Source organism: Heloderma suspectum, chromosome 4 (assembly GCF_057233095.1).
Source record: "Heloderma suspectum isolate Gila_16-S chromosome 4, 16-S_ref, whole genome shotgun sequence".
NCBI lineage: Eukaryota > Metazoa > Chordata > Lepidosauria > Squamata > Helodermatidae > Heloderma > Heloderma suspectum.
Genome location: NC_139461.1, coordinates 262,656,408 through 262,728,496, shown reverse-complemented (window position 1 = coordinate 262,728,496; position 72,089 = coordinate 262,656,408). Strand labels below are relative to the sequence as shown.

Sequence of the window (72,089 nt, the reverse complement as noted above, 5' to 3'; positions counted from 1 at the left end):
TTGTTCTAGATACAGGACCTCTTCACACCTGAGTTTTTTAGCAGGATCGGTCTTCTTTAATCACTTGTTTTCACAGGAGCTTTAGATGATGCTCTCCTGCTGCTGTCTCACAACTTCCACTACCTCTTTCCGTCTTATCTGAAAAACCTGGCATTTTCTGTGCTTGCAACTGAAATCGCCATTCCTCCCTGCTGTGTATTTCCCCTTTAGCGCTTTGTCCCACTTTGTGTGGGCGTGTGCTGGGGGTGTTGCTAGGCAGTGTTGAATAACATTGTCATGACAACAAATTGGTGAGAAGGGGGGCGGGGAGACAGGTCACTGACCAGACTTCCAGTGACTGTTTCTGCCTCTTTCTCATTCCACTATGGGTTCCAAGATCCCCTTGAACACAGCAATGCTTACTTATGAGTAAACTCGTTGGCTGTAAGGCTTTTCTTTCCTGGGAATAAGTGCCACTGAAATCTGTGTGGCTTGCTTCTGAGTAGATATGCACAGGAGTGCATTCCTTTCAGTGCATTTACTTGGAACTTCCTCCTCCCATTGACTTCACTGACTGCTTCTTCTCCCTTTTGCTCACCAGTTTGAGGGGCTTTTTTCCTCCCAGGGTGGATGGTGGCATCTCCTCGGCCATGCAGGAGAAAGGCTTGACAGTTAGGATTTCAATGGGTATTAAAAGTGCCTTTTGCTTCTCCCCTAAATAAATTCATCATGCAGAGCTTGGAATGGTCATTTTTAATAGTTTCCTTTAGAGGATTGGAGTTGTTTTAGATAAGGCAGTAATGCTGATAGGGATGGCGGAGAATCCTGCCATGGATTTCAGTGAGGCCGAATGCACTGTCATTCGGCCCCCCGAAACCTGTGGCGGAATGGCCCCCCGCCCCCCGCGGAATCCCCCCCAGGACAAAAGCTTACCTGGGGCAGATGTTCCAGCGGCGGCGGCTCCGGCGGCGGCAGTGGCAGCTGCTGTGGACTCAAATGGTGGCCACCACGCCATTTGCGTAGCTGCCTTTGCCGTGATAGGCTATGTAAATACTTACGTAGCCTATCACAGCAAGCAAAAAAACCCACCGCATAGGCAAATGGCGGTGGCTATGACAGCCGCCATTTGCGTTCCCTTTTTTTCACTGTTTTAGCCTACGTAAATATTTACATAAGCTATTACGGTGAAGAAAGGGGAACGCAAATAGCGTAGTGGGCGCTATTTGCGTTCCTTTTTTTTCACTGTAATAGCTTACGTAAATATTTGCAGGCTAAAATGGCAGGGGGGAAAGGAATGCTATTTGCGTCCCCCTTTTTTCGCCGTAATAGCTTACGTAAATATTTACGTAGGCTAAAACAGCGAAAAAAAGGCAATGCAAATGGTGGCCGCCATAGCCGCCACCATTTGCGTACGCGGTTGTTGTTTTTTCCGGAAGGCTGCCCAGCGGCCGGATGTCCGGCTGCGGGCAGCCCCGGCCGGCAGCTCCACGGAATCTCCGCGGAGTGGAGCCAGCCAGATCAGGCCACAAATCACCCCGTTGAAAAGGTAAGTGACTTTTGTACCTCCCTAAATGCTGAGGTGGTTTTCCATAGTACTCCCCCCCACCTAGCCAGCCACCATCTCTTCTCTTAGCCCACCTTGCAGGGTCTTTGGGCAGCCAGAATACGGGGGAAGAGCAACAACAGTGTGTGGGGGGGGAAGCAAGCTGGGTCTAATGAAGAAGCTGTCCCTCATGAAGTGGTTACCTGGGGGGGCAGGAATGGCTTGGTGCATGGACTGTATACAAGTCCATTTTGTGGATTTCTTACTTCTGTAGTTGGGAACCCGGAAGTATGCCCTTCAAACTCAGTAGTGCAAGCAATATACTGCATTTAATTCCATCACACACTGACATATTTAGCAAAGAAGGACTAGCAGTGCCAGCAACCTCGGGGTAAGCCGCTGAGAAGACTCTGTCCCTCAGAGGAAAGAGGGGATCAGCTCTCATAGCCTGCTATCCAGATCACTTCCAACTTCCCTCCTGCTGTGGAGGAATGGAGGGATGGGGCAGAGCCATCAATCATGTTACAGGAGCCAATGATCAGGGGAGGGGGTATGGAGCCGGCTGCCCTCTTCTGTCCTGATTGTTCCTTGCAGCTCTGCCCAGCCATGAAAAGATATAATGTGGAGGGACGGGCTATGAGAGATGCCTGTGTACAGGGCCAGTCTAAATCCTGGAAAGGATCAGGAATCAAAAGGAATGGTTTGTAGTGGAATAAATTGTCAGGTGTGAAGAGAGCCCAAGTGGTGAGAAAAGTTTGTGAACTTTTGTCATATCTTTCCAACTTAAAATGTTATTAGATCTTAATCTAACCTCATAATCCTAGATAAAGAGCAATAGATAACCTGATTAAACAAATGACACACAAAATGGTGTTTTTTCAATGTTTATTTATCCACAACTGATTCAACATTCAATGTTCATGTGTGAAAAAGTTTGTGAACCTTTAGATTCAGTACCTGGTGGCAATGACTTCAATTAAGCATTTCCTCTAACTATTCATCAGTCTCTCACATCAGTTTTAAGGCATTTTGGCATATTCCTCCTTATAGAACTGCTTCAACTCAGTGACATTTGAGGGCTTCTTTGCATGAACAGCTTCAGGTTCTGCCACAACATTTTGATGGGGTTGAGGTCCAGACTTTGATTAGGCCATTCTAAACCATGAAATTTCTTCTTCAGAAGCCAGTCTGTTGCAGATCTGCTTGTATGTTTAGGATCATTGTCTTGTTGCATGACCCACTTTCGGTTCAGCTTCAGCTCACAGATGGATGGCCTGACATTCTCCTCTGGAACCTTCTGATACACTGCAGAATTCATGGTTGTGTCAATGATGGCCAGCCACCCAGGTCCTGAGGCAGCAAAGCAGGCCCAAACCATCACATTCCCACCACCATGCTTAATGGCTGGGATGAGGTTCTTCTCTTCTTGTTGTGTTTGTTGCCAAACACAATGTTTCCCATTGAGGCCAAAAAGTTCTGCCTTTGACTCGTCTGTCCAGAGAACATTGTTCCAAAAGTCTTGGGGATCATTGGTGTGATCTTTAGCAAACTTGAGATAGGCAGCAGTGTTCTTTTTAGAGAGCAGTGGTTTCCTCCTGGCTATCCTCCCACGAACACCATTCTTGTTCAGTCTTTTTTCTGATCGTTGAGTCATGAACACTTGCATTCACCAAGGTGAGAGTGGCTTTCAGATCCTTGGATGTTACTGTGGTGACCTTTTTGACTTCCTGGATGATGCACCAATTTGTTCTTAGAGAGATTTTGGTAGGACAAACACTCCTGGGTAGAGTGACTGTGGTCTTGAACCTTCTCCTTATCTGTCTGACAGTGGATTAGTGGAGGCCCAAATTCTTAAAAATTGTTTTGTAACCCTTTCTAGACTGATGAGCAGCAATAACTGCTTTTTTGTGATCCTCAGAGATGTCTTGTGATCATGGCATGACATGATTCCACACAACCATATGGTGAAGACCAAATTCACAAAGTTTCTGATCCTTTTATTGGGCAGGGCCTCCCAAACTCACCCCTGAAGTTTTTCCTAATTAAACACCTGATTCTAATTATTCCCTTTAATTTAACTAATGCAAGCAGGAGGTCACTTAGGGCTCCTTCACACTGAGCTTTTATCTTGCGATTGCTCCTTCACGGAAGTCTGTGGGCTCTTTACATGACACCATGATCATTCAAGGCATTTCCTGCACTAAATGCCTTTGTTCTATTTTTAAATAGATCGCAGATAGCAAGCTATCAAGTTACCTCCAGTGTTCTGTTTCAGTCCCCTCCATGAAAAGAGTAAATGTGGCAAGAAGAGGAGCGAGATCAATGAAAGATAATGGAAGACTCAGATATGGGAAGAAGGAGGGGGGAAAGGGTGGGGGGAAAGGAAGCACGTGAAAAAGGGAGTCGTGATCCTGCATTTAAAATGGAAGCAGAAAGCCCCATTTAAATGCAGGATTTTAGGCGGGTGTAGAGATGCCCTTACTTTTGCACATACCCATATACTCATTGTTTGCCTAATTTATTCGTTTTATTTCACAAGACATGGAATTGGTTAATATAAGCCCTTTTGGATATTTGGAAAAGGACTGGTTTTGATTCACGAAGGCTATCATGGTAAAACTATCGACTTTCCATAATTAGTATTAGGGTTCACAAACTTTTTCTTGTGACTGTATTACAGTAGCCACATTCAAGCCTGGCTAAAGCTGAATGAAGCATTGACAGCAATTTGGCTGGGACTTCATTTCACATTATCACGGAGGCTTCAAATAGGGCTCGTCCTACAGCTCCGATTGGCAGTATTTATCACTTAATTCACAAAGTGCTGCATGGTCTTTATTGTCTTTGCTCTTGCAACAGCCCCATGATATAAGTCACCATTTCTCCCATTTTATAAGTGGTGAAAGTGACTTGATCAAGGCTACATAATGGGTCCTTGGCAGAGTTGAGACTTGAATTCAACTCCTGCTCTTCATTTGGCACCAAATGTCCTCGCTCCCACTCTTAATTAGGATACCTGAAATCCTCCCCTTTGGGGAGTGTCCAAAGTACATAGGTACATTATTGGCACATTGTCATTTTAGGTTCTAATGCACCTCAGAACACAGCCAGCTTGGAACATATCAAAGTTTATATGGATTCAGTGATTTATTCTGTCCCAATGTGCTCACTTCGCAGTTAAGAACATAAGAAGAGCCATGCTGGATCAGTCCAAGGGTCCATCCAGTCCAGCATTCTGTTCATACAGTGGCCAACTAGCTGTTGACTGGAGACCCACAAGCAAGACATGAGAGCAGTACTTAAGTTGGATTTTAACTCTCATTCCTTTGCACAGACAGCCTTATAGTTATTTGTGATTCTAACATCCTGGGAGCTCTGTGTCTGTTTAAATAATTGTCTCCTTAACTAATTACAGTTAGGGCCAAACTACATGTTGGCATGCACGTGTATGTAAAAAGAAACAAAAAAGCTGCCCGTTTCTTCTCTGAAAAGCAGTATTGGGAAGGTCTAATTTTCAGTGGGGAAACAGTGGAGGGAGGGGTTTCTTAACCATTCCCCTGCCAGCTGTTCTTCTGTTGCAAATCCTTCCCTTCCAGCTGCTTTTCCTTTGCAGGGTTCCAGAGGCATGATTATGAGGGTAGAAAATAAGGATGGATGAAAGTCCCTTACCTGGTCCCGCAGCTTGCTTCGCGGTGGGGGGGAGGCGCTTCGGTTCTCCCCCCGAAGTTCTTGGCAGGGGGGGAGGCATCCCGCCCCTCCCAGCCAAAATTCAGGCTGGGGGGGAGCGCCCCATCTCCCCGGCCGCGAAATAAAAAAAGTAAATTAAAAAAAAAACACACGTGATAGGCTACGTAACGATTTACGTAGCCTATCATGGCTAGATTTTCAAAGTCAGCCGTGATAGGCTACGTAAATCTTTACGTAGCCTATCACGGCTGACTTTGAAAAGAAAAAAAGCGCATACGCAAATGGCGGCGCCCATGGGCGCCACCATTTGCGTTCCTTGTTTGGGCAGGGGTAGTCTACATAAAGATTTACGTAGACTACGGCAAAAATAAGGGCAACGCAAATAGCGTTGCCCTTATTTTCGCCGTAGTCTACGTAAATCTTTACGTAGACTACCCCTGCCCAAACAAGGAACGCAAATGGCGGCGCCCATGGGCACCGCCATTTGCGTATGTGCTTTTTTTTTTTTCAAAGTCAGCCGTGATAGGCTACGTAAAGATTTACGTAGCCTATCACAGTTGACTTTGAAAATCTAGCCGTGATAGGCTACGTAAATTGTTACATAGCCTATCACGTGTTTTTTTTTTTTACGTTACTTTTTAATGGCGGCGGAGGCGGCGGCAGCCGGTCGGAAGACTGGCCGCCGCCCCCGCCGAAACACCACCAAAACGCCGCCGAGAGGGACATTCGAAGGAGGTAAGTCCCATCGCGGGGGGGGGGGGCAGAGAATTTCACCACCAATTTCGGGGGGCCGAATGCATTGGCATTCGGCCTCCCGGAGATTCGTGGAGAAATTCTCCGCCATCCCTAGTAGAAAAGCAGCCAGAGAGGGGGAGCAGAGACAGCAGTTGCAATGGAAAGTTTTTGAGCTAAGGAGTTAAGGACATGCTTAGCCCTTACTGCTTTTCTGCTGAAAATAAACCTCTCCCTCTAGGGGTGAAAAGATCCATCAGTTTCACTTTCTCCCACATTCTCCTATTTAGGAGGAAATGTGTGGATTTTGTAAGCTTTTATCAAAAAATGAACTGAACAAAATTCTCACCCATCTGATCCAGGCAAATTCGATAGGTATAGCTCTTCCCAGGATGGAGGGGACCATGATGTACGTGGCTGCCATGTAGCTATTAAGGATGAGGACTTTGTCAGAAAAAAGAGGTGACAATTCTGAGTGCCACAAATATGGCTGAATATGCAGGGACTCAAACACAGACCTTTCAGAGCTAAGCACTCAAAGCCCTCTGCCTAGATGCGCCAATCTGTTTGGCTTTCTCCCACACTGGATTTAAAAAAATAATAATATCAAGTTCTTTCTGTCCTGTTTATAAAGACCTTTGCACATTTTGGTACGTTCTTAGAAAATCAAACACACAAATTCTCACACATCCATACGACGCTGCCTTTCTTGTAAAGGAGCTGGCACTGTGGCTTATACCAGGGGGTTGGGAGAAAGTATTTTGGGATCTACAGATGATTTGCAGTAAATTGCCAAGAGGTTCTGACTTCCTATTCTCTAATAACTTCAATAACAAAAAAGTGTGGGGGTCCCCTAAATTAGGCTTCTGGAATGGGGAAAGGTTAAAGGGAAATGAGGAGTTGATTTGTATATGAAAGGACTACAACAGGGGAGGGGAATCTCAGGTCTTGGCCGCCAAATCCAGCCCTCAGGGATTCTCCAGATGGCCACGCCTCCTTCGCCTAGCCCCACCTCTTCCCCCCAACCAGCAGTCATTTGGTGGTTTCCTGGCTTTTGTGTGGTGCTATTTCCCCCTATTCTAAAAGGTTGAAATTGCCTTTCCTATGGCTTAGTTGCTGGCAGTAAAAGCTTTAAGCTACAATATGCTGGTAATTGTTTTTGTATTTTGACCCCCCTTTTTTCCTTTGGCCCCACCCCCTTTTGCTCTGGCTCCACCCCTTTTGCTCCACCCACCACTGAAATGTCCCCCCACCCACAAAAGCTTATCCAAAACTGAATTTGACCCTCAGGCTGAAAGAGGTTCCCCACCCCTGGACTACAAGCTCAGTTTTGGTACTAAAACAATTTTTGAGCTGAGCTTGTGCACCTTGTTTCTTAATTCTAAGTTTCCTTCCCACCATCCCCACTCCAACCCGCTATTTTGTACCTGATGGACCTACCTCGGGGATCTAGTAAAAATAAAAAAAAACCACTAGATCTGGCCACTGTGTGAACAGAACACTGAATTAAACAGGGCTTTGGTGTGATCCAACATAGCTCTTCTTATATTCTTTCTAGTCCCCATACAAGCATGTAGGGTTTGTGTTGTGTCTAGTAGCCACCAGCCATCAAGATCACAAATGCGTATTTAAGCAAAAATTTGCTAACTATCAGCATTCCATGAAGTAATACACTTAACTTCACTTGCCGCAATAAATACACAATAAATTCACTCCCGCAATACTGTAATAACTCAGTAGTAGCACTGAGGTAGCTTCAGCAAGTTTTCAACAATCCCCAAACTTTGTGAACTTCCCTTCATATAGCTGGTGTTTGGTCCTGACCACATGAATGAAGAAGGTTTTCCCACTCCTATTGATGCAAGCCTTCATTTCACACAGCTGTGACCAACAACTGGATTATTTCAAAGTCTGTCAAGATGATTTGAGCAGCTGAAGAAAGGAAGGAACCAGTCCAAACCATTTGGGTTTGGTGCCCAGTCCCCCAAACCCAAATCCCCTGCCAGTGATTTATCTTTATATAAATTAACCAATAAATATAAAGATATTCATCATTGGATCTGTTTGTGACAGGAGACATACTATACAGGAATTTAACCATGTGCTAACCCAATAGAAAACAATGCTACACAACAACATTCTACATATAATCCTCATTTTGCAAGTGAATTCATTTTGCAAGCCTCAGTGAATTCTTTTACAATCCAGAAAGTGACCCCCATTTTACAATCCAGAAAAAGGGTGGCGGCTGCAGGAAATTTGCACTGTAACAGAGTCATCCCACCCAGAGAGAAAAAGCTGTTGGGCAGTATAAGAATGTAATGAATAAATCCTACCGTTAGGTGCAGAGAGCTCAAGTGTAACAGCTTCCAGGAGTGGCATTTTTAAAATTATTTTTCTCTCCTTTTTCTGGTTGTTGTTTTTTTCTAATAAATTCCCTTCCATTGAAATCAGTGGGAGGGAATTAATCTATGCCTGCTCCAGAGCAGGAATAGATCTGCAGCTGGTTTGAGGGCACAGATGGGGACCTTGGGGGCTGTGGATCCACAACCTCTCCCAGCATGTCCACTGGTGCCACCTCTCCCACCCCCCACCCCCCAGCATGTCTCCTTTTCCCCTGCTCCAATGCAGGAGTTCTGATGTCAGAGACAAACCAGCTACAGAGGTTGCCATGAGTCTGGGAGGGGGTTTCTGAAGTCAGATCTCCCCCTCTGAGGGTGGACCTCCATCTCCAGCCTCAGAGGAGGAGATCTGAGTTTTCCTATGGCCCCTGGGATACCCTCCCAAGAACCTCCTGCCAGCCCCATGGCAACTTCTGTAGCCAGTTTGTCCCCAGCATCAGAATTCCAGCATCGGAGAGGGGACCACAGGATTGCAGCATAAATCAGAGTGCCTGTTACCAGAATGTTTCAAAAGGCATTACCATGCCAATCACCACTATTTCATATACAGCTATACAGTGAATAAAGTTTACCAAGTGGTTACTTAACTCTGAGTGCATGTAACCACATGGTAAATCGAATGCCTATATTATCCTGCTAAGTAGTGAGGAGACTCTGGTCTTGCCACTTCCTTGCTTCCCTGGATATGGTAAGATTGACTGCACCAATTGGCAGGACAAAAGAGATAACCAGCTTATCCTATAATTATACACACCCTGCAGCAAATTACCACTTCACATGTTGTCTCTTGCATGTTGTCTCTCCTGTTGTCATATAGCTTAGGCCTGATTCCCATTTTACCTAGGAGGTGTGGTTGCTTCTTCCCTGGGGCTGTATCCCAGACTATGCTGGTGGTAACACATGAAGTGATGAAAGTATACAGGAAGCTCCCACAGCAGTACCGCTAAGCCCCAGGTCTAGGTATTGTGCTGCGAACATGGGAGCAGCATCTACATGATCTGCCCATCCAATATGATTTTGCTATGTAATATAATTTTGCCTTTATGCATAGGAAAGATTTATTTTATTGGGCTCTGGTTTACACACTACTGAAAGATAATAATTGATATAGTGTTGCAATGTGTTTTTTTTGCCTATTTTGTAATTAATCCAAAATGTTATTATGTTAGTATCAGTGAAATGAGTTGTTTATGATTGTAATGAGGTCCTATTATAATGTTGTTGCTGTTTTGTTAGCCGCTTCGGGCACTTTTTGTGGAAAAGCGGCATAGAAATTAAACGATGATGATTAATAGATTACCAGCGTGGTGTGGAATTGAGTCCCAGGGAAGTGTCATCTGTGGCAGATGGGGAATGTATTTCCAGAATGGGAAGTTCAGAAAAGGAGTGGCAGCTGGCAGGGTCATCTACTATAGAAGTTGCTTTCTTAAGGAGGGGACAAGGAACAGTCAATTTACAGGCTTAAAGCAGTTCAGTCCCCCTCCCCCAGAGATGCATTGACATTGACAATCCCTGAGAATGAAGGCCTCAAATTCTCTTGACTGGACATGGGTCCAATTTGCTGCTCGTTGCCTGCAATTCTCCCAGCCCCGTGTTGATAAAAGAGCAGCTGTCACTAGCTGAAATTGATCCAAAGAAAATTGCAAGAACAGGCTGCTGGTAACACCTTCATAGATTTTGACACAAATTGGTCATGTTTGTTTACAAAGTAATTAGCAAACCCATCACAGTGAACAGGAGTTGTTTCGAACTCTAAATGGAGACATTCATGGAAAATCAAACCTTTTAGCATCTGGACAGTTCACCTGAACATGTCATAGCAGATGCTATAGTAGCTAATAAGAATATTTTGTGTGTGTGTTGGGAAAATTGCCACCCAGCTATTACATGCAACAGAAATACAGGAATTCTACGATCTACGTCCTGTAGAAATCCTTCAAACTCAACTTATCAGAGCTCTCCTCCATTTGATTCATGACACTTCAAGAGCTGAGGTAGGCTTCCCTTCATTGAAAGCTAGGGTACAGAAGGGGAGGGGGAGAGACACCATATTCCCCTGAAAAGTGCTACATCAAAAAATGGGGGGGGGGGTAGAACAAAAGACTAAAATGCTTCTCATGATCGTATGTGTATGTATATATATGTGTGTGTGTGTATATGAAAGACTGACCATCAAGTGCAAAGGTAATCATTGGAAGGAATCTGCCTCTAGTAAAAGAAGATTTTTGACTAGACTTATGTTTTCAAACCATGTATACAGCATATTTGGATGGTAAGTATAAGTGAGTGTTAATGTGTGTGCTTATAATGAAACAAAAAAAATTGGTACACTTTTTGATTACCTACTATATGAAGAGCTGAGGGATAGATCCTTACAAAATCTTATCTGTAAATTACCAAATTTTACTGAGACCCAGAAAATTTGCTACTTCATTATGGTTTAGATGGTTTACAGGACAGCATTATTTGCCAAAGCTGCTGAAAATCTTAAAGATAAAATGGTGAAAGAAATCACTGTTCCCTTTAATGATGACCGAATGATGTAATGGTAATAGTATTTTACTGAAGTGTAATTGCTGCATGTAATTGTTACTACTGGGAGAATTTGCAGTGACCTTTGGTTAATGCAGATAAACTGCCCTTGAATTTGACCCATATTTTCTTTGCCATGGACACAACTGAAGCATAATATGGGCTCTATAATGCCAGGGGTTGGCTTTGGACTGGGTCAGATGCCACTTAAACTCCAGCTAACTATTCTCTTGCTTCATCTCCTGCAGAACCTCTTCATTCAGCTGCTAAGCAACCCCTGAGTGGTGAAGCCAAGATGCCAATGCAGTTTCAAGTTAGAAGACACAAAATGGTCTTTGTCACCCTCCTGGTCTATATACCAGCCTTTCCCAACATAAAGTCCCCAGGCATTGTTGGACTACAAGTCATATCATCCCCCAACTAGCATGGGCCATGGCCAGGGGTGATGGGAGTTGTAGTCCAACAACATCTGGGGACCCAAGGCTGAGAAAGTCTGCTACATGCTGACAAAATCATCACCAGAATGGTTCTTAGGCATCAAATTGGATCCATTAGTTTTTGGCGGTAAACTATCCAAATTGGTACACCACCCCAGGAGTTTCACATGGCAATTTCTCTACTGTTACCAGGTAATGAACAAACTTTGACAAAGCCATCATAGTTATCCTCTGCTACATGTGATATCCAGGTGCGAAGTGGAATGCTCCCACGGGAATATAGGAAGCTGCCTTACACCATTGGTCCATCTAACTCAGTACTGTCTGCACCAGGGGTGAGGAACCTGTGACCCTCCAGAATTTTCCAGACTACAGCTTCCATCATCCCTGACCATTGGCCATGCTGACCAGGGCTGATGGGAGTTGGAATCCCACAACATCTGAAGGCTCCCTATCCTTGGGCCATGGCTTTCCAGGGTTTCAGACAGGGGTGTTTCCCAGCCCTACTAGGAGATGCCAGAGACTGAACCAGGGACCTTCTGCATACAAGGCATGTGCTCTGCCACTGAGCTCTGGCCCTTCCCCTGGTTTTCATATCTGAGCTGGACTAGCCCATCAAGGAAAACGCTACAAAATATTCATCTGCCTCATGGTAAGAGAGCTGTGAGAATGAATCAACAAACCACCACCACATCACATTTATCTTACTACTTTCAGCTTTCAGAAAAGCAAAAATTGTGAGCATGCCAGTGAATCAACACAGCTGCAACTGTTACACTGCACACTCAAATCATTTCCTCTTCTGTGGCATAAGATCTGGGTAGGCCCCTTTAGGAGAGAACTGAGATATTGTATACAGTTCAGGACCCAAGATTATAGGGAGATGTAAGACAAAGGCCTGCCTGCAAACTCGCAAGACAGGATTCTTGCCTGCTAATGGCCTTCTTCAGTGTTTGCCCCCACCCCACCCGCAAAGGAGTCAGGCCAATCAACACTAATCTAAAACAATCTGCACCCCCCCTTGCCCCCATCCAGAACTACATGTGAAGATTAAAAACACTAGTTGCTGAACACACCATCCCAAGCAACCCCTGAATGTGTGAAAAGCACCATGGTTTCCAGCTAGAAGGTACAGAGATCCATTTGCCAATTTCTGCAGCAACATTCAGCTGGAGCAATGTATTAGCCAAGAGATATTTTCAACCCAGCGCTAATTAGAAGTGAACATTCTATCAAATAAAGGATCCAAGAAGAAAATGTGGCATCGCTATTTGCTATTCACAGAATCACTTTTCTGATAAGTAGCAATGGGAGGGATTCAACCCAAAGGAAGACAACTGATGAGAATAAGTATTCTGCACATGAGAGGGGGGGGGGAACATCAGCTTTAAAGAAAACATTGTTGACTGGTGTTGTTGAACCATCAGCATGTGGGGAAGCCAGCAGAGTCCATGGAAAAGCTTTCTTCTGGATTAGGATGTTTATTGACTTTGTGGCACCAAGCCTTCATTCTTTGAGCTGATGGAGGAGACTGAAGTTTACCCTAGTTCACTCAAAGCAAAAGGTCTGGAGCCAAACACAATAAACCCCAGAGGGATTACTCTATTTCTTTAAAGGTAGCAATGGAACAATCAACTGTACTTTGATGTCTGATTGCACCGGTTCACAGAAACAAAAATTTAGAATGAATCAATAGCAGATTCACTTCCACTTTCATACATAAAATCTGCCTCATGCCCAGAAATGCACAGGGTGCTGCTTTCAGGCAATGCTTTTATTGCATGAATCAGACAGTGTGATTGCACTGCCTTATTCACGGAACTTTACGGGGGGTCCCGAGGATGACATCTTCAATTTGTAGTCCTCAGTCTTTTCCCACCACTTCTTCATTTTTCATACTGGAAAAGAACTGTTAAGGAAGAGAAGAGGGAATAGCCTTTTGATTGTTAGTGAGGGGGCCTTCCATCTGGACATACCCACAGGTAAGTACCAATAACTCTGGAAGAAACTTTTGCATCAGTTCAAGTAGAGATGCGATAAATACACACAGCCAAGCTCATCTCCATCAAATTTAGACAACTCCGTTCAAATCCAAAGCCCTGAATGATTTGGCAAACCTTGCAAATGAATTTAGCAGGAGGCAGGAGCTAAATAAAATGTCTGATCATTATTATTGTTATTATTGCAGATAACAAACATCTCTTAATATTTAACATACAATTACTTTTATAGTTTGTTTTTTAATTTCATTTGTTCCTGCATTTTTAATGTTACAGGTGGAGAACTGATAGTGAGAGAAAGAGCTTTCCTACACAAGGCACTTATTGTGCACTCGTAAACAACTCATAGTTGTTTATGGGATGTTTAGACAACATCATGATCCTCCAATTTTGCTTCTGTTTTTTCAGAGCACTTTCCCAGGGTTGTTTTTTTTAGAATGAGGAAAATGGAGTATTATTTCTGAAAGTGCTGTTTCTACTGGTGTATTTGCACTATTACACCATAGCACAGCTCCACCTAGAGGTTATGTAGCAGAGCAGGAAAGAAAAAGCTCTTTGTGTAGAGCTCGGATCTCAATTCTGCGATGAAACTAGAAGTATATACAGTCATTAACAGCCTCATGTAGAAAAGCTCAAAATGACTTGCGTAAGCCACCCACTAAATTAAAGGCTGAACTGGCATTTGACACTTGGGACACTTGTTCAAGTTTAACAGTTTATCTTTTTGCGTCGCACTCTGTGACCACATGGGGTTTCCATTTCAGGTGAAATGACCACACTTTATGAAACGAAATACTAAGAGTTGTATCCAACTCTGGCCATCCACCAGAGGAACACCTACAGCTGGTGGAATGGTTTCCCCCTTACCCCTGCAACCCTCCACACACTCCCCAAATTTGCTCCACAGGGTTGGGAGGCCCTCTAGAACAGATTTGGGAGGTGTGCAGAGGACTGCAATGGGAAGGACAGCAAGGGGAAGTCTGCTTGTGCAATGTTGGATTTAAGCCTAACATATTGCAACCCACCCACCACCACAAAGCAGGGATGGGGAACCTCAGGCCCAGGAGCCAAATCCAGCCCTCCTATGGTTCCAGTCTGGCCCTCTGGGGTTCCCCAGATGTCCACACCCCAGTCCCTTTCCCCCCAGTCACCACTAGTTTGGTGATTTCCTGGCTTTTATGCAATGTTTCCCCCAATTCTAAAAGCTTGAAATGCCTTTCCTAAGGCTTAGTTACTGGGCACCAAGGGCTCCAAGCTAGCATATGCTGGTTATTCTTGTATTTTTAGCCTCACCCCTTTTGCCTTCAGCCCTCCCCCTTTGCTTTCAGCCCTGCCCACCATTGTGTTGCAGCCCCAAGAGCTTCTCCAAAACTGAATTTGGCCCTTGGTCTGGAAGAGGTTCCCCACCCCTGCCCTAAAGAAAGTATAGTGTTTTTTTTAAAAAGGTGGGGAAGTTTTCTAAGCACACGGGGTCTTCAAAAAGCTTTCAGCCAAATGGGCTTAGAAACCCTTATCGGTCCTTTGTACTGATGACACATCACAGTCTGTAGAGGAGCTTACATATGCCACGCTTTTCTTCCGAAGTACAGAAGGCAAACGTTTTTCAACACGCAGAGGAATAACATTTTAAGGACATGATTACAAACTGTCAGGTGGTGAGGAGGAATGGAACATCGCCAACACCATCACCCAGAGTACATATTTTACTTGTGATGTAATTTCAGTCTGAGCAATCAAAGCCTGCAGATGTGAGGCAGATCTGAGTTCAATGGGGCTTACTCTCAGGTAAGCATGCATATGATTGCATCCTCATGTTTGCAGCCCTCAAGGTGCAATGCTATGCATGTTCGGATAGAAAAAAGTCCTACAGCTCCCACATTCCCCAACCAGCAGTGCTGGGAGTTGAAGGGTTTTTTTTTCTGTTGTAGGACTGCACCCGATTTGTCAAGTGCATTCCTATGCATATCTACTTGGAAGTAAGTCCTATTGAGTAATGGGACTTACTTCTGAGCTGACAATTATTCAATATTTTAAACGCTTTTGTGGCCACTTGCTGATGTTGTTCCAGTATACTCCTGCCAAGCTGGAATAGAAGACAATCTGTTATTTACTGCCTATTTTACAGCATCACCAGGAAAAACATTTAAAAAATGACTTTAGATTGACTTGAGCAGATGAAAAACACATTAATTGACCCACTGCCGGTTTGAGAAAGGGGACGGGGGGGCAGGGGGAGAACAGAGTCTTATGGAAAAAAATAAAAACAAAAACAATGGCATGGATTTTTAAAATTATACCCAGTTCATTCTGCGCTGAGGACCTTGGCCCTGAGGAAAGGAGGAGGGGGGTGGAAAAAAAATAGGAATGTTTCCAGCACAGCACAAAAAGTACCATAAAGTGAGGACAACATGAAATAAGGCAGTGAAGGGACAGCCAGGCAGCAATGGAGTGTGAGCTGCGGTGACTGCAGTGCACTGGCTAGGAGCCAGTGTAGTGTAGTGGTGAGAGTGACGGACTGGGAGCCGGGAGATCCGGGTTCTAGTCCCCACTTGGCCATGGAAGCTCACTGGGTGACTTTGGGCCAGTCACAGACTCTCAGCCCAACCTGCCTCACAGGGTTGTTGTTGTGAGGATACAATGGTGAGGAGGAGGATAATGTAAGCCGCCTTGAGTTCCTTGCGAGAGGGAGAAAGGCGGGGTATAAATGCAATAAATAAATAAATAAATAAAAACAAGATGGAACATAGGAAGCTGCTTTATGCTGAGTCAGACCCTAGGTCCATCCAGCCTAGTATTGTTGACAGTGAATGGCAACAACTCTCCAGAGTTTGGGGCAGGATTCTTTCCAGTGGAGACTCTGATGCCAGTGGGCAGTGAATCCGCTCAGGATTCCAGTCAGAACTCTAAGGGAGCTATCGAAGGTGCAAAGCACCTTGGATCGCTAAGAACATAAGAAGAGCCCTGCTGGATCAGACCCAGGGTCCATCGAGTCCAGCATTCTGGTCACACAGTGTCCAACCAGCTGTCAACCAGGAGCCCACAAGCAGGATGTGAGCTCCTTTAGAGTTCTGACTAAGACCTGGAGCGGATTCACTCGCCCACTGGCATTGGAGCCACCAGCCTCCACTGATTCTGTCCTAGCCCTACCTGGAAAGCTGGGGATTGGACCTGGGGCCTTCTGCAGGCGAAGCAGGTGCTCTGTTCCTGAGCTGTGGCCCTCCTGGGATGCCCTTTGCCCTTGCTTTCAAGATCAGCCTTGTGAAGCAAGGAATGCGCAGACCTGCCTTGCAAAACAAAATACTTGGGGAGTGGTGGCAATGCTGACTTCTACAGAAACCTTGAACAGCAATGGCAGGGGTTACAGTAGGCTCCCCAGTAGGGACTGATGGAAAGGTCACTGGGTGTTTTATTCACCCCTTGACATGGGATCTGTGGGCAAAATGTTGCTTAGGGAGCTGCCTTATACGAAGTCAAACCACTGGTCACTGAGGTCATCGGAGAGCTCCTGGTGGTTATAAATTCCTGTGAGGATTACAGCTAAATTCACAAGGAACAGGGAAGTCTGAGGGAGTGGCAGATGATGTGTTCCCAAAATACTGTCCATGACAACAGGGATAGCTGATAACTATATATTCTTGCTGGGAAAATCCATCCCCCCTCCACCCCCAGCTACTGTGAGGATTACAGCTAAAGCTGGAAGGAACAGGGAAGCAGGGGGTGGGGGGTGACAAATGACATCACCATTTCCAGGCCCATTTCAAAGTGCTGGTATTAACATTCAAAGCCCTAAATGGGTTGGGACCAGGTTACCTGAAGCATTGTCTCCACCCGTATACACCTGCCCGGACCCTAAGATCAGCTTCAGCAGTCCTTCTCTGGGAGCTCCTGCCAAAGGAAGTGAGGTGGGTGGCTATGAAGAAGATGGCCTTTTCTGTTGTGGCACCCCGTTTGTGGAATGAGCTTCCTAGAGAGGCTTGCCTGGAGCCTACAGTATGCTCTTTGATCTTTCTGGTGCCAGGTGAAGACTTTTTTATTTTCCCAGGAATTTTAGTCTTTTAGCTCTGTTGTTTTAAATTTGTTATTGTATTTTAAATCTCTGCATTGCTACTAGATTTTATTCTGGGCTGTACTTTTACACAGTCGTTTTAAAAGTTTACATTTTATATTGTATTTTATGGTGTATTTTGTGGTTTTACTTGTTGTGAACCTCCCAGAGAGCTTCAGCTATTGAGTGGTATAGGAATTAAACAAACAAACAAACAAACAAACAAAACATCAACACTGCTAATCAAGAAGCCCCAGTGCTTCGACAATGCATGCCCTAACTCCACTACACCACTGTTCATGGACACTGTCCACTTCAGCAGTGCATCTGATGAAGGGGACAGTGTTTCACGAAAGCTTATGCCAGAATAAATGTGTTAGACTTTAAGGTGCCACAAGATTCCTCGTTTTTGTTGCAACAAACTAACACAGCTACCCCTCTGGAAATTTCACAGTATGGCTGCATACTATCCTGTGTAATTTAGTGAAGGCAGCAATTGCTCAAAACTGGGAAAAATGCTAGCTGAAATAGGAAGTGTACAGTCACTTAGTTGAAGGGAAAATAACTTATTCAAATACTCCAGGATGACTGCATAAATGTAATGGATGAGCTGCAAGTTACTTTGACACACACATACACACATCCCTTTCCTGAATATTCAGAGTACACATGTCATCATTTTGGAAATGTGGGTTCTTACCCTCTCAGTGTCCAGATAAAGAATTTAAGCATAAGAAGCAGAGTACACACTCTGTGGTGACCACATCAATTAACAAATGCAGGAACAAAAACCAGGGTCTCCAGATTGTCTTTTCTCCACTCAAGCCAGAAAACCACAAAGTATTTCTATTTCAAAATGTCCTTAATTTTACTTCATCAAAAAACCTTTTTTGTCTTCAAAGTTCTCTAAGGCTTAGCCACTGTCTTTTTTAGCCTGCCCTGTTTTCCCCAGGGACATTAAACCCTCCTGCATCCAAGCTGTGTGTCTGGAAGAAAGTACTTTAATGTCAAGGTCACAGAGTATGCGGTCTCCACCATCTCATTTCATTTTGAGTGCATATTTATTATCAGTTCTGTCCATGGGATCTAGGGCCAAGATACTTAGACTGATCCACTACCTCATGCTATATATTTGACATATGACAAATAAATACATAAGGTACTAAAATTTACACCAGGACAATCATATGTTGAGTCAAACCCAATATCTATCTTACCACCTTATCATCCATTTTATCAATTCAGATGGATAAGTTTATTTTTTGTTGTTGTTCAGTCGTTAAGTCGTGTCTGACTCTTCGTGACCCCATGGACCATAGCACGCCAGGCCTTCCTGTCCTCCGCTCTCTCCTGGAGTGTGCTCAAGTTCGTATTCATCGCATCGGTGATGCTATCTAGCCATCTCATCCTCTGCTGTCCCTTCTCCTTTTGCCTTCAATCTTTCCCAGCATCAGGGTCTTTTCCAGTGACTCTTCTCTTCGCATTAGGTATCCAAAATATTTGAGCTTCAGCTTCAGTATCTGTCCTTCCAATGAGCAGTCAGGGTTGATTTCCTTTAGGATGGACTGATTTCACCTCCTTGCAGCCAGGGGACTCGTAAGAGTCTTCTCCAGCACCACAGTTCGAAAACATCAATTCTTCGGCGCTCAGCCTTCCTTATAGTCTTGTTCTCACAGCCATATGTTACCAATGGGAAAACCATAGCTTTGAATATACGGACCTTTGTTGGCAAAGTGATGTCTCTGCTTCTTACTATGCTGTCTAGGTTTGCCATAGCTTTCCTCCCAAGGAGCAAGCGTCTTTTAATTTCATGGCTACAGTCACCGTCTGTGGTGATCTTGGAGCCCAGGGAAATAAAATCTGTCACTGCTTCCATTTCTTCCCCTTCTATATGCCAGGAAGTGATGGGGCCAGATGCCATGATCTTTGTTTTTTTAATGTTGAGTTTCAAACCAGCTTTTGCACTCCCTGCTTTCACCCTCAGCAAGAGGCTTTTTAGATCCTCTTCGCTTTCTGCCATTAGGGTGGTGTCGTCTGCATATCTGAGGTTGTTGATAATTCTCCCGGCAATCTTAATTCTGACCTGTGATTCATCCAACCCAGCATTTCTCATGATGTACTCTGCATATAAGTTAAATAAGCAGGGCGACAAGATGCAGCCTTGTTGTACTCCTTTCCCAATTTTGAACCAATCGGTTGTTCCATGTCCGGTTCTTACTGTTGCTTCTTGACTCTTGTACAGGTTTCTCAGGAGACAGGTAAGGTGGTCTGGTACTCCCATCTCTTTCAGAATTTCCCACAGTTTGTTGTGATCCACACAAACAAAGGCTTTAGCGGAGTCAATGAAGCAGAAATAGACGCTTCTCTGGAATTCTCTTGCTTTCTCCATGATCCAGCGAATGTTGGCGATTTGATCTCTAGTTCCTCTTCCTCTTCGAAACCCAGCTTGTACTTCCAGTAGTTCTCAGTTCACATATTGCTGAAGCCTAGCTTGTAGGATTTTGAGCATAACCTTGCTGGCATGTGAAATGAGCGCAATTGTGCGGTAGTTTGAACATTCTTTGGCATTGCCCTTCTTTGGAATTGGAATGTAAACTGACCTTTTCCAGTCTTGTGGCCACTGTTGAGTATTCCAAATGTGTTGGCATATTGAGTGCAGCACTTTAACAGCATCATCTTTTAGGATTTTAAATAGCTCAGCTCGAATATTGTCATCTCCGCTAGCTTTGTTGTTAGTAATGCTTCGTAAGACCCACTTGACTTCACTCTCTAGGATGTCCAGCTCAAGTTCAGTGGCCGCACTATCATGGCTATCAGGGACATTCAGATCTTTCCTGTATAGTTCTTCTGTGTATTCTTTCCACCTCTTCTTAATCTCCTCTGCTTCTGTTAGGTCCCTGCCTTCTTTGTCCTTTATCATGCCCATCTTTGCACAAAACGTTACCTTGATATCTCCGATTTTCTTGAAAAGATCTCTAGTCTTTCCCATTCTATTGTTTTCCTCAATTTCTTTGCATTGTTCGTTTAAGAAGGCCTTCCTGTCTCTCCTTGCTATTCTCTGGAACTCTGCATTCAGTTGGATATATCTTCCCCTTTCTCCCTTGCTTTTCGCTTCCCTTCTTTCCTCAGCTACTTGTAAAGCCTCATCAGACATCCACTTTGCTTTCTTGCATTTCTTTTTCTTTGGGATGGATTGAGTTGCTGCCTCCTGATAGGGATGTACGAAAGTCACTTACCTGTTTGCGGATTATGCTGATGCTGGGCGGGAGGCGCTCCGTCCCTTCCCCCGAATCCTGGCTGGCCAGCTCCGCTCCGCAGAGATTCTGTGGAGCCGCCGGCCAGCTCCGCCAGCGGCCGGACATCCGGCCGCTGGCTAGCAGGGACGCAAATGGTGGCGGCATTTTTTTTATTTAAAAAAAAAGCGCATACGCAAATGGCGGCAGCCCATGGGCGCCGCCATTTGCATTCCTTATTTTGGCACGTCTAGTCTACATAAAGATTTACGTAGACTACGGTGAAAGTAAGGGCAACGCAAATAGCATTCCCTTATTTTCGCCGTAGTCTACGTAAATCTTTACGTAGACTAGACGTACCAAAATAAGGAACGCAAATGGCGGTGCCCATGGGCTGCCGCCATTTGCGTACGTGCTTTTTTTTCCCCCAAAGTCACCCATGATAGGCTACGTGATGATTTACGTAGCCTATCACGGCTGACTTAGGAAATCTAGCCGTGATAGGCTACGTAAATCGTCACGTAGCCTATCACGGGTGTGTGTTTGTTTGTTTTTACTTACTTTTTTATTTTGTAATGGTGGCGGTGGCAGCCGGTTGGGAGACCGGACGCCGCCTCCGCCCCCGACAAAACACCGCCGAACCACCGCCGGGACCCACCGCCAAGAGGGACATTTGATGAAGGTAAGTCCCATCCCGGGGGGGTGGGGGGCCGGCGGAGAATTTCCCCAACACTTTCGGGGGGCCGAATGCCTCGGCGCTCGGCCTCCCGAAGATTCGGGGAGAACTCCGCCATCCCTAAAATATTGCAGGTTTTAGTTAGGCCCACCTCTATGCTGTATACTATTTTCTTACCAACAAAAATTCAAGGGGATAAGTGCATATGTTTAGAGCTTCGGCTATTGGGCAGTATAGAAATGAAATAAATTAATTAAATAAATAAATAAATATGTTTGGGCAGGGGGGACCCATACTGTAAATGCTGCTCTTACACAAAAGTCCCTGCACCTATTCATCTGAAACATGGCAGACTTGATCTCATCCAAGGGAGCAACTATGTCTGAAATTTCCATACAATTCTGCCAAGAAATAAAAAAGTTAATGCCAGTGCACTTAAAAAAAAAAAAATCTAAATCTAAAGGCACAACCCCCTTGCACCTATTTGGCAGAATCTGCCTGAAAAATTCATCCCATTCTGTCAAACAGCAAAAGAGTTATAGTTGTTTGTTGATTTCCAATGATAGTCAATGGGAGGCACAAAGTTTTGGATTTCTGAATCAAGATTCAGTTTCGGCCCCAAGTCAAATCAGGCAGCCTCCAAATAGGTCCAAGGTGAATCAGACTGTTTTCCAAATTGCTGAATTGGGATCTGAACCAAATCTTGTAGTCAGTGCACACCCCTAATATTTAGCATGATTTTTAATCCATTCCTGCTGTTTTGCCTGTTGGAGGGAAGTTGATTTGCTGTCTGTGCATCCAATTCGGAGAGAGAGAGAGAGAGAGAACATAAATACAATCCAATCCTTCCTTCCTGTTCTGTGAAATGGAGGAGGAATCCCCATAACACGTTTCCCTGCTGCCTGTCCCAACAAGCTGCAAAATTAATGCACGTGCAAGATTTCTAAACATCTGGCCCTGCTTCTACAGGGCTGTCCTCTGCCCACTCATGAAAATTATGATGCTGTGTGCTGCTGGGTTTAGTCATTCAACTTGCACGTTCCCTATGGGTACTTTACGAGATACATCCCCTGCTCTTAAACCTCACGTTCAAGTGCCTGCCATTTCCTTGTAACGTAATACACTACTTTGGATTGCTTTATTATTTCAGGTGCTGGAAGAAATTAATACAGGGCTGAATGAAACTGACTTGAGTTGATTTCATTGTTTTCCAGGTTTTCTTCACCTCTGGATTATTTGTTTATACTCTCCTGAAAGAAGCTGTTTTCTGCTTGGTATCTTGGCTTGCTTGCAGTAACTTCAGATGAGGAATGTTTCTCAATGGGCTGGTTTGGACATAACAATAAACCATCGTTTAATTGTTATGAGAATAAGACTAGGTGAGCCTCAGGCTCACATGCTCCCCCTCCCTGCCTTCTCCTTGGATCAGCTGTGAGAAGCAGTTCAGAAGCTCCCACTTCTGTTTTAGACTAACCACAGCTTGCTGTATTATCCGAACTCGAAAAACTGGATAATCTTGACTGCGGTTTGTTGAAACAAGCCAATTTAAAATGGTAGTTTAAGAAGCTGACTTGTTTCAACAAACCATAGTTAAGTTTATCCATGCATACCTCCCAACTGGATTATTGCAATGAAGTATACGTGGGCTGCCTCTGAAGACAGTCCAGAAACTTCAGTTAGTGCAGAATAGAGCAGCAAGGTTGCTTACTGGGACTGGCGTTTTCAAATGGCGTTAATGTGTGTTACAGTGATGCATCAATTACACCAGTTGCCAGTCAGTTTCTCAGCCCTAAACCAAAAGTGTCATGCCTCAGGCCCATGGGCCAAATCTGGCCTGCCCAGGGTCCCAATCCACCCTCCAGGATTCCTCAAATAGCCATGCCCCCTTTCCGTGGCCCCACCCCTTTCTCCCAGCCACCAATCATTTGGTGGTTTCTCAGGTTTTGCACAGATTCCTCCCCATTCTAAAAGGCTGAAATGTGTCTCTTAAGGCTTAGTTACTGCCAGTAAGAGTTGTAAGATAAAATATGCTGATACTTGGGGACCCACCCCTTTTGCCTTTGGCATCTCCAAAAGTGAATTCAGCCCATGGGATGAAAGAGGGTCTCTACCCCTGTGCTAAACAGCTTAGGACTAGTCTAGCTAAAGGAGGGCCTCCTCCCATCTGTTTCTGCCAACTGTGAAGATTGTCTTCATAGGTTCTTCTCTAAATCCCACTGTCCACAAAGGTGCAGTGGGGGGCTACTAGTGAAAAAGCCTTCTCTGTGGTCCCCCCCCCCCGCACCATCTGTGACATGCCCTTCCCAGAGAGATCTGCCTGGTGTCTTCATGATACACATTTAGATGCCAAGCTAAGACTTCCAGCAGGCATTTAATCTTTAATTAGTTTATTTATGTATGTATTTACAATATTTGTATACCGCTCCATATCTAAAACAGATTTTTGGAGCAGTGAACATAAAAGGTAAAATAGTAAAAGGATAAAAACATTAAAAGATCACATTAAAATTATGCTTTTAAAAAACAGAATGCCAATAAGAACCATGGCTGGTCAGTTAAGGAATGCCTCCTGGAACAGTGCTGTTTTCAGGAGGCACCAGAAGCAAACCAGTGTTGGCGCCTGCCTGACCTCCAGGGGCAGGGAGTTCCAAAGAAAGGGGGCCACCACACTAAAAGCTCTTCTCCTGGTGGACTTCAATCGGGCCATAGGTCCATGTGGAACCACCAGAAGCATGCCCTCTGGTGACCTTAGTGACCAGGCAGGTTAGTAAGGGAGAAGGTGCTCTCTCAGGTATCCTGGTCCCAAGTTGTTTAGGGCTTTGTACACTACTACTAGAACCTTAAACCTGGCCCAGTGGTGAATAGGCAGCCAGTGCAGTTCCTCAGAAATGGAGTTACATGCTGAAAAGGGGCAGCTCCAGACAACAGCCAATCTGCTGTGTTCTGCACTAGCTCCAGCGTCCAGAGCAGCCTTAAGGGCAGCCCCACATAGAGCACGTTGCGGTAATCCAGTCTTGAGGTTACTTGAGGTTACTAGTGCCTATACCACCGTGGTCAAGCTATCCCTGTCCAGGAGAGGCCATAGTTGGTGAACCAGCTGAAGCTGGTAAAAGGCACTCCAAGCCGCCATGGCCACTTGGGCTTCCAGTGACAGTGATGGATCTAGTACCCCCCAACTACAATCCTGATCTTTCAAATTTCAAAACAAATTAGTTGTTTTCATTATGAGTTGTACTACTGTTTCTTTAATATTTTAATGCTCTTAATATCTTGATATTTTGATATTTTCATCAGCTGGGTTATTGTTTTGCTTGTTATCTTATTGTTTGTAAACTGTCCCGAGGACTTTTGTCAGCTGGGTAGTATATAAATTTAATCATGAATAAATAGATTAACCACAGATTAGACTTCTGACCTTCTCATAGCCACACCAGAGGAGAAGGAAAGGAGGAGGGTGCCAGCCTGAGGCTCACTGTGGCTTGTCCTTATGACACCAAACTATGGTTTAGGGTTACATGAAGAGATATCCATCACTGGGAAATCCAGTCCTTTTTTTGGCTCAGTGGAGTTCTGTGGCATGTACGACTTGCTTTGTGTCTGCGAGCCAAGCTATGGGCTATTCCCCAAACTCCGGGAACTTTTTTTGTGCGTTTTTTTAAGGTTCTGCCATTTGTGCAAATTTCTGAGCAATTCACATACATTATGGCCGAATTCATACAAATTATGCAAATTCAGCCATAATTTGCACAAATTACTCAGAAATTTGCACAAATTGCAGAACCTCCCCCCGTGCGCAAAATTCCTGGAAAACCCACAAACTGGCCCAACTTGATGCAGATTCAGTCTGGTGCTGTAGCAGGAATCGAAACAAAGTCTGGGGGGCCTAGACTAGGAAAACCTGTCAAACTCCACCCCCAAATGGATGTCTCCAACATCCCTAATTACATGTGAACCCTCCCAATAACTGCTACTCAGGCTAGCTTCTGCCCCATTTAGTGGTGCCATCAATTAGCACTATAGACTTCAGTGAATCCAGTCCTGCCAGATTTCATTCTCAGAGCTGTTTCTATGTATCTGGGTTTGCCATTGTGATTCATAGCTGTACTGAGGCCTGCAGTTCACCCCTAGTCAGTAGCAATATAGATCACTGGTGATTCGTGAATGAATGAATGAATGAATGAATGAATGAATAGTGAGTGATTTTTGCTTCCAGACAAGGTGAGTAGGGCTGATTGCACAACAGCTATCCAGGACCAGGCCAACCTTCCTGTCATTCTGATTCAGATAATATCTAGAATTCACTTTAATTTGTGAGTTCTGATCTGGTGGCAAAAGGCATATCATCACCCGGTGTGTACTAAGAGGTACAGCAGCTACATTTTACATCTATAATACAAATCTTTTACACCTTAGCGATGAGTTGATCTAGATTCTATTTGAACTCATTGCTAAGATGTATAAAATTTGTACCTAATCACTAGAGTTATGCCATTCTATTTCCCTATTTAAGTGATATTTGCTAGTGATATCAAAACATTTAGGGTGGTTAAAACAAATTGGGACAGTGAAAAGCTTCAAAAGGGTCTCTACAAACTGGAGGAATGGGCATTAAAATGGCAACTGCAGTTCATTGTAAGCTGCAGTTCAATGTAAAGTGATGCACATTGGGGACAAAAAAAATCCTAATCCACTGATGGAGTCTGAGCTGGTGGTAACTGACCAGGACAGGGATCTTGGGGTTGTGGTGGATAGTTACGCTCACATTCGGCATTGCCTGAAATCAGATATTTTCACATTTCTTGGCAAACCAGACAACAAATATTTGTGCTCTCCATTTTGTTTTAGTAAAGTGCATGAGAAGCCAAGAATCTATATTTGGGGGTTCTTTTCTCCAAAGTAATTCAAAGCAGGGGTGGCTGAGGAAGGACAAAGCAGTTTTGTGGTCTGTAGCACAGCTAGGGAGGGATAGACTCACCCACACCTGTACTTGGCGGGCACTCACCAAGTCGCCGCTGCCCACCCTCACTTGCCAGGCCTCGCAAGTGGTCCAGGAGTACCCCGCAGCTGCCTGCTTCTCAATGAAAGCCACTATTTTTACACAAGATGGCAGCTCTGTAATTTACATATTTTCAATGTTGTGCAAAATGACAACTGTACAGGGCCATCTCTGCAACGTTAGAGGCATAAAGGGGCCCTTTATGCCTCTGATGTTGTTGAGATGGCACTGTACAGCCACCATTTTGTGCAACATTCAAAATATGGAAATTATGGGGCCACCATCTTATGTAAAAATGGTGGCTCATATCGAGGAGTGGACAGCTGTGGGACACTCCCAGGCTGCATGGTTCTCGGCGAACACATCCACAAGTGTCACAAGCAGTGTCCAAGGGGCTGAGCGGGGGGAGTCCATCGGACTCCATCCCGCTCTTGAGCACTTGTGAGCATGACATCCCTATGTACAGCTCATGGAATGAGAAATCTCTCTCATTCTGGTATTTGGTTTCTGTTCTGTAATTATAGCAGGGGTAGGAAACAGGGTACTCATGGGCACCAGTATGCCCCCAGACACCTTTCTTTGTGCCCACTGAGGTGTCTCAACCCCCCACTTTTTACTTCTTTATTTTAAAATTATCCAATATTCTTACCAGGAACTGGGATTGGTTCAAAACAAAGTGAGGGTCTCCACTTTGCCACTGCCCTCTTCATTTCCCATGAATCCCTTTGGGCCACATATGGGGCTCAGAGACATTCTTAGGAAATGAAGCGGGTGTGCAGCTGGAGGCCAAGGCTTTCCTCTGCATTGTGCCCAGCCAGTAAAAAAAGAGGGAGGTCGGAATCCAGAGTGAGAGAGAAAAGGAGATGGGGGAATGAGTTGGCGGGGGGGGATTTGCCTTCTGCGAAATAGTGTTCTGTTGGTGCTGAACACTGTGAGTTCACATGAATTGTTTAGTGTGCTGCAGCTCAGACCTCATCTCTGCCTTGTACTCAGTCTTTGGGGCAGGTTACTTGTCCTTTGTGACTAACCACAACTCCCATGTCAGCCATTTTCTGGTGGTGCCCAGGACAGTTTCTCACATTGCCAAATGTACCCATGGGCCCCAAAAGGTTGCCTAGCCCTGTACTAAAGGAAGCAATAGCTCTGTAAGATCAGCTTTGTATGCAGAGATTATAGAACAACCAATACTGGCAGACTTAGATATCCCAGAGTGTTTTGTTTGGTTCTCATGACGGAGACCATCACAAATTGGATCTCCTCCAGTATCACAGAGGGAAATATTTAGAGAAAGACTTGCAGAATGGAATACTTTTGGCTCCAGGATGAAATTTTATTTGAGTAATAAAAGGAGATAAGCAGCCACAACAAAGTATATACTCCAGAAATAGCAGTGTGGAAAGGTACTAAAGGAACCTACCCAACACTCAGCATGAACAGCTGATGCTGGGACCTCATATTAGGACCAAAAGGTACACATTCCATTGTGCGTTACACTTTAAGGGTGCAATCCTATGCAGGTTTAGACAGAAAAAAGGCCTACAATTTCCAGCATTCCCCAGCCAGCTATGCCCCAGCTATGTTGGCTGGTGAATGCTGGGAGTTGTAGGCCTTTCTTCTGTCTAAACCTGCATAGGATTGCACCCTAAGACAGTTTCCCCACATGACAGGTTAAATAGTTTGTCCAAACTGCAGAATAATAGACATGTAGAGTAACAACAAAAACAAAGGAGAAATACGCCTTACAACATGAGGGTTGAGGTGTGCAAGGTGGATGTAGATTGCTAAGAAGCCCTTCTCCCTGGTCACTAGAAGTCACATCCATCCTTTACCTACAAATGAGTCTCACTCAGATGAGTTTACCTTACTTCCAAATAAACCTTGATAGCTCGGTAATTTACTTGCATTTGTTTAGAAATAATTTAGGCCGCCTTTAAAGGCACAACTCTCTCACAGCGACTTACATGTTAAAAGCCCAGTACAATAATAGAACAACAAAAATCAATAAAATTAATAAATGCCAATAAATAATAAACAAACATCCAGCCCAGAGAATACTAAAATAATTGCAGCTTAAGATCAAACACAACTCAAGAGAAAGCAAAAAAACAAACAAACCAGGCTGTGGAGCTGAATTCTATCAGCTCAATGAGACTAACTGCCAAGTAAATAGGCAAAGGGCTTCAGCCCTCGCCTTTTAGAAGTTGCTCATTAACTTTGGGAAAGACAAAAGTGATTTTAGAGGACTGGTGTTCAAAGAACTGCTGGACTTTTCTGCTTGGCAGTGAACTAGGAACATCTGCCAGAAACGCGCAAGGTGCTGGCTTCAGTGGCTGGCACCTTAAGCTAAAAGGAGAATGTGCAGCCAAGCTTCCAGCAATGCTGGAGGTTGGGCTCAATGCACCAAGGGTCTTGAACTCGTTACAAGGGAGCTCCATGTGTTCACTAAAAATGCATCCCAGAAGGGTTGGAGAGTCAAATCCAATCATCTGCCATGCAATCCCGCACCACAAATTATGGCGACAAATCCTGTAACTCTGCAGCATTGCTGACATTCTAGTAAGGAGAGCTGCCTAGCAACTCACTCGGAGCTCAAGTTGTTTCTATCTATGCAGGCTCCCTTGCAGTGCAGGCTAGTGGCTCCAATGTCAGTGGGGAGGTGAATCCGCTCCGGGTTTTAGTCAGAACTCTAAAGGAGCTATCCAAGGTGCAGCTTGGATAGCTCTTTTGGAGTTCGGACTGGCTCTGACTGAAACCCGGAGCAGATTCACTGCCTCACTGACATCGGAGCCACCAGCATCCACTGCTCCCTTGCCTCTAACCCAAGCATGGGAGAGTCTGACAGCCAGGGCTACCAAATGGCTCGTACACAGAGATATTGGAGAAGACTGTTCTTCCCGTCTTTTGCCCCACCCATTACAGCGGGGAGGACAACGGAAAGTAGATGGGGGTCTTCCCGATGGGTCTGCCAGGAACCAGCTTTGCTGCTCAAGGGCCCTGAAGGAGGCCCTTCACTGAAGGAGTACCACTGAGTACCACTTCAGTACCACTGAAGGAGGCCCAAAACCACTCAGCCTGCCATGCACCTTCTCCCATTGGGGGGGTGGACATGGGGCATGTGAAGCCACCCAACTGTGACTGGGCAGGTGGCTGGGACTGAGCAGGTGGCAGGAGGAGCACTCCTCCAGTTACTGGCTCAGTCAGGGGGCTTTCCCAGCATGGCAGCTTCCCCAGTGGGGAACGTGCCATGCAGGCGAGTCCCCCACCAACTTCCCCTGCTATTATCTCCAATCTTTGATTGGAGTTAGCAGCAGGGATTCCTCCAAGCCACACACACACCCCGGACGAATCCTGGAAGGTGGCGAGCTGGATGGGCAACCTCCATGGATCAGATTAGGCTTGCGAGCTGGAGGTTGCCCTCCGCTGCATTACCAGATATGGGTGGGTGTTGTTGTGGGAAGAAGCCACCATGATGAACCCAGCAGCGGGCTGTTTGCTATGCCCTTCCTTTCAACCCAAGCTGAGCACTCAGTGTTCAGGGGTGACAGTCAGATGAGATGAACCATCCAAGAGACCAGTCCTAAGGAAGTGATTGTGAGGCCTTGCCCCAGTCCAGGGGGAGCTATAGCCTCCAACATGGATTCTGCACAGAAGGGGATGCTGCACAGTCAGGCCCAGCCATGGGAAGCCAGGAGCCTGAGAACTCAGTGCTGCCAGGGGCTGAGATGCAGGATGCTGATATGGCCTATCTATCTCCACAGCCAGGACCAGGAGACCTGGCCTTGATGGAGGCCCCTCCTTCTCAGCCAGGGGAGCCTTCCTGGGAACAGGGCAGCAGGAGGAGGTCTCTCCAGGACAGGGTGGTTCAAGGTGTTTCCTTGACTGGGTCATCAATTAAAGAGGGCAAAGCAGAGGCACCCTGTGAGATGCAGCCACTGCCTAAGAGGCAGGTTCCCCGCCAGGATCAAATGTCTGATGCTGATGTTTGGTGTCCATTCCTCTGTATTTAAGCCAGAGCCTTTAGCAGGAGACTTTGCTAGAAACAACACTAGGATAACCTGCAAAGCTTCCCTACATTGTCTTGGACTCTCTGAACTTACGGGGATTTATTCTGCCCACTTGATCCAGGGCTGCTTGGGGCTTTGTTTTGGTGCCCGTGAACTGAACCTGGTCTAAGTCTTATGTTGTGAATGGTTATCTGTGGATCTTTATTGGGGCTGTAAAGGCATATGCCTATTCACTGGAATTACAGCAATAAAAGGTTTTACTGTGAATTGGGTTTTGTCTCTGGGAAGTCAGGTCCCGACAGCGATGCCTAATTGCCAAGGCATCATTTCCTCTATCTCTGAAGGTTCAGCCATCAGTGTTGCTGCTCATGTAGCCAAAATGGCACCACCCATGCACAAGGAGGTCTCAGCAGGCTTGGGACAACCACAAGGTTTGCAGGAGTACAAAAAGCTTGAGGGGAAAAATATAACCCTCCAAAACATCCCAGTGAGGACTGAGTGTGCTCGGTGGCCACGGAATGCTCACTGACTGGGGGGTGGGGGGATAAACAGGAAACCAGGGAGGCGTGGTGGTGGAATGCAGTGTCATGGAATCCTGAACAGCAGTACTTTCTACTGCAACATTTTGTTGCTGATCCCACTTAGGGCTTTTCCACTTGAGGCATTTATCATGCACTTGTCATTCCCTACTCAGAGTTGTTTATGGGTTCTTTAGATGATATCATGACCCTCAAGTTTTGCTTCTGTGTCTAACCAGCATTTTCTGCAAGTTTTTTTTGTTTTTTTTTAAGGCAGGGAAAATGCGGCATTTAATTGTGAAAGTGAAAGAAAGCACAATTTCCTCTTGCATATTTGCACTATTTGCACTAGGTGGCACTATCACAGTGCCACCTAGAGGTTATGTAGCAGAAAAGCAGGAAAAGAAACACTCCTCATGTAGTGCTTGGATCTCAATTCTGCAACGAAACCGATACAGTGATTTAACAGCTGATTAACAGCATTGTGTAGAAAAGCATTTATAATTTGATAACTGCCGATCAAGCCCTCTCCAGTCAGTGTGTTATTTCACATATTGTATTTATGTACTTGTTCATTTTGGAGATGGTTTGGGGACAATGGGGGTGCAGCTTGATCCTCTGCTGTTTTTTGGCAAATCTGAAGTGACTCATCTAAGAAATAGGCTACAGATTTGCTTTCTCTCAGAAGGTATCATAAGCTCACACCACTTGGAGTTATTTTTTGAAGTCAACCCATGGGACAGATTGAGAGCACATATGTCGTAAACATGCAGAAGTGCACCAAAATATTATCCTTATTGAGACCTTTTTCAACATTTCTTGCTAGTGTCATTGGAGACAGCACATGGTAGGCATTGACTGCTCGTTTCTACTGATATGTTGAATTGTACATGATGTTTTTATTGCACTTTGTTTATATTTTAAAAGCCCTTTCTTGTTTTGCTTTGTTTTTACTGAAATGTACTGCAATGTTGAATAGTTATCCACTGATGTACTTTGCTATTTATGTGGCCACCTCAGAAGTTTTATAACATAACATTCCATGCTTTCTTTGATGGATGTGCAGATGGATGTTTATAAATATAAAGCTTAGAAATGTTTTTAAGGGAAACTCAAAAAAGAGAGGACTACAGCACAATTTTTATTGCTCCAAAAATTGGACGTTGGACATTTCTAAAATCTGAAATTTTTAAATGATTACATTAAAGGTAAAGGGCAGTATCCCTCCATGCCACTGTGCTAACACAAACTGTGTTGCACTAGCGTAAAGGACTTTAGTGCTACACCAATAGCACTAGCTAGTGCAATGGGTTCACGGGGGGAATCCCATTGCGCAAATTAATGCTATTGGTGTTGTGCTAGACATCCCTTACACTAGCGCATTGTAGTTTGACATGGTAGGATACTGCCCCATGCTCATGATCATATTATGTATGCAGTGTGGTGTAGTGGTTAGGACGTTGCACTAAGAGTGGGAAGACCCAAGCTCAGATTTCCACTCAGCTATGAATCTCCGTGGGTGACCATGGGCCAGTCACTATCATTCAGCCTCACCTATTTCACAGCACTGCTGTGGGAATAACATGAAGGGGGAAACCATGCATTCTGCCTTAAATTCCTTGGAGGAAAAGTTGCAAGTAAATAAAGGATGCCATCCTATGCATGTTTAGACAGAAAAAAAAGTCCTACAATTCCCAGCATGCCCCAACATGGCTGGCTGGGGCATGCTGAGAATTATAGGCCTTTTTTCTGCCTAAGCTTGCATAGGATTGTGCCCAAAGCTAGAATCTACTACAACATTATTTATCTGTCTGCCTGGTATCTATTTCAGGGGGAAAACCTGTGAGAGTACAATCTGTGTAGAAAAGAACAACAATATATCTTTGATTACCCACGTGATTCAAACTCAAGTCTTTTTCAAGGAAACAATGCTTTTCCTGTAATCTTTATAGCTTGTATCCCTTTTTCCTTCCTATCTATCCATCCTTAGATACTATTTGTATACCTTAACCCATTATGCAATTCCCCCAAAATATGTTTACAAAATAGTTTTTTAAAAATCATATTTCTTTCATCCTGTTTATATTCTTAAAACCAAAATAGCCATTTTTCCTGCATGAAAAACAGCACCCGTTAAAAGTTTTCTCCAATACCAACAAAACTAGGAATGCCAATATTTTTCCCTTCTCCATCATTCTTAACTAAGGAAGGTATCTGCAGGTGCTCTTTCATGTAGTTTATGTGCCACCTGTCACTCATGTGTTCATCAGATGTTTTTAGTTACAACCAGTCAGAAGTCTAAAGGAGCTATCCCAGGTGCTGGACCCATTTGGGGGATAGGGTCCAGCACCATGGATAGCTCCTTTAGATTTCTGGGTGGTTGTAACTAAAACCCAGAATGGAATCTCTGCCCCAACGAACTTGGAGCGACCAGCCTCCCGTGGTTTATTGTAAGCCTGCTATCCCATGTGTGCATGCTTGCAAGTAAAATCTAATTGGTATCACTTCTGCTTGTTTGCAAAGGAGTACAAATCATGGCTCAGCTTGGCCTGACTGCAGCTTGTGACAAAGTACACATATCTATATGAAATGTTGTTGTTTGTTCATTCAGTCGCTTCCAACTCTTCGTGACTTCATGGACCAGTCCACACACCAGAGCTTCCTGCTCATTTGTGGTGCACTCGCCTTACATTTATACATTGCATGCATTAAAAATGTAATTTGCAAAGCAGCCCAGAGAAAGCACAAATAAATGGTTGCTATAATGTCTATTATGGATGTATTTATAGACCTGACTCTAAAAGGTTCAAGGTATCATACCTGGGGTTTGTTAGCAAGAGTGGCTGAATAACTGAGTCCACGGAATGAAAGCCTGGCAAAGAAAACTTTACTTGGTTGCAAAAGGCACAGACAAACACATTGAAACGAGACCTGGGCTTTTTTTTTTCTGTATAAGAAGAAGAGGCCCTGATTAAAGTAGCCCCCCCCAAACCCCACCCATCTTTGGCTCCCCTTGCTAGTATCCAGGGGAGCTGATCAGCTCTGCACCCTGGGTGACCCCTGCTATTATGTCTCTAACACTCTAAAAGCAAATTAACCCTTTGGGGAAACTTTCTATTAGTGTGATCTTCTGCCAGCGCTACTCCAACAGACTTTTCTCATTTTATCCTCATAACAAGCCTATGAGATAGCTTAGGCTAACAGGGACTTGCCCAAGGTCACCCACTTGGCATGTAACACTTTATATACTATACTGCCTCTAGTTTAGCATTGTTTTATGGCCAGGCTTTCACAAGAAGTGGAAATGAAACCAGACAGTTTTGTTTTACAGTGGTTCACACATTAATAACCTACTTTTCAATATGTTATCTCTGTGTAATATTCATCCCTGGCCACCCTAACATAATTTGCAAGATTCTTGGTGAACAGCTGCATTGCATTTAGTTCAACACACTTCAACACGTTTTCTTTTCTTCATCAACTTTTGTTCCTCTTGGCCTGGAATTAATTCTACATTTCCCCACTCTAAACATTGGGATTCAGGTTGCTAAACGAGTGTGAGTTTACCTAGACATTTAGATCATGATGTCTCCATCCATGCCGGCACTTCAACTATTTCTGCCTTGTTGTCTTACAGTGCACACACCCTGGTTAACTGCTTGAATAATGCTATAATAAAAAAAAAAATCATTTCCATGATCAAATCTTCAGATTCATTATCTTCAAAAGATTAGTTAGGTTTGAGTAATTTGATTCTTAAAAGCTAAAATCCATGTCTTATTATTTTGAGGTGTTTGATTGCTCATAATTGTCCAGTTAGCCAGAATTTTAATTTCATGTTGGTTAAAAAGGATAGGATCTAAAAAGAGCAATTTTGTATCACAAGCTAACCATCAATCTTGGGATATGCAATTTAAGAGAAAACATTTTAAATTTTTCCTTTAAAACGGTCTTTGTTCAAATTTCAGATCAGTAAATGGAGCTCCAAAGCCCTTCTTTTATCCAGGGCTTTGCTAAAAGGAAAGTGCTCTTCATAATGCATTTGCAGAGGCACTAGCCTGCCATGAAGAGGAAATCAAGACTGGACCAAGCCATCCTGTCCTCAATAGCTGCTCAGTTGCTATAATAATAAAATTCTTTTTATTCAGATTTTTGCTATGAAAAAGAACAAAGGATCCCTATTAACCCCAAACCCCAATCAATAGCAAAATGCATAAATAGGAAGAGGTGTCAGAGGGAGCCTAGCTGCTTAAATGGCTAGGCCTTCCCTTCTCATTGTTTATTCTCCAGTGTTTAAATTCACTTCATTTCTGAGTCAAAGGTCAAGCTGAAATTCCTTGTATTTATTTTCACAGTGAAATGGAGCAATCTAAATGCCCTGGTGTTTCAAAGTGATGAATCTTGTTAACACACATCGCAAACAATGTCTTAGGCTTTATTAGAGGTGAACTTTGAAGGAATAGCAGTGTAAAGGTGAGAACATTGTTCCTGTGAGGATTAGAATGCAGTGGCTGCCATTGAATATAAGAATCTGACCCAAGAAAAAAACAAGTAGTTGGGCAGTGTGAAAACCCAATTTAGTTGCCCCAGTAACAGAAATAGCTCATTTTGGTACCTTGGGTGAGGTTGTTAAAAATCTCCTTCTCCTCACAAGAAATGTTGTCATATACTGGACAGTATAACACATTATTTTTACATTATATCACAGAGAGAGAGAGAGAGAGAGAGAGAGAGAGAGAGAGAGAGATCATAATACAATCCAAACTATAACTGTGACACAACTGGAAAACTGGAAATAATCCACATGCAAAGAAGACAACTCAAGAAAGAGAGCCAAGCTACAGACCACTGGTCCATTCCAGGCATATTTGATCCATTCAGGTGGGCAGGGAGGAGCCCCTCTTCCTTGTCCAAGGAACAAATAAATTTGCTTGGTTTTGTGTTTGCCCGCACTGCATGCATAGAGTTCCATCTCTCTCCTCAGTCTCCTGACTCACCAATCATGGTGATGCCCTGGATGAACTGTCGATGCACACCCTTCCACGCATGCATCCTTCTGTCCTCCTCTACTATCTACATGGCAGCGCTGGCCTACTGCCAGCACGCAGGCACAGATATCTTCAGGCATCCAGGCAGTTCGTCACACTGCTCTACACTGCCCAGATGCCATATATGGGTATATTTATTCCCTGGAGCTGAACAGGGGATGAATTATTCAGGGACTATGGGAAGAAATGGGCATCAAGAGGAGTGCCCAGAGCCAATCCCTGTGCTTTCTGTTTGAAACGCTGCATGCGTGCAAAGAACCCTAATGGGCAGGAAGGAACCAAATGGCCAGCTACTGTTCTTAGAATGTCCTTTGAGCAGCAGCAGACACATCGAGAGGAGAAGACTGAAGCCAACTCTACATCACTTTTTTTCTGTAGCAGTGTGTATGTTGCAGCAGCAGCAGCAGCAGCACCTGGCTGAATATGTGGTTGATTATAAATAATTGTCCCCTTCATGGATCACTGCCTTGTTGTGGCGAAGGGGCTTGCGTAACTCAGTGAAGCCATAAGCTATGCCGTGCAGGGCCACCCAAGACGGACAGGTCATGGTGGAGAGTTCTGATGAAATGCAGTCCACTGGAGAAGGAAATGGCAACCCACTCCAGTATTCTTGCCAAGAAAACCCCATGGAATGTAGCACAAGGCTAAAAGATATGACGCTGGAAGATGAGCCCCTCAGGTCGGAAGGTGTCCAATATACTACTGGGGAAGAGCAGAGGGTATTTCCAAGTAGCGCCAGAAAGAGTGAAGCAGCTGGGCCAAAGCTGAAAGGACACTCAGCTGTGGATGTTTCTGGTGGTGAAAAGAAAATCCGATGCTGTAAAGAACAATATTGTTTAGGAACCTGGAATGTAAGATCAATGAATCAAGGTAAGATGGAGGTGGTCAAACATGAGATGGCAAGTTTGAACATCAACATCTTGGGAATCAGTGAACTAAAGATACTGAAGCTGAAGCTCAAATATTTTGGCCACCTAATGCAAAGAAAAAACTCACTGGAAAAGACCCCGATGCTGGGAAAGATTGAAGGCAAAAGGAGAAGGGGACGGCAGAGGATGAGATGGCTAGATAGCATCACTGATGCAATGAATATGAATTTGAGCACACTCCAGGAGACAGCGGAGGACAGGAAGGCCTGGCGTGCTGGTCCATGGGGTCACAAAGAGTCGGATACGACTTAACAACTGAACAACAACATAAATAATTGTGAATTCTGTGTGTGGGCATATGGTGTGAGACTGTGTGTGTGTGTGTGAGAGAGAGAGGGGGGGGGCAGCCAGCAGCTGGCACCAGCCAGAAGGTAGGTTTATTTCTGGACTATTTCAAATAATGCTTCTGTTGCCCTCTGGGGTCTGTAAATTTTTTAATTTATCCTCTGGACTCTGTAATTTATGATGCTTCCCTTGTCTTCGGTGGTCTGCAGATTCTTGTATGATGCTTGCCTTGTTCCCTGGCAGCTGTAAAATTGTTTGCTCTGTGTGTGTGTGTGCGCACATGTGCGCGCGCACATGCGCACTCAGGAGCCCATCTCAAATTCAGACCACACACCAGGGGAAGGTATGTTTCTGAATATTTTGTTAGTGTTGGGGGGGGGGGTATTTTAATGTCTTTGTAAACTCCTTTTTGGAATTGTTTTCTTTTCTTTTGCCTTTTTTTAAACCTCTCTTTTGTGTTTTGACCCTTTTCTTTGTTAAATCTATCTCAAAAACCTTTATTGTTATACCCACCCACACCCACACACACTCAGCTTTGCAGGTATGCTCCCTCACACTTCATCCTGAGTAATCTAGTCCTTCTTACTTCTGAGTAGAAATGTATAAGACTTTTTTTGTACTGTGCTGTTTTTTATTGTTACTTCTGTGTGAAGATAGAGCGGGTAGTTGTGGTGGAGAATAGGATGCTCATGTAAAGAGGTGGATTTTGGATGCTCAGAAGTTGCTGCCCATACTTACTCCTGAGTAATCAGTTCTACTTACTTCTGAGTAAACACGTATAAGCTGGATTTTTGTACTGTGTTGCTTTTCACTGAAGGCATGGAAAGGGGTAGTTGTGGTGGAGATGTTCATGTAAGGAGGTAGATTTTAGATGCTTTGCAATGGCTTGCTGGTGGAACATGTTTATGTGCGCTCAAATGAATGCTTTTGGTGTTGTTCTGTGGGTCAGAGACACCACCCAGCTCTCTGCTATGCACTCCTGGGGTTAAAGTTAATGTGCTTGCCTTGATTTCCTTTTTCTATATGATGAGTTGCTGCTGTACCAGACAAGTGTGAATGCAAAGGAATGCTTTAGTGTGGTGGTGGGATCAGACCTAAATTCTCCCTTGCAATCATGGTCTCTAGTTCCCCTTGTGCACTGGGTTGCTGTTAAGTTAAAAATACTGCTTTTCTGTGTTATACTGTGCAGATTCCACGATGACAACCACCACCTTATAGCAATCATGATCCCTCCTAGGATTTTTTGCAATCCCATGCATTTCATTCAAAAGTAAGTCCCACTTTGTTCTATGCAGTTTACTGTTACATGATTGTGCATAGGTGTCAGGACTCAGGAGCGCCCTAGCTGCCTCTTATAGTCACCTCCAATAGCCAACTCAAGACACAGATGAAAAGGATTCTTTTCAAAGCTTTATTCCTTTTACAACTTAATGACTCTTTCAGATGCTAATCACCAGCGACTAAGCAAGGAACAGCCCTGGGGAAAGATACCAGAGTAGCCTAAGCTCCAGGTAAGGCAGTTGGTCCCTGTTTGAAGAAGAATCATGGGAACACCCTGAACTTATGGGCTAGGGAGAGATCCTCCCTCTTTCCCTTGGGTCCTCAGGACACGACCATTGCTTGCGCGCCAAACAAGCGCTATGCCTCTTTTCTGCGCCCTCCATCTGTCATCGCTCCCTGCATCAGTGCCGAGGGTCCAGCAAGCCCCCCTCCAGTGCTCTCTCGCTGCCAGGGTCACTATCTATCCCAGGAATGCTGGCAGGAGGAATCTCTGCCAGCTGCTGTGCTTGTGAGAGATGAGCAAGCTCCTCTCCCATGGATTGCTGTTCCTCCTCAGAATCAGAACTGCTCTGGGGTCCTATTGCTCAGTTTCCACCCTGACAATAGGACTGAGAGCCTTTTACTGTGAGTAAACTCTTTTTCTTTTCCCAGGGCTGAAAGCTTTGGTGCCAGACTCCTTGTCCAAGGGGTGGTATGTCTAACTGGGGGACAGCGGTGGCCGTAAGGCAAGGGTGTTGAACCTCAAGCCCATGGGTTTGCCCGGGGTCCCAATCCAGCCTTCTGTGGTTCCCCAGATGTCCCTGTCCCCTCCCCTGGCTCATCCCTTTCCTCCGACTGCCAATCATTTGGTGGTTTCCCAGCTTGTGTAAGGGTGACGCACTTTTGCTTCCTGCACAGAACCAATTCTGTTTCTCCAGACACCTTTTTCTCCCTTTTTTGTTGTTCTTGCTCAGAACACCTTTTTAAAGGCTGAGTTTTGCTGGGGTCAAACTCCTTGTCCGAAAGGGGGGGGGTGCATAACTGGAGGATTGGTGTGCCTGTAACCGGTTGTGGAAGCCATACATCTTTTGTTCCTAGCAGAGATCCAAGTGTGACAGCAGTACCCCCACCCCCGCTTCTGAACCAAGGTAAGGCCTATTCTCCCATATAATTAATTGTAATGCATTGACTGAGTGTGCTTACACCCTGCAAGGGAGGAGGTTGGGTTAGTAGCAACCTAGATGTAGTTGGCTTTGCCTCTGGTGACCCCTCGACTCCACTTCTGGTGACCCTTCCTCCGCCCCACCAGCCAGAGTGGCCATCAGCCACCGCTGGTCAAGTCACACGTATGCATTGTAAGGTCAAGGACCTAAGCATGCCGAAAACATTCTAGAAAACATTTCCGCATTTTACAAATGGGAAATTCTGAGGGTGAGACACTAGTCCTAGGCAATCACTAAATTAATAGTAGAGAGCTCAAAACAGATGCAGAGCGGATAATTCGAGGAAGTGAGCCTTCACATGCTCAGGTCAAGATACATGAAAGCATTATTTAGTAAAGATATTAAACACAGGAAACTGTTGCTTGCATTATTCACCATCATCATAAGGGAGGTGGGAGTGGAGTGAGCCATGTGTCGCAGAGGGGAAAAATATATATATCCACAAGGGCCAGTGAGAAAGAAGACTGAATTGCACTAGTGTGTTTGAATGTTCCAAACGTTCTGTTACTCCAGACCCTTTAAAGGGACAAATGAGGCACCTTAGAGCCTGCCTCTCAGAGCCTGCTTCTTAGCTTGCTTCTGTCATGGCAGGAGGTGGGGACAGAAGTCCAGGGCCCCACTCAGCAGAATGTGTCCTTCAAACTCAGCAGGGCAGCCATGTGTCGACATCAGTGAAGGAACACACATTCCCATCAAAAGATGGGCTGGGTGAAGGTATCAGACAGTCCAGAGTCTAAAACTACTTAACTGCAGCACTATTTCCCTGGCATTGCTGCTGGATATGGCTGTGTTGCCAGGACATCTGCAAAAAGGCCATTCCACCCACCCCCATATTCAAGGCATTTCTGTCCACAAAGTTTGTGTGTTTTAAATTAAGTCTGTTCATCACTGAAATTGACCAATGTTTGTATTGCACCCATCTGCAGAAACCTTTATCCAGCCAGTGCCTAAGATCAGCTTTTAGCCTTCCATATGAACTTTAGGGTGGCTGCACAGATGAGGGCCCCACATTATATAAATAGGAAGTAGCATGAAACAAGGGAGTGCCAATCATTTGGAAGAGATTCATAAATATGGGACATTTGTTCTGGGATAAATATAAGCACTTTCAGCTAAACAATTACCCAAATGTCAGGCAAAAGCAAGTAAATTGTCCATCAATCTTTGTAGAAGCCCTCTTCCCTCTGGGCCAAAAGTCAGGGGGAAGTCTAACACTCTCTTTGAGAGACTCCCAGCTGAATCCACAGCATTCAACTCACATTTATGTTCTACAAATAATGTGTCAAAAACTACTTGGAGACCAAGAGAGACAACAAAGGAAGGAGACCACAAATGTTAGGACTCGGTGACAGCACAAAGCTGAAGCCAACTGCTGCAGCCCTCTCAGACACAAGGCCCTGGGCTTTATTACAAGTTGCGGGTCTTCCTTGACGTGGCTAGTGCAGCCGTTAGGTTGCTGGCATCCAGTCCAAGTCAAGCATTTAACAGCATCAGCCTGTTATTACATGACCAGTAAGGTAAGCTGTGACTCAAGTGTCTGGACTGACAGGTAATAATCATCTCCATTACACATGATGAGTAACTGGCTCAATGAAACAACCTGGAAAAAGCTGCAGGAAACCTCATTGACTCTGGATTCCAAAAGGGGAAATGTCTTTTTACACATCCTGAAGAGGTTGCTAAAAATTGCGCCTGGGGGAAAAGCCAAATGTTCACCTGAAGAAAGATGCTTGGTTGTACCTTGGAAGACAAAGTGATCTTGATAGACTGGAGTGCTGGGCAGAAAACAACAGAATGAAATTTAATAGGGATAAATGCCAAGTTTTGCACCTAGGAAAACGAAACCAAATGTACAGTTACAAGATGGGAGATACTTGGCTCAACAACATTACAAGCAAGAAGGATCTTGGAATTGTTATAGATCACAACTGGATAGGAGGCAACAATGTGATGTTGCTGCAAAAAAAGGCAAATGCTCTTTTGGGCTGCATTAATAAAGCATAGCTTCCAAATCCTGGGAAGTACTAGTTCCCCTCTACTCAGCACTGGTTAGGCCTTATCTGAAGTACTGTGTCCAGTTCTGGGCACTACACTTTAAGAAGGATGCATGCAAACAAGCTGGAGAGGGTTCAGAGGCGGGCAACAAAGATGATCGGGGACTGGAGACAAAGCCCTATGAAGAGAGACTGAAAGAACTGGGCATGTTTAGCCTTGAGAAGAGAAGACTGAGGGGAGATAGGATAGTGCTCTTCAAGTACTTGAAAGGTTGTCACAGAGAGGAAGGCCAGGATCTCTTCTCGATCATCCCAGAATGCAGGACATGGAATAATGGGCTCAAGTTATAGGAAACCAGATTTCGGCTGAACATCAGGAAAAATGTCCTGACTGTTAGAGCAGTACGACAATGGAACCAATTCCCTAGGGAGGTGGTGGGCTCTCCCACGCTGGAGGCATTCAAGATGAGGCTGGACAGCCGTCTGTCAGGGATGCTCTGACTTGGATTCCTGCACTGAGCAGGGGGTTGGACTCGATGGTCTTATAGGCCCCTTCCAACCCTACTATTCTATGATTCTATGATTCCATGATTTGATAATGCAGGTGATTGTAGATGACCATTAGTCAAGTGGCATCTTCACACAATGGTGTGGAAGTGTGTGGGGAGCTGCTTGCAGGGAGTGTCTGCTCACAGGGTGAAAATAATTCTGTCACACCTCTGCATTTGACAGGAAGCTGGAGAAGCAGAAGAATGGTAAAATTCTATCACCACTGGAGGTGGACACTATAGATGATCACATAGTTGCATGCCAGTTGTGGTAACTGCTTGATAAATGGTTGTCTGCTTCCATACATAGGAAGTTCTGTGGTATAAGGTAATAGGAAGTGGCCACATACCAGGGTAAGCTATTTTGCCTGTCTAGTCCAATATTGACTATTCTGACTGGGAGATCTCCACAGTCTCAGACAGGTCCTTGGTCTCCACTTATTTACATTTAGGCTGCATGCTTCCCCCAGCAACTCTACAGCTAAACTGGTGAAAAGGGTACTTCAAGGGAGCAGGGACCAAATAGTGTGTGCATTTGGGGGTGGGGATGTTGCACTACAGTTGCTGCTGTGGAGTATGCCCCACTGGGGATCCACACTTCTGTCACCACCACCACCCCCTGAATTTGCTGCTGAAATTCATCACAGCAGCAACAAAGATTTCCAGGAGCACAATCCTGCTTCCAACCAAGGCCTGTGCTCCCACAGAATCACACAGAATAGTAGGGTTGGAAGGGGCCCACAAGACCATCGAGTCCAACCCCCCACTCAATGCAGGAATCCAAGTCAGAGCAAAGCCTACATCATGGGAGAGCCCACTACCCCCCTAGGGAATTGGTTCCATTGTCGTACTGCTGTAACAGTCAGGAAGTTTTTCCTGACGTTCAGCCGGAATCTGGCTTCCTGTCACTTGAGCCCATTATTCCATGTCCTGCACTCTGGGATGATCGAGAAAAGATCCTGGCCTTCCTCTCTGTGACACCCTTTCAAGTACTTGAAGAGCGCTATCCTATCTCCCCTCAGTCTTCTCTTCTCATGCTAAACAAGGCTAAACATGCCCAGTTCTTTCAGTCTCTCTTCATAGGGCTTTGTTTCCAGTCCCCGATCATCTTTGTTGCCCGCCTCTGAACCCTCTCCAGCTTGTTTGCATGCATCCTTCTTAAAGTGCAGTGCCCAGAACTGGACACAGTACTCCAGATGAGGCCTATTCAGTGCTGAATAGAGGGGAACTAGTACTTCCTGGGATTTGGAAGCTATGCTTCTATTAATGCAGCCCAAAAGAGCATGTTTTTGTTTTGGCAGCAACATCACATGGTTGGCTCATATTCAGCTTGTGATCGACAACAATTCCAAGATCCTTCTCACTTGTAGTGTTGTTGAGCCAAGTATCCCCCATCTTGTAACTGTACATTTGGTTTCTTTTTCCTAGGTGCAGAACTTGGCATTTATCCCTATTAAATTTCATTCTGTTGTTTTCTGCCCAGTGCTCCAGTCTATCAAGATCACTTTGAATTCTGTTTCTGTCTTCCAGGGTATTAGCTATCCTGCCCAATTTTGTGTCATCTGCAGATTTGATCAGCATTCCCCGTATACCCTGTTTCCAAGCAAAATTGCCAATTCTTTGCCACCTCCTCAGCAAAGTTGGCAGCAGTGGAGGGGGCCATTTGGCCACAAAAAAAGGCCTGGGTGTGTCACATACGGCCTGCGAGCCATGGATAGGTCCCTCTGGCTCCACCCAAGGACTATTACTGGTCCACACAGGGGTCAGAACAGTCCCTGGGCAGCCTGACATTCACAAAATCTTCTGCATGGAAGCACCCTACAGTTAGTGGCGGATGCTTACAGCAGGGAAATCGTCATGTGAGAAGCAGGTGCTAACTAGAGAAAGGTTTCATTAATAATCAGTGGTGCAGTGTTAATATTTGGCATCTCTGTTGTGGTGTGTGATCCTTGTTTACAGGAGATGATGTAATTTAGCAGTAAGAATGTAAAGTGGGAAATCCCCTATCCAGATCTCATATCCTCCAATAGCTAGGTGGCCTTAGCTATATCTTTCTCAGGCTATATCTAGAGGCTAGATCAGCCTCTATCTTCAATAAGGGCATAAGAAATGATATTGCAATAATGGCATAATAAATTAGATTGTCATAGGAACATAGGCAGCTGCCTTAGACCAAGTCAGACCATTGGCTCATCTAGCTTAGTACTGTCTATATGCCTCAGCAGGGGCAGGCAGAAGGTAGATCTTCAGATGATTTGGACTTCAGCTCTCAGAAACTCCTGTCATCAGGGCCAATGGTCTGAAATACAGGGAGTTGAAATCCAAAACATCGGGAGATCTACCTTCTGCCCACCCCTGCTCTGCAGCAGCTCTCCAGACAAGCGTCTTACCCAGACCTGCCTGGAGATGTCGGGGACTGAATGTAGGACCTTCTGCATGCAAAGCAGGTGCTCTACCATGAGCCTGTTGTAAGGGTAACTGAGATAATCTATGTAAAACAAGCATCGAACACTCCCAAAGTGCTCTGTTAATACTAATTATGTCTCCTCCTCCTCAATTTCATGGCAAAGCCATGTGGATAAGAGGGTAGCATGAAAATTAAATGGTCCAGATGCTTGGGGCTCACTCTTGTTGTGGATTTGATGATTCATATCTGATTCACCCTGGGTGGGGCAGAATTAATTAACATTTGTAAAATACCTGGTCAGAAAGGTGCTGCAGATGAGCATGGCATTATTATGTTATTAGTCATTACTGTGTCATTTCACTCCTCCTAGGCAGTCCTCATTACATATATCTTCATCACTTGTACACCAGCGGAGACACCTCTTTGCTCGTGGCCTCTGAAGCTTAGCAGCAGCAAGCCTGTAACGCGACTGCCTTTGCTTCCTCCCAAACTTGCCTTGTGGTGCAGCAGCATTGGAGGGCTGCTCCGGTATGAGGGCTATTATCAGCCCTATTATTATGAGGGCTGCTCCAGTATGAGGGCTGAAGACTCCTAGCGGGAGGCTGGCCAAAATTCATTCTGGCATCTGTACAAGTCTAACTTATTTTTCTTGAATAATCTGATCGTGGGTTTTCTGTGGCTTCGTTTTTCTACTCACATATTCGCCAAAGAAGGAAAGAGGAGGATTCCAGGGCTCTGAATAAGGATACGCCATTTGTTAAAAAACAAAACAAAAAAACATTTAACTGTTCTTGTCTCTCTTCTGTTCCCCTCTATGGCTGTGTACACCACGAGGCACAGTAGATTTCACTGGCTCTTGGCCATGTGTTTTGCAGAGCTTCAAGTGGGAATGTTGCTGTCCATAATATATGTTTCAACCAGCATAAATCTAACCCTCCGTAATGTTGACCATCTACTGATCATTCTATCATGTCTCCTCTGAGCATAAGTGCCAAAGTGAGAAGCCAAAATGGTGGTATGTCCCTTCACTCTGCCCTTGGCCCAGGTTTGGTTTGGGCTTCTGGTCTATGCTTTGTGTGTAGGATGGTATAAGACAGATTCTGCCCCATGTGCCAGTGGGGTTGTGTTCACAAGTGGGGGGTTACTTCTTTCCATTGTGCAGGGGTCGGCAATGTGTTCTTCAGTTCCAAGATTCCTCTTGAAAGGATAACATTACCCAAAAGATGGAAATCAATTTGTCATTATTGCTCACTGAAACAAATATCACCAGAAGGTAGGAGATACTAGAGTGCTGCTGGTGAATGTGTAAAACCATTTCAGTGACATCACGAATCTGACTCAGGGCCCTGAGTCATATTTCATTTTCAGCAAACAATTCTAGTAGATCTTGGAATTAGGACAAGTCTGCTCTTATATGCCAAGTATTCCAGCCAGTTGGCTGTTAGGGTTACCAACAAACCAGAAATAATTTTTTAGGTCAGACAGTTTTATGGGGGTCTGGCACAGCACTTGCCGGAAAAGAGAAAGGAAAGCCATTTTCCCCACCTCTGTCCACTTTTTCTATCCCGATTTATTTATTTTCTTTAAAGCATATTTACCCAGCTCTTTAGCCAAAAGAGGCTCCCAGAGTGGCTTGGAAAGATTTGTAATAAGACAGTTTCTGCCCTTAGGTTTACAATCTAAAAGACATGACAGAAAAGGAAAAAGGATTGGGATGGAGGAAGAAGAAAAAACAGACTCAGACACTAGTTCTTACTTACAAAGTGCTTGTAAGTGTTCTTTCTGGCAGAGAGGAGGGAACAAAGCTCCCTGCAGCTGCTGCTTCTCTTGCCAATGGATGAGGATAGGTTTCCATGATGTTCTTCCCAGGAGGCCAGGGGCACAGCCTCCCAGTGGCCAAGGGCAGAGGGCAGAGTGTGCTGCCTTCCAGCTCTGCAGACCTGGGGCAACAGACAGCTGGAGCTCTTGTGCACACGCTCAGTCATTTCATACAGATGTGGAGCGGGCAAGGGGAGCCAACCAGGAAGCGTGCATACATGGCTCCATGCTACCTGGGCAAAAGGTAGAAATAGCCACTGCAGTCAGTGGTATTCTGCATGTACTTTTTGTCCTTGCTTTGCATTTGTGACAGTTGTAGTTTGGATTGTATTGATTGTATTGATCTGTTTGGGCCTGGTGCCATGTGTGAATGGTATTGCTTGGTGGTGTCACCAAATGCCGTACACCTTAGATGACTGGAGCATTTTCTGTAGGCTATGCCCATTACTGTCAGGCCCAATCCTGGCCTCATCCCTTTACTGACAGGTCACATCCCTTTGCCCTGCTGTGTCCCACCTGCTTGTCCCACCACCAGCCTCTGGGCCTGGTCCCTCTCAGGAGACCACATTGGTTATTTCAGCTGTTGACAACCCTATTAGCTATTGCTAACCTTACACAAACCAAATCATGACATAGCTTTGAACTTTCAAAACACTATGTTTCTAAAATGCACTGACTTCCTGCATCATTTTTATTTGCCATTTGGTTTCTGAGCTGTTCAGAAGTACGTTGCTATGTTGTCAAACTTCTCTTCTCCACAATCATGATATTCAGAAATTCCCTTTAAAACTGAGACATGGGGATTCTCAGTGAAGGACCTCAACTCCAAGGCACAGCAAAGTCCCCTCAGATACTACATTTAGCTGAGGGGCACAATGTCCTCCTCTGCCACAGTGAGTTCCATCTGAACACAGTGGCAGAACCAGAACCAGTGCTGGCTCCAGGTTTTGGTGGCCCCTTGGTCAAGACACCTTCCATGGGCCCCCACCCTCAGTGAGTCTATCTTCTCACCACCATTGTCACCAGCTGCTTTTGCTCCTCCTCCTCCTCCTTTTTCTCATCATTGTTACCCCTTGCTTGCTTGATGGGCGGACAGCCAATGAGCAACTAGGCAGTGGCATCTACTGCTCCTCCTTCTCACCACCACCATTGTCTGGGCCAGAGTGAGAGGCAGGTAAACAAGCAGGTTGCAATGATGAAAAGGAGGTGCAAGTCTGGGGAGCTGTATCAGCAGGCCCCTGATGGAGTGTGGGCCCTCGGTAGGTGCCTACCCTTGACGCCGGCCCTGAACAGAACTATACCTGTCTCATGTAAAACCATAGCACTTTTGGCACAGCCACTGAAGGACGCGTTGAAGCCCAGTATAGGGAGATTTTTACATCCAAAGACGCCTTTTCTGCTGCAGATAAATGGGAAGCATCTCAGGAACACATACATACACCACGCCATGCCGAGAGCATTCCCAGTAAGTATTATTGACATTGCGACCCAACGTTGTAGGGTCCCAGTGCTGCCCCACCAATCAGAGCTGAATTCACTTTCACCTGTGTGTGAGAGAGACCCATCCCGACTTGGTTGGTTTTACATAAATCTGTTGCTGAAGGAATATTCTGCTCAATTGAAAACATTTTTAGCTTTTTCTTTCATTTGATCTTTCTGCAACATACTTTTCATATTAATCTTGGCATTTCTCTCCCATCTGGTTTCAACTTTGATTAGAAACTTGAAGTTCAACTTTAGCACTTTGCAACAGAGAAATGGGGATCCTAAAGCAATTTAACCCCTTCAGCAATTTCTTCAGTAGGGTTCCCAAAATATTTGGGCATCTATATGTATTGCCAAAGACCTGTTTGGTTTTTGTTTTGTTTGAGCAAAGCCAACTGAAATAATCATATATGAAAGGTAGGAAAAGGGGGGAAATGGTAGTGCAAAACTATTAACCCTGTTGTACAGGAGAGGAACAAAGATTGACAAGGGCACTGTGTATACCAGAGCCAGGAGAGAATGCACAGCTAAGGTACAATAAATTTGAAATAATTATTTAAATCACAGCAGGAAAAAAAGGAAAATCATGTTTATGAGATGAAGACACAATACATAAATCAGAGGAAAATAAAGGCACACTATATATAAATTAATTTTGGAGAAAATATAATGCAGTGATTAAATAAAAAGTAAAATGTGGAACAACTTGGATTCAGACATAAAGTGAGATGGCTCTTACATGCAAGGCTTACAACATGCAAGAATGTAGCCCTTTATAAAACCCTATATTTCCTCCTAGCCTTCCACCAGCCCTCTGCTTAAAGCATTCCTAGCTGTATAGCAGTTTGGCTGAAAGATTTGGGAAGAAGGGCTTATAGCTACCTATAAGTTATGATTTTGGCAGCAAACCATAACTTTTTTCTCCTTTTTTAAAAATGGGGGAAAATAGGGGGGCAGGGGCAACAGTAGGAGATGGGGGGGCAGAACCCTGTATTAGAAGTCCTGGGAAATGAAAGGAAAGGAACTAAAAGGAAGAAAAAAAGAAAAGAAACCATTGAAATCTAGGTTTCAAAGCTGGCCACAAACTATAAATCTAATTCATGAAAAAGCTAGCTCTGGGTTGGATCCAGACTTAGTCACACTTAGAATAGACACATTGAAATCAATGGGACATAAGTTAGCTATGACTAACTTAAGTTTCATTGATTTATTGAGTCTGTAATAATGAAAGAGGGTGTTTGTCCATCTATCCGTCCATCAACATCACTGTGCCAAGACTGTGAAAGCTAGACACCTGAAACTTGGCATACAAACTCAAGGCTTCTAGGGGTGTGTGCCTCAGTGTTGTTTTGGGTTTTTTTAATGCATTAATTAATTTAAATTAATTTTAATGTGTCTATGTGCCTGAAGCCTCTAATAACATCTTCAGACTTACCTAACTAGCACATAACTTTGCAGTCCTTACACTTTGAAGCCAGGGGAGATTAGTAGGCTGAGGGACAGTTATACACGTGCCCCTCTGCCCTACTGTGGGGCAGCCCCCCACAGGAGAATGGAGTGGACAGACCCCTCCCTTGGGGCTACAAGGGTGCAGTATGGCAGATGCCATGCCTAGGGGTGCCAGCGAGCATACCTACACTGTCAGACAGGGAGGCACAATGTGTCCCACACTGACAACTGTTAAGTTTGCTTGAAGGTTTCACCTTACCAAACTTAGGGCTATTCCAACCCATGAGAAGCTGGGTTCATTCCCTAGTCATAATTAAAATTGTGTTCTGTATTGGTAGATGGCAAGGGGTGTGGGGGGGGGCGGAGATGTGATTCATTGCGCCGCTTTTTTTTTTTACTTCCCTGAAACAGCTTCCCATTTTCTTGAGACAACTGACATGATCCTAGGGGTCTTATCAAGATACATACTGACACAGAGATATTGGAAGTATCCAACTTTGAACCTTTTCCATATAGGTCCATTGCCTGGCAGTTTGACCAAGGTCTGGTCATCATAATAACCATTTATATGTCTCCCCCTTGTTGCTGAATTCTGAGGACCAGGCTGAGAGAAATCTTTGTCCTCCCTTTGAACAGGAAACAGACAGCCATGCTGTTCATGAGGCAACCCAAAATTTCTTCCATTCCATCCCAAAGCTGCATAGGCCTCATTGCCAGTATCCCTGAACCCCCAGAATAGGACTTAAGTAACAACTACTCAACAAGTATGCTGCAGCATAGGTGTACCAGCTACACACATATATAGACTGGCCACCAAATTTTGCCCAAAGTGGCATTTGAGGCAAAATATCCGTAAGAACTTTACAGGAAGCTAAAAGAATGTCAATACGATTAATAAAATCCCTCAACACACATCTCTAAAGTTGCCACTAAATTTCACCTACTGCAAAACAGTAAGTTGGAGGGTCCTCCTCAGGGGGAAATATCTGAAGAATTTCAACAGAAGTTAAAAGAGTTTTAATACATGTAGTGGAATTTCTTAAAGGGGTTTCACACATCTCTAGCATGAAACAGAAGCTGTGATACAGAAACAGGTGGTGCCCTGATAGTAAAGGAGGAGCAACAGAGACCTTCCTATGTGAGATATTACTGTGACTCACATTTTATTACCAGGTGCCATTAGTTGTGTTTAATTTGTCAGGAGGTGCTGCTGATGCAAGAGCTGGAAGCCTACAACTCTGTACTAAGGCTGGCTGAAAGTTATCAGAAGGAACCTGCCCCACTATAAGGTGGCAGCAACAGCAGCACTTGTGTAGACACCCACCACTGGGGGCCACCATTATTTCCCAGTGTCAGGGCTGGACTGTGCACAGCAGTCTGGAGAAAGTCAGGCACTAGGAACTGTGAGTCAGGATGGAAGAATAATCAGGACTGGAGGCCAAACCAGGAGGCAGGCCCAAAGAGTAAGTCCAGAAATGAAAAACAAGCCCAAGATTGCTAGACCTCATTGCTCAAGTACAAATCAGCTTCAACACGAATCTCTTTATGCCCAGAAGGATCCGGTTGCCAGCCTGAGTGAGGAGTCGGTCCAGGTATGGAAGGTTCTTTGCTAAAAGGCTACAATTATTCGCTTCACCACATGGGGCAGTGGTCAGAAGTTCCTGACATCCAGAACCACACTCTCTCTCACCAGCGAACTATGCTACATGTTGATCAGTGGAGGCTGGTGGCTCCGATTTTGTTGGGGTATAAATCCATTCTGGGTTTTGGTCAGAACCAGCCAGAACTCTAAAGGAGCTATCTGAGGTGCTGAACCCATTTTGAGGGGTAAGGTTCAGTACTTTGGATAGCTCCTTCAGAGTTCAGGCTGATTCTAACTGAAACCCAGAATGGATCCACAGCCTCACCGAAATCAGAGTCACCAGCCTCCACTGGTGTTGATGTAGCATAGCATAGAAGTGGTTGTTGGGTTGGAGAAGAATAGAGGAGTACTGCTATCTTACAGGTGGATAGGTTCCCCTGCCTCAATTTCATGCTCCTACCCCACAAAACCATGAAAATGCTGCCCAATTTTCACTTCCTGTGAATGGGGTAACGGGGTATTTTGGGCTGAGCCTTTCTGTTCACAGCTTTCCCATCTGATCTGAACAGCTATCCCACAGCTCTCTGTTACTGAGAAGTTCAGGCATGATGGACTTCACACATGCATTTTGTGTAACTGTGCCTAGCTCATCGTCTAATACATCTTCGTTCTAGCACAGGTTGTGTGGGTAGCTGGGAGCAAAAAGGATCCTGATGGTAGGATGCTAACTACCTGCCTTTATGGTCACTGAAGGTCATGACCTACATGTCCTCTACTGTAACTCAATCAATAGGAAGTGCCCTCATGCAAGTGGGAAATCAGTGGGAACTCTGGATAAGTTCAAACGTCTTCCTGACCTCTTACTCATCACTCTAGTGAAGCAACCCATGAAGTAAACTACAAATTGGCCAGTCTTAAGCCTTGGTGGGAAATACGACCCAATACTAAAGTATCTTCACTTCCAGATACATCAGCAGGCTGAGTACCCTTCATGGTCTCTTTTGTTCTAAGAACCTCTACCATGGAAGAGGCTTTTCCCATGGAAGTCAGGCTTTTTGTCAGGCTAAATCAGCCAGCCCAAACTCAAACAAGAAGCCAAGAACCTAAGGAAGGTTTCTATTCATCCTCCAGAACCAAGCCATTGAACCATGTTTGGCCTCATCCTGAGTATGCCCCCAAATCATTGCTACCTTTGTGCTCTTCACCTGAACTTTATAATTCCCCAGGAATCCAACCATCTTTGAGGAAAATTGGTCTTCCACAGAACTCAATGCACTGAGATGCACTGTTGCATGGCTCTAAGACACCCCCCTCCCTCAGGGTTCACCTGGCAAGCTGCTAGTCCCATATTATCAGCCCCCGGCACTATCTCTCTCAAGTATTCTGGAGCAAAACCCACATTTCCAGGACTAGAGTTTTCCTCTCTTCACTTGCACCACTTTGCTGCCTTGTATCCCCAGACAGCTCCACTGCCTTATACACTTAGATAGATCTTCACAGCCTGTGACGCATCCACTGTAGTATTTAGGCAACAGCCATCTCAGTGGTGCTGCTCAATCACTCTGGGAATGCAGCCAGATTCCTGGGATTCCTTGGAGACCACTGCGTATGTGACCACAACATCGGGGCCACTGACATCTTGTGTGTGCGTCACTCAGGATCCAAAAAGCCCATGTCTCATGGTGGAAAGTAAGCAGTGTGACTGAAACACCACTGCTTTATGTCCTCATTTACCCCCTAGTGGACAAACTTTGTCCAATGACATTGTACTAGGTTTGGCATGATCTTGGGCCAGGCGCATCCAACATGCCATCCTGTCAGCACTCACCACTGGAGTTTGCTATTAGATGGAATGATTCTTTCCGAAAAGATTGAATAGCATTCAGATAACCAATCCCCACTCAGATCATTGCTGAAATCTTATTCGTAACCATTATAAACCAGTATTCACTTTCCAGTAGTGGCCAGGAAAATGCATCTGGAAGCTTAAAAGAAGGTTTGATGGTAATAGTTTCCCCCTTTTTTTTGTCGCCCGTATACGCTATTTAATTAATTATTTATTTCATTTCTATACCGCCCAATAGCCAAAGCTCTCTGGGCGGTTCACAAAAATTAAAACCAACAAGCACACAGTAAAACAATATAAAATATAAAAGCATTAAAACCACAATATAACAATACAACCACAATAAAACCAACGTAAAAGCTAGCAGCAATGCAAAGATTCAAAATACAAATTTAAAACAGCAAAGCTAAAAGTCTAGAAAGCTCAAATGCCTGGGGAAATAAAAAGGTCTTCACCTGGCACCAGAAGGAATATAATGTAGGTGCAAGGCGAACCTCACTAGGGAGCTCATTCCACAGCCGGGGTGCCACCGCAGAAAAGGCCCTCCTCCTAGTAACCACTCGCCTCACTTCCTTTGGCAGGGGCTCACGGAGAAGGACTGCTGAGGATGATTTTAAGGTCTGGACAGGCAGATATGGGAGGAGACAATCCTTCAGATAACTTGGCCCCAAGCCATTTAGGGCTTTGAATGTTAATACCAGCACTTTGAATCGGACCCAGAAATGGACTGGCAGCCAGTGCAGCTGGAAAAGTACTGGCATAATATGAGCTCATTAACCAGTCCCTGTTAACAATCTTACTGCCCTATTTTGGACTAGCTGAAGTTTCTGGACCATTTTCAAAGGCAGCCCCACATATAACGCATTGCAGTAATCCATACAAGAAGTTATCAGAGCGTGGATAACTGTAGCTAGGCTATCTCTGTCCAGATAAGGGCGTAGTTGGTATACTAGCCTAAGCTGATCAAAAGTGCTCCATCACTTCAAGTGACAGTTCTGGGTCCAAGAGCACCCCCAAACTATGAACCTGATCCTTTAGGGGGAGTGCAACCCCCTCCAGAACAGGTTGAATATCACCTAGCCGGGCAGATGAATCACCTACTAACAGTACCTTCATCTTGTCTGGATTGAGTTAAAGTTTATTTGCCCTCATCCAGTCCATTACCGTGCCCAGACACTGATTCAGATAGCCACTGCCTCACCTGGTTTTGATGAGAAAGAGAGGTAGAGCTGGGTGTCATCCGCATATTGATGGCACCTCAGCCCACACCTCCGGATAACCTCCCCCAGCGGTTTCATGTAGATGTTAAACAGCATAGGGGATAAAATAGAGCCCTGTGGAACCCCATGGTACAATTGGGTCAACAGGGTCGCACTCCCCCTGTCCTTCTCCTGGCAAAGGTCATCCCACAGGGCGACCAAGGCAGTTTCCATTCCAAAACCAGGCCTGAAGCCGTATTGAAATGGATCTAGTAATCCGTTTCTTTCAAGAGTATCTGGAGCTGTCCTACAACCACCCGCTCAAGCCCCTTGCCCAGGAAGGGGATGTTGGCCACTGGCCTATAATTGTTAAAATCTTCCAGGTCCAGATTAGGCTTTTTCAGGAGTGGTCTGATTACCACCTCTTTTAAAGAGGCCGGCACCACCCACTCTCTCAAGGAGGAATTTACAACCTCCTGGACCCAGCCGGACATCCCCTCCTTGTTTGATGTAATGAGCCATGAAGGGCAAGGGTCAAGCACAAGGTCAACTTGTTGATCGAACTTGGCCAAGCACCTTGTCCGCAACCTCGGGCCTCAATAACTGAAACTCATCCAATAAAACTGGACCAGACGGTGCTCTGAACGCCTCTACCAATGGAACTGCGTTAATCGTGGTGTCCAATTCTGAGTGACTTTATCTTCAAAGTGCCGTGCAAACTCGTCACAGCGTGCAACTGAGGGTTCTTCAGTCTCTCTCCCTGGTAGGGATGGACAAAAGTCCCTTACCTGTTCTCGAAGCTTGCTTTGCGGTGGGGGGGAGGCGCTTCGGTTCTCCCCCCGAAGTTCAGGCGAGGGGGGGGAGGTGCCCCACCTCACCCGGCCGAAATTCAGGCCAGGGGGGAGGCGCCCCATCCCTCACCGGCAAAATTCAGGCCGGGTAGGAGCGCCCCGTCTACCCGGCCGCGAAAAAAAAAGTAAAACAAAAAACACACCCGTGATAGGCTACGTAATTATTTACGTAGCCTATCACGGCTAGATTTCCAAAGTCAGCCGTGATAGGCTATGTAAATCGTCACGTAGCCTATCACGGGTGACTTTGAAAAAAAAAAGCGCTTACGCAAATGGCAGCTCCCATGGGCGCCGCCATTTGCGTTCCTTATTTTGACACGTCTAGTCTATGTAAAGATTTACGTAGACTACGGTGAAAATAAGGGCGACGCAAATAGTGTTCCCTTATTTTTGCCGTAGTCTATGTAAATCTTTACGTAGACTAGATGTGCCAAAATAAGGGACGCAAATGGCGGCGCCCATGGGCCGCCACCATTTGCGTACGCGCTTTTTTTTTTTTTTCAAAGTCACCCGTGATAGGCTACGTGACGATTTACGTAGCCTATCACGGCTGACTTTGGAAATCTAGCCGTGATAGGCTACGTAAATTGTTGCGTAGCCTATCACAGGTGTGTTTGGTTTTTTTTTAATTTACTTTTTTTTTTTGCAATGGCGGCGGCGGCAGCTGGTCGGGAGACCGGCCGCCGCCCCCGCCGAACCGCCGCCGAACCGCCACCGGGACCCGCCGCCGAGAGGGACATTCGGCCACGGTAAGTCCCATCCCGGGGGGGGCGGGGGGCCGGCGGAGAATTTCCCCACCAATTTCGGGGGGCCGAATGCGTTGGAGAAATTCTCCGCCATCCCTACTCCCTGGCCCAGAATGTAGCAGGCCGCAAACCACTCAGAAAAGTTCCACTGGACGACACTGAGAAGATGCAATGCTGGTGGAAAAGAACTGTCTCTTTGCCACCCTCACCGCCACAGAGTAGGCTCGATAATGAGCTCTAACTTGTGTTCGGTCAGACTCAGCACACGTTGTCCTCCACCTGGCTACTAGGCTACTGCTAGTGAAGGCAAAGGAAAGGAAAATATGTAGACCTCATGTCACAGGATAAATCTTACTATATATTTTAGGGCAGAGGTGCCCCTCCAGATGTTTTTGCCTACAGTGCCCATCAGCCCTAGCCAGCATAGTCAATGAAGGATGGTGGGAGTTGTAGAACAGAACAGCTGAAGGATCACAAGTTGCCCACCCCTGTTTTAGAGAATCAGAGGAGAAGTCAACAAAGTGGCATCCCTTTTAATGTTTTGATATTTTTACAATTTTAATATTGATGATTTAATTATATATTTAACTTTTGTACACTTATATTTCTATTTCTATTTATAGGTTTTAATTGTATAAGTTTTAACATTGTAAAGCTGCCTTGAGTCCTAGTATTTGGAAAAAAGCGGGATATAAATATTATAATAATAATAATAATAATAATAATAATAATTGTCTCCAGAGGTTAATTCTGCCCTTGGTAAAAGAATTTTGGAGCTACTGCAGCAGAAACTCCTTTATTTTATTCTATTTTAAAAAACTAGTATAATGATTAGCGTATATTGAGAGTGTAGACCAGATACACCCACACTTCTTTGTGGTCAATGAAATTATGGACAGATCTACATGTTATGAAGAACACAGGGCTATTTCAAATAATGGTGTCTCCATTCTCATCCCATAGCATTTAGTTCAGCTTGTCTTGACATTGTTATTTCTTTATTTGTTTATTTATTACATTACTATACCACCCAATAGCCAAAGCTGTCTGGACGCTTCACAACAATTGTGTATTATAATGTGTATTGACATTGAACTGGCAGAACAGGTTGGACTAGATGTATTACAGAACAGACTGGGAAAACTGAACACAGGACTGCCATTTTGGGAAGCAGCCTCATGTTTTTTGTACTTCATTGTTCTGCCTTTGAGTCTAATTGATTTCAGTAGGACTTCGTGGAAATATATCTGCTGTGATTACATGGAGAATTGCCCCGTAATAATTTTGAGTGGTCCTTTGCTTTCTCTCTGCATACATTATTGTCTGGGTCAGCTGATTATTCTCCATGTGAGCTGAGCTACACTTTCATTAATATTGCTTTAAAGTTGTACTTGCTTGCCGTGCTCACAACAGAAAGATCGGAGACACATGTAGGACACATGTGGGAAGTATGCTGCAATAATCTCATGTTTATAATGTTGAGTGAAGGATGGCAAAGCTGAAAGCTGGTTTGATCCAGTTCCAAATCTATTTCCTGCACTGACATTTAAACTAAAGACGTTTAGGGCAAATCTTTGGCAATTTTGATACTTCCCAAAAATGCAGGGATTTCCAAGCAGTGTGTGCGCGTGCGCGTGTGTGTGTGTGTGTGTGTGTGTGTGCATTCTGTTGTTCTAAGGGATCCAGATAACTTCTCTTGAGCAAATATTTCTATTGTGGAAAAATTGTATTTCCTACTAACAAAATGTCTCATTTTGATCACAGGGAATATATAATTTTCGCCCAATTTTGTCATGATATCCCCCAACAGCGAGCACTTCCACAGTGTGAGCATTATGACTGCCTAAGCCCAGGACATCTCTGATAACAAATTTGTCAGAAGTGGCACCCCTCCCTATGGTGTTGTTGTTTTTCAAGTTCTATTTTTAAAACTTCCCCAGAGCAGCTTTCCCCAACCTCGTGCCTTCCAGATGTGTTGGACTACAACTCCAATCATCCCCAACCAGCATATGCAGCTGTCATGCTGACTGGGGACAATGGTAGATGTAGTCAGACAGATGCGGAGGGCGCCAGGTGGGGAGAGGTGGCTCTAGAGGATCTCAGCTCTCCTACAGCCTGGAAGCAATAATATAGGCCTTAAAAGAGGGGGTGGGCAACTTGCATCCCTCCAGATGTTGGCCTACAACTCCCATCATTTGTTACCACCATTGCTAAAGCTGAAGGGAGTTGGAGGTCAAAACATCTGGAGGGCCACATGTTCCCCGCCCCATCTTAAAACAAATGGGAGAAGCATAGTGTCAAGACTCCACGCTTCTTTGGTCTACCATGCCACAGACCTTTCTCTCTCTCCCTCTCTCTCCCGCTTTCTGGTCCCAATTCAGTTTTATAGAAGGCTCCCCCTCTCCAGAACTGAAATGTCTATCTCACATGTTTTCTGCTTTGTTTTTTTTCAGTAGACAAAAAACACTACCAATGCCTCCCCACTCCCTGCCTGCTGTTTGCTCCACCAAGTCAGCAGCAGGGGGGTGGGGTGAGACCTACCAATATCATGTCTGGTTTGGCCCTGGATAGTCAGCCGAAGTTTAAATATTGCAGGTGTGAAGTGTACACACATATTTACACATGTGTGCATATCCACGTCAGTCTTAACTGCCCTCACTACTCGTAAGCCTCGGAACTCGGAGGCTGGCACGTATCCAGTGCAGAGCGGGAGGCGCGGCGGAAGCCATCCTTGCCTCTGCAGGGCCTCCTGCTCTGCACTTCAGCTCGGTGTTGGGGAGGGGGAGGCGTCTAGCTAGGCGTCTAGCTGAGGCACCAAGGAGGGGGAGGAAGGGTCTGGGAGGCCTGGGGATATGGCGTAAGCTGTCCCCTCCCCACCCTCCCCTCCAAGGTTGCAAAGGTGGCCTTGGGGAGGCAACCTGCTCAGTTCTCTCCATGCCGGTGGGGAGGGGGAGGGGGAGAGGAGCACTGTCTCCAACCTCAGTTCTGGGAATCCAAAGTATCCTATGGCCCCGCAGACTAGGGATGTACAAAACTCACTTACCTTTTCGCGGAACCTTTCACGGTGGGGGGGAAGGCGCTCCGTCCCTCCCCCAGAATCCTCGACCGGGGGGAGGCAATACGGTCCTCCCCTCTGGAATCCTTGATGGCTGGTTCCGCTCCACGGCCAGGCCGTGGAGCAGCCGGCCAGGGCCGTCCACAGCTGGATTTCCGGCCGAGGGCAGGCTGCTGCTGACGCAAATGACGGCCACCGTAGCGGCTGCCATTTGCATCCAGCCCGGCAGCCATGATAGGCTATGTAAGAATTTACATAGCCTATCACGGCTACCCCCCAAAAAAAAACAGCGTATGCAAATGGCGGTGGCTACAGCGGCCGCCATTTGCGTTCCCTATTTTTCACCGTTTTATCCTACGTAAATATTTACATAGGCAATTACAGCGAAAAAAAGGGAACCGCAAATAGCATAGTGGGCGCTATTTGCGTTCCTTTATTTTTCGCCGTTCTAGCCTACATAAATATTTATGTAGGCTAGAACGGCGAAAAATAAAGGAAGGCAAATAGCGCCCAGTACGCTATTTGCGTTCCCCTTCTTTTCGCCGTAATTGCCTACGTAAATATTTACGTAGGCTAGAACGGCGAAAAATAGGGAACGCAAATGGCGGCTGCCGTAGCTGCCGCCATTTGCGTATGCTGGTTTGGGGGGGGGGGGTTAGCCGTGATAGGCTACATAAATTCTTATGTAGTCTATCACGGCTGCAAGGACAGCAATGGCGGCCGCAGCAGCCCGGCCACGTCTGGCCAGAAGACCAGCCGCCAGAGCCGGAGCCGCCGCCGCTGCCAGAGCCGCCGCTGCTGGAACCACCGCCACCGAATCCACTGCAGGTAAGTGCCATCCTGGGGGGATTCCGTGGGGGGGCGGGGGACAGGAGGCCATTCTGCCACGGATTCCGGGGGGCCGGATTCTAAAGAATCTGGCCTAGGGATGGCGGAGAATTTCTCCCTGAAACTTCGGGGGGGCGAGCGCCAACGTGTTCAGCCCCCCGAACAAGTTTCGGGGAGAAATCCTCCGCACACACCCCGCCCCCCGCACTCCCCCTGGGACGGGACTTACCTTCACCGAATGTCCCTCCCGGTGGCTGGTCCGGCCGGCGGTTCGGCAGGTGTTCGAGCGAGGTGGGAGCGGCAGCCGGTCTTTCGACCGGCTGCCGCCGCCGCCACTGCAATGAAAGAAAGAAAAAAAAACGCCCCCTGATAGGCTACGTGACGATTCACGTAGCCTATCACGGCTAGATTTGCAAAGTCAGCCGTGATAGGCTACGTGAATCGTCACGTAGCCTATCACGGGTGACTTTAAAAAAAAAAAAGAGTGTACAGATAATGGCGGCCTCCATAGGGAGCCGCCATTCCCGTTCCTTATTTGGTTGCTGTAGTCTACATAAATGTTTACGTAGACTACGGCGAAAATAAGGGCAACGCAAATAGCGTTGCCCTTATTTTCGCCGTAGTCTACGTAAACATTTACGTAGACTACAGCGACTAAATAAGGAACGCGAATGGCGGCTCCCTATGGGGGCCGCCATTCGCGTACGGGCTTTTTTTTTTTTAAGTCACCCGTGATAGGCTACGTGACGATTCACGTAGCCTATCACGGCTGACTTTGCAGATCTAGCCGTGATAGGCTACGTGAATCGTCACGTAGCCTATCAGGGGGCATCTTTTTTTTCTTTTTTTTACTTTCGCGTTCGCGGCCGGGCGAGGCGAGGCGCCTCCTCCCCGGCCTGAATTTCGGCCGGGCGAGGCAGGAAGCGTCCCCCCCGGCCTGAATTTCGGCCGGGCAAGGCGGGAAGCCTCCCCCCCCGGCCTGAACTTCGCGGGGGGAGCAGCAAAGCGCCTTCCCCCCAACGCGAACGGCCTTCGACGACAGGTAAGTGACTTTCGTCCACCCCTAATCTGGCCTCACTGGAATCTGTGGTGGAATTCTCTGTCATCCCTACCCCAGACTCTGTCTAGAGCAGGGGTTCCCAACCCCCTGGCCGCGGACCAGTACCGGTCCATGGCCTGTTAGGGACCAGGCCGCAGTAGGGGTGTGGGAATCTCCCCTTACCTTGGGTCCATGGGGAGAGGCAATCCGTCCCTCCCCCCTGCCCCAGAATCCTCACCGGCCCTGGCCGGCTCTGCTCCATGATGAGTCCACGGAGCTGCCGGCCAGCTCTGGCCCTGTTCTTTGCAGTAATAGCCTATTACTGCAAAGAACAGGAACATTAATGGCGTCCGCTACGTGGACGCCATTTACGTCCCAGCGGCCGGACGTCCGCCCCCGGCCGGAGCCTGTTCTTTGCAGTAATAGCCTATTACTGCAAAGAACAGGGACGTAAATGATGCCCACTATGTGGACACCATTTGCGTCCCAGCGGCTGGACGTCCGCCCCCAGCCGGAGCCTGTTCTTTGCAGTAATAGCCTATTACTGCAAAGAACAGGGACGTAAATGACGTCCACTACGTGGACGCCATTTGCGTCCCAGTGGCCGGAAGTCCTCCCCCAGCCAGAGCGGGACAGCAGCTCCTCCAGGGCCGGTGAGGATTCCGGGGGGGGCGGATCGCCCCCCCCATGGACCCAAGGTAAGGGGGGTTCCCCAATCCCTACTGCGGCCCAGTCCCATCCCCCCCCCCCGGTTCATGGAAAAATTGTTTTCCACGGACTAGTCCCTAAAAAGGTTGGGGACCGCTGGTCTAGAGGCCATAGGATTGTTCTCTTATTCTTCATGAAAAAGAGGCTACAATTGCTCAAGGTGTTAAAATCACTTTTTGTCAAGCCCGGCCCTAATGGACAGTATCCTGTCTCAGGCTTACCATCTGCTTATCTGAGGCCTCCGTTGACATGAATGCAAAGCACTGACATATGGGGCTTGTCTATGTTATGAGTTTGCCATGGGTCAGTGCTGAGCTGGAGGGTGATTTAACTAGCCGCTGACCTGTGCCATCAATACTGAAAACATCTGGGAATCAGTGTAGGAGTCACAGGAAGTTGTGGGTCAGGCTGCACTCTTTGAAGAGAATCAAATGTTCCTAGTGAAACTTAACAAAATTTTGCAGAGCCCAGCATATAAGTTAGCTCCATTTCTGACTGAGTTGCTTACTTTGTACAGGTGAGGTGATCTTTTCTAGGGCCAGCTGATACCTTTCCTGCTTCTGCCTTTTTCTATTCTGTCTGGCACCAAGACTATTGGCTACACTAAACAAGGTCATTTTCTGCATCATTAGTGAGGTTTGAAATGTTATTTTTGCATCGTTACTTATCTTCACATAGTGTTTCTCACTAGGGCTGTGCATGGACCTCCGCTTCAGTTCGGATGCCGCTTCAGACCTTCCAAAGTGGCCTGCTTCACTTCAGACCGATTCAAACCCCATCAACTTGGATCCAAATCCGAAGCGAGATTCAGACATCCGAATCACTCGTTTTGGGCATTTTCCCATTGACTTGCATAGGAAAACAGAAATGGCCCTAACCTTTTCACCTTTCATAATTCATACATGAAATTTGGAGAACTCTCAGCCCCCCTGGAGGAGTGTCCACCTGCTGAATGTCAGGCAATTTGACCTAGTGGTTTTTGTGCTAGGCGCAGGTGAAATTTGATTTTTTTCCACAAAAACTCTCAAAGCAATGGGCTATAACTTTTTACTGTTTCCACAGGGATGCTTGAAATCTGGGCCACTCTCAGCCCCCTTGGAGGCTGCCAAATCCCACCTGCCAAATCTCAGACAGTTTTGCCCACTAGTTTTTGTGCAAGGCGCAGGTAAAATGTGCTTTTCTCAGAAATTCAAACCAAAGTTCATAAAAGGATAATCAAGTTAGGTGCCGAAGCAGTGAGGAGGTCATTATCCCTAAACGCTGCTGTAGGTTTCTTTGAAGTGCAAATAGTACTACTTTCCTATTCACCGTCAATAACCTGAGGGTCTCTTTGGCTGAATTGCCTGGGAAAACACTGGCTGGTAGGCAGGAAGCAAACAAAGACAGCAACCCTGCCAGGTGGGCACATTGACTTGAACGAAGAGCAAGGACAGTTGTCTGTGGACTGACAGGGGCAGGGAGCAACACAGCAACCCTGCCAGGAGGGCACAGCAGCACCGCGCCCACCTCTGCCCCTGCCAGGACCCCGAGGATGCCTCATATTGGGCTTGCTTGCTTTGCAACACACAGTGTAGTATTATATTATTTAAATAATAGCTGTTAATGTGTGTAGTACTTTGCCCACTGTTTTCAGACATGTGGACTGTGTGTACTCCTTTGACACACTCCGTTTGCTTGTCCACACAGCACAAGCACACACACGCACACACATCAGCAAAAGAAAAGCAAGCAGTAAACTACAAGCGGGGGGAGGGGGGACTATAATCCTAAGAGAAAAGAAAGGTTGTTATTATTTTTATAGGGATCTAAAGAGATAAAAAATGGGAAGGGAATTGAGAAGGGGAGGTGGAGGGGAGCCAAGAACAAGGATTGAAAATGTGTGTGTTGGGGTAGGGGGAGAGATAAGCAACTACAGTGAAATTTTCTGGATTTTTAAATGAACAAACAAGAATGAATGGTAAACCTATTACAGAAGGGTGGGGTGGGGTGGGGAGACACTAACCTAGCTGTCATAGCATGCACTTTCTTCTCAGCTTCGTTCTGCCAAAGGAGAGTGGCAAGGGTTAAGGCTCCCTCTGCCATGCCTGGCAGAGACTGGCGCAGTTGCTCTCAGTGGCCACAGCAGAGGCAGGATAGGACTGTACCCTTGAGAGAAATGCCATGGAGCGTCCCTCTCAGCTCCCATCCCATCCTGCTGCTGCCACTACCTCCGCCATCACTGCACAATGACAGCTCGTCTGGGCAGCAGGAGGCTGCTCAATCATCAGTCAGCTCGCGCACCTCAATGGAATGTCTTGTGCCTCCCCGGGGTGGGTGCACCCCACTTTGGAGACCACTGCTCTAGCCAAATAACAATCAGACAGTCCTCTCCACTCCAGTAACACCACCTCTCTCACAATGAGCAAATGGAGGCTGACTCACAGCAAAGCTCACTCCGTCCTCCTCCTCCTCCTCTCCTCTCGTCTCCTCTCCTCTCCCCTTCCCCAGTCCCCCCACCCTCCTCCTCCTCCTGCCCTTCCATGTGATCTTTCACAAGCTGATACATTTTGGAAACAGCCTATCTGGGCTGCTCAGAAGGCATAAGAAGAGCTCCGAATATACAAGGTGGACCCAGGCACTTCATAGGTGACCTGCTTCGGTTCGGGGTGCCTTGGTGCTATTCTAATCTGCTTTGTAGCAAGACGAGGCACCTCCGTATCAGCCCGCTTCACCTCGTTATTGGGACTTCGGACCGAAGCAGTGCACAGCCCTATTTTTCACCATTATGGAATCGATCTCCAATAGCTTCTTCACAGATACACACATCGCTGACTCATTCCCAAATGATACCCATGTATGTGTGAACAGGGCTTCAGAGAGATCAAAATCCTTGACTCCTTGAATTAACAAGCCCTAACTTTTACTCTGAGCAATGCCCTTGGGTCTAGCGGGACAGCTAATAGTGCAAAATTCCTCCCTGGTACAGACCTGTACATCACATTACCAAACTTATTTTCATTATAAGATATTGATGGAATGAGTAATGGTCCTTAAGGTGGAACACTGTGTTTATGCAGATCTGGTTGGATGGAAGGTCAAGCTGGTGCCTTTCCCAAAACTTAACCTAGGTTTTGCTGTTGGAGTCCTTCAGGAAGATCCAATAGTTATGTGTTTTCCAATATTTTGCTTTCTTTGCTTTTCCATCATAAGGAGTTTGTTCATGGATTTTCTTCCTGCCCTGAGATGTCCCTCACCCTTTTTAAAGACACTTCAGCCTCCTTGACATGGATTTAACAATAAGAGTCAGTGGTGCCCCCTACTCTCTACTAAGCTCCTTCCTTCCAAGATCAGCCTCAGCAGTTTGAAGGCCTCCATCTTGTTCCACTGGCTCTCTTCTTCCTTCCTCAGTCCTGCATGTTGACTCAGAATTAAGTCCCACTCAATTTAATAGGGCTGAGATATGTGTGCATAGGCTTACACTATGGGTGGCCAGGTGTCCTATTTATTTTTTATTTTATTTATTTTATTAAATTTATTAATCACCCATCTGGCTGGATGGGTGATTAATAGCCACTCTGTGATTGACTGATTGATCAGAGCCACTCTGGGCAATGTACAGCATACAATAAAACAGTTTAAAACAATAGAATTCTATAATAAAAACATTTTCTAAAATACCCTAACCCACCCCAAATGCCTGCCTGAACAACCATGTTTTTAATGCACGGCGGAAGCTCATTAAAGAGGGGGCATGGCGGAGTTCCCTAGGGAGGGAGTTCCACAGAGTGGGGGCCACCACAGAAAAGGCCCTCTCCCTTGTCCTCACCAGTCTAGTCCTGGCTGATGGGACAGAGAGAAGGCCATCCGAGGCTAATCTTGTTAAGCGGCCTGTCTGGTATTGCTGGAGGCACTCCTTAAGATAGGCTGGGCCGGAACCATATAGGGTTTTAAAGGTCAAAACCAACACCTTGAATTTGGCCTGGAAAACAACTGGTAACCAGTGCAACTCCTTCAGCACTGGAGTGATGTGATCTTGCCGGCGGCTGCCTTTAATCAGGCGAGCCGCCGCGTTCTGTACCAGCTTCAGCTTCCGAACCATCTTCAAGTGTAACCCCACGTAGAGCGTATTACAGTAGTCTAAACGAGAGGAGACCAGGGCATGTACTACCAATGGGAGCAGATGGTCGGGAAGGAAGGGGCGCAGCCGCCGTATCCGATGGAGTTGATACAGCGCTGTCCAGCTCACAGCTGACACCTGAGCCTCCATGGACAGCTGGGAGTCCAAAATGACCCCCACGCTACAAACCTGGTCTTTCAAGGGTAGTTGAACCCCATTCAACACCAGGTCAACGTCTCCCAGCATCCTCTTGTCTCCCACCAAAAGTACCTCAGCCTTGTCAGGGTGCAGCTTCAGCTTATTCCTCCCCATCCAGCCACACACCGTCTCCAGACATTTGGACAGGGATTCTATGGCCAACCTTGGTGAAGATGTGAATGAGAGGTAGAGCTGCGTGTCATCCGCATATTGATGACACCGCACCCCAAACATCCTGACGATAGCCCCCAACGGCTTCACATAGATGTTAAATAGCATTGGGGAGAGGATGGAACCCTCTGGCACCCCACAAGTGAGTGGCCACAGGCCCGAAACCTCCTCTCCCCGTGCTACCCTGAAGTACCTGCCAGAGAGGAAGGACCGGAACCACCGCAATACGGTGTCTCCAATGCCCAACCCCTCCAGGTGGTCCAGGAGGATACCGTGGTCAATGGTATCAAAAGCCGCTGAGAGGTCCAGGAGTACAAGGAAGGAGCATTCATCCCTATCCAGAGCCCTCCTCATATCATCCACAAGGCAACCAAGGCCGTTTCTATCCCATGCCCAAGCCTGAAGCCCGACTGAAATGGATCTAGGTAATCAGTTTCTTCCAAATGTGCCTTCAACTGCATCGCCACCACCCGCTCAATCACCTTGCCCAAAAATGGCAGATTTGAGACTGGACGAAAGTTGTTCAGAACTTGGGGATCCAAGGAGGGCTTCTTTAAGAGTGGTCTTATCACTGCTTCCTTGAGGGCTGATGGCATCACTGCCTCCTCAAGGGAGGTGTTCACCACCACCCTGATCCCCTCACCCAGTCTCTCTCTGCACGCCATAATGAGCCAGGACAGGCAAGGATCAAGTAAGCAGGTGTCGGCCTTACAGATGAAAGCAACTTGTCCACTTCATCAGAAGGAAGAAGCTGGAACCAATCCCACAAAACTAGGGATGTACGAAACTCACGTTCGCTCCGTCCCTCCCCGCGGAATTAGGGATGTCAGAGAATTCCGCAACGGATCTCAGTGAGGCCGAATGTCAGTGCATTCGGCCCCCCGAAATCCGTCATGGAACGAAGCCCCCGCCCCCCAACCCACGAAAGGTGCATGGAACGGAGCACTTACCTGCTTCCGTCCGTGCTGCTTTGTGAATGGCGGCTGTCCTGCGGCCGCCATTCGCTTCCTCCTCTTCATAGCCGTGAGTATTTACGTAGCCTATCAAGGCTAACTCAGGGACGCCATTTGCGTCCCTGCGGAGGCCGTGATCGGTTACATAAGTATTTACGTAGCCTATCACGGGGGGGGGGGGCAGTGTACACAAATGGCGGCAACTACCACCATTTGCATACGCTGGGTTTTTTCCCCTCTGCCGTGATAGGCTACATAAGTATTTACGTAGCCTATCATGGCAGGGGGGAAAAACCCCAGTGTACGCAAATGGTGGCAGCTACCGCCATTTGCGTATGCTGGGGCTTTTCCCCCTGCCATGATAGGCTACGTAAATATTTACGTAGCCTATCACGGCTCATTACAGGGACGCAAATGGCGGCGGCTATGACAGCCGCCATTTGTGTCCCTGCAGGGCTGCCCAGCAGCCGGATGTCCGGCTGCGGGCAGGCGGAGCTGGCCGGCGGCTCTGCGGCTTGGCTGCGGAGTGGAGCCGGCCAGGCAGGATTCCAGGGGGAGAACCGGATCACCTCCACCCCCATCGAGGATTCCGGAGGGAGGGACGAGCAGATTGCCTGTCACGGAGCCAGGTAGGTGTTTCATACATCCCTACGCGGAATCCTCGACAGGGGGGGAGGAGATCCGGTCCTCCCCCTGGAATCCTTGACGGCCGGCTCCGCTCACAGCCAGGCCACGGAGCAGCCGGCCAGGGCCGTCCGCAGCCAGATTTCCAGCCGCAGATGGCCTCATGCGGACACAAATGGCGGCCACCGTAGCGGCCGCCATTTGCATCCAGCTAGACAGCCATGATAGGCTACGTAAGAATTTACATAGCCTATCATGTCTAACGTCAAAAACAACAACAACATGCAGCGTACGCAAATGGTGGCGGCTACAGTGGCCACCATTTGCGTTCCCTATTTTTCACTGACTTATCTTACGTAAATATTTACGTAAGATAAAACAGCGAAAAAAAGGGGAACTCAAATAGCGTAGTGGATGCTATTTGCGTTCCTTTATTTATCGCTGTTCTAGCCTACATAAATATTTTTATGTATATTTTTTGTGGGTTTTTTGACGTTAGCCATGATAGGCTACGTAAATTCTTACATAGCCTATCACGGTCCAACGACGGCAATGGCGGCGGCAGCAGCCCTGCCACGGCCAGCCAGGAGACCAGCCACCGCCGCTGCCACCACCGAATTCGCCCCAGGTAAGTGCCGTCCCGGGGGGATTCCGCTGGGGGGCGGTGGGGCAGGAGGCCATTCTGCCACGGATTCTGGGGGGGTAGATTCTAAAGAATTCTCCGCCATCCCTACACAAAACCAGTTTGCCACAGGCTGCCTCCTGCTCACTAACTGTATCCACAGCGCATGGAATAACACTCCTAATCTGATCAATTTTATCTGCAAAGTGCCTTGCCAAGGCCTCACAGGAGGCCTTAGAATGCTCCAGTGGTTCCGGAGCCACAGGACCGACCAGGCTCCGGACCACTTGGAACAGCCTCCTGGGGCAGCACTCTGCGGACGCGATAGGGGCAGCATAATATTCCTTTTTTGCTCCCTTCACTGCCACATGATAGGCTGGAGATACAGCTGTAGCCTGTGTCTGATCCGTCTTTGGAGCGAGACTTCCACCACCGGCGCTCTAGCCGTCTCACCTCCTGTTTCAGAGCTCATAACTGCAGATTGAACCATGGTGCAGTCCGAGCCCTGTTCAGGGGGTGAGGGCATTTCGGGGCCAACCGATCTAATGCCCCAGTGATTGCGGCATTCCAGCCACCCACCAGGGTCTCGACCGAGTGGCCGTTGGCGTGATCCAGAGAATCCCCAAGCGCGTTCAGGAATCCATTCGGATTCATAAGACTCCTGGGACGGACCATTTTAATGGGTCCTCCACCCCTGCGGAGGGGTTGTGGGACCGAGAAGTCTAACGTCACCAGATAGTGATCTGACCATGACAAGGGGGTGGTGGATATACCCCCAACTTCCAGATCACTCCCCGCTTCTCCAGAAACAAACACAAGGTCTAGCGCATGACCGGCTACATGGGTGGGCCCAGTTGGAATAGGGTGCAGCTCCCAGGAAGCCATGGTCTCCATGAAGTCTCAAGGTGCTCCTGTGAGGATGGCCTCTGAATGTACGTTGAAGTCCCCCAACACCAATAAGTTAGGGGACTGTACATGCACATCAGAGACCACCTCAAGCACCTCGGCCAGGGAGTCAGTCATGCAGCGGGGTGGACAGTACACAAGCAGAATCCCCAGACTGCCCTTCGGGCCCAACCTCCAGTACATGCACTCAACAACCTTGGTCTCCTGGAGAGGGGGTCTGGTGAAGACCAAGGACTCTCGGTAGATAACAGCCACTCCCCCTCCCTGATCCCCAGCCCTCGGCTACTGTGCATACGAAAATCCAGCTGGACACATGGCTGCAAGAGTCGGAGCAGCAGCCTCGGCCAGCCAGGTCTCCGTAATACATGCCAGGTCTGCACCCTCATCCAGGATCATGTCATGGATGAGGGAGGTTTTCTGGGTAACAGACCTGGCATTGCAGAGCAGCAAACAAAGGCCAGAAGATGGAATCACACTTCCCCCAGCCATCCTTTGGCTGTGGACAGGCCCAGAGCAGGGGACAGATACTACACATCTCTCCCTTGTTCCCCTTACCTGGCATGGCCTGCCCCTAGCGCTCCGTCAGTGCCTGCCGCCCAGCCTCGATATGTTCTGGCCCCCAACACTCCCCCCACTGCCTCTATTTGCAGGGCTGCCAGAGGACTGTCCTCTGTTTTGAAGGTATCCTCTGTTTGAAGGGGTGTCCAGTCCAAGTCTGGCTTAAAGATAAAAAAACCATCAGAAGGAAAAGCTGAGCCTTGAAGTTGCCCGTCAACTGCACCTGGACAGCAGACTGAAGAAGCCACACGGGTCACCTGGTCACAGTCTTCCATGCTATGGTGAGATATACTGTATTTGTAGGGATGGCAGAGAATTCCGCCACGGATCTTGGGGAGGCCAAATGCCAGTGCATTCGGCCCCCCGAAATCTGTGGCGGAACGGCCTGCCACCCCCCCGCCACCCCCGCGGATCCCCCCAGGATGAGACTTACCTGGGGCGGATCTTCCAGGCGGCGGCAGCTCCGGCGGTGGCTTCGGCAGTGGCGGCTGCAGTGACTGGTCTTCCGACCGGCTGCCGCTGCCGCCATTTGCAGGTTTTGGGGGGGGGTTTACACCCACATGATAGGCTATGTAAGTTTTTACGTAGCCTAAAACATCTCGGTAAAAAAAAAAAGGCGTACGCCTTTTTTTTTTAACCCAGATGTTTTAGGCTATGTAAAAACTTACGTAGCCTAAAACGACTGGGTTAAAAAAAAAAAACGGCGTACACAAATGGCGGTGGCTACGGCCGCCGCCATTTGTGTTCCTCATTTTGGGCCGTCTTAGTCTACGTAAATAATTACATAGACTAATATGGCGAAAATAAGGGGAACGCAAATAGCGTCCGCTACGCTATTTGCGTTCCCCTTATTTTCTCCGTCTTAGTCTACGTAAATATTTACGTAGATTAAGACATCAAAAATAAAGACGTAGCCGTAGCCGCTGCCATTTGCGTATGCAGTTTTTTGTGTTTTTTTCCCAGAGCCCTCTGCGGCCGGAAATCCGGCTGCAGATGGCTCTGGCCTGGCTGGGCCTGGCTGGGCCTGGCTGGCTGCTGAGGCAGCCAAGGAGGATTCCAGGGGGGAGGAACGGAGCGCCTCCCCCCCGTCCAGGATTCTGGGGGGAGGGACGGATCGCCTCCCCCCCCCCACCATCAGCATAATCCGCGAACAGGTAAGTGATTTTCGTACATCCCTATGTATTTGTAGTTAAAGTACAACACGTATTTCTAAATGTGCATCTAGATATATGAATTACCATATGCACATTTTATGCAAATGGTGCTCTCGTTTATCCACTTCTTTGGTGATTCACAAGTGGCCGCCCTAATTAAGCTGCATGTAGTCCCACAACTTCAGTAGTCCCCCTTAAGTATGCATTGCATTGCAGCTTTAGCCTCAGTTTATTCTCCCAGCTGCCTGTCCAGGGACAACTGCAATGGCCTGCTTTGACATTTCCCACTTCCTATCCAACATGGCTGCTTTGTATCTCTCCCACTTTCCTTCCCTTTCCCCACATTTAGGGCTTCTCTGATTACAAATTCAACTGCTTTTCATGAGAAGGCACCCAATTTCCCTGAGTCCCAATGAAGGCGTGGCTGACCTCACACACTGTAAGCACTAAAGCAGACCCTAAGGGACCGAGTACAGACAGGCATAAGCTGCATCATTAACACTGCAGATTGCAAGTGCAGAGAGAGAACAGAGGGCCCTGTTGGCACCCTAAATTTCCACTTGTGCCAATGGATCAGAAATCAGGAGAGAAGTCAGACCACATTTTCTCTTGACGTTTTGCTTGGTTACACACAGCCTATTCTGTCCCAACCTTAGGGCAGGCCTGCACAACCCTACAAGCTACCTTATTTCATCCTGATGAGTCAATGTTCGCTCATGCTGTTAAGCAGTGGAGGCTGGTGGTTCCGATCTCAGTGGGGTGGTGAATTCGCTCTGGGTTTCAGTCAGAACTCTAAAGCAACTACCCAAGCACCTTGGATAGCTCTTTTGGAGTTCTTACTGGTTCTGACTGAAACCTGGAACGGATTCACCACCCCACTGAGATCGGAACCACCAGCCTCCACTGCTCTTAAGAGTGCATTTCCCTTTGGCTAGCTGCTGCTTCTCCGCCCCCTCTCAAATCAGATGGGCATTTGTTGATTTCCTCATGTTGATAGGTTACCTCACGTTATGCAGGAGTAACTGGGTAGCCCCAGAAGCTGTGGAACAGCTGTTTATTTTCTCCATAGGCAGTTGAGCTACTTAAATCCTATTGACTTCAATGACATTTAGGCAGCCAACCTGTACAGCAGCCTCCCCCAACCTGGTGCCCTCCAGATGTTTTGGACTTCAACTCCTATCAGGCCTATCTAGCATGGCCAGTGGTCAGGAATGCTGGGAGTTGTAGTCCAAAACATCTAGCAGGCACCAGGTTGGGGGAGGCTCCTGAACAGCTTTGAAGTCCTAGTCTTCTTCTTTTAATTTGAGGTTAAAACGTACAACTGCAGACTTTTGTTCTACTAGCAAACATTTGTTGCAATTTGCATGACCTCACAAGGGACAGCCTGAACAGAAAGCCCCAAACCCCATGAGCCAGGTTGAAAATAAGCTTACCTGGGCACGTTGACTTTTGGTCTAACGCAGCAGAAATAACAGGCAAGAGGGCAACTAAAACAGATTCACTCCACCACTGTGCTATTTCATTAAAGGGGCCTTATGAGCCCTTCAGTTAAAATGGAATGTCTGACTGTTACCTTTATATATTTCCATCTTCACACTGGCCTGACTCAAACTGCACCAAGTTTGTAGCCCCACCTACAATTCCTAGATGTTTTCAGTGCAGACCCTGCAAGTCAGATGTGTGCTAAACGTACCTCAGTGAAGAACTGACTCACAGTAAACTG

General features: G+C 46.3%; 1 long non-coding RNA gene across 1 annotated transcript; it reads left to right on the top strand.

Annotated features, from left to right (window-relative positions):
• Window positions 1-12,993: 12,993 nt before the first annotated feature.
• Window positions 12,994-48,346, top strand: LOC146348607 (uncharacterized). The gene is made up of 5 exons (XR_014790678.1): window positions 12,994-13,294; window positions 38,236-38,316; window positions 38,490-38,557; window positions 39,408-39,454; window positions 44,849-48,346. It is a non-coding gene; the product is annotated as an uncharacterized LOC146348607 (long non-coding RNA).
• Window positions 48,347-72,089: the final 23,743 nt, after the last annotated feature.